Genomic DNA, 72,089 nt, shown 5'->3' on the forward strand with positions numbered 1-72,089 from the left:
AAATCTTCCTATGTGACAAACAGTCATATTAGCAGTGAGACAACCAGTACCAGCACTTTTTTTTTTCTCCTCCCTTTTTCGGCTTCATTTTCACAAGCCATCTGACCTGCGAGGGGAAAGTATATCCAGGGTCCATTGTTGATGATTGAGGACTAAATATATGATCTTCAGGCCCTACGCTTTCCAGAGGGTAGTCCAGCAACTGATGAGAATGTGGGGACTGATAGTAAGGTTGTTGTAAGCCCCGTTTTTGGCTAAACCATGATGTAGTTATCATAAAATTGGCCCCTGGCTGGACTTGGTACTCTGTCAATGCAAATGCTGACTTGGATTGTGGGATCATTTGAAGAGAGATCTATTGTCTGGAAAATTAGATAAGGTTGCCATCTCAGATCCATTTTAGAGCTCTAAGAAGATTGTAACCCATGTGAAAGAGGAATTACTAAATCCCTATCCCTCTTCATGGTTTTATTTTCAGTTGCTAAACTCAGTACAGTCATAGCTTTTTAGAGTCATATTAATAAGCTTGAATGCCCAGAAGCATAACCTTTGGGAGACTGTAGTCTCGGAGGGTTGATAGCGGTCATCTATATTTAAATTTCCAAACACACATCTTTAGTATTGTCGTTCGTTAATATTGTCGATATTAATTTTGCTTTACTTTCTGTTTCACAGGTTATTAAATGTGGCCTGTACACAATGCTGATTTTGACAGGACTGAGTTATGCCGTATTGACAATCCTAAAAACACTATAAATTATTTACATTACTTAATTGAATGTGTTTGTTCCATTTTAGATGTGTCATATTTAGGCAGTAACTATCAGTGTGGGGGCATTTCCTGGGGATTAATGACTGTGTGGGAGGAGTTGGTGACATGTAGAGCAATAACTGTCCCTTCATTAATCCCCAGGAAATGATTGCATATTGAAGTCATGATTGTGATTAGAACTAGAAAACAAAACAATCGTAGGTGAGTGGAGCAAAAGGAGGGTAAGGAGAAGATAGAGAAGCTGATGCTAGTCTGTAGAGAGAGGATAAGGAAGAATCCTCATCTCTCTATCTCTCTGTAGCTGGCTCTGTCAGGGAATTAAGGGGAGCGAGTCTGGTTTTACTGTATTCTTATGGGAATAGGAGTAAATATATCGCCTTCTAGATGTTTCCTACCCTGCAAGTACAGGTGATGTAGGATTGCACCCAGAGTCCTTTATAGCTATACACAGAAGAATATAAAATAGGATAAATCATTAAGGAATGCCAGCTATCATATTTCTTGGTGATAGCACGCACTCATCTGTCACCATACATTTACTCCTGTCTCCTGAGTACAACTTACACCTTACAAAGGGAAGTTACATGACATGCTACTTTTAATATTAGCTACAGTATTGCTGATGTGATGCTACACTTCCTTTTCCAGCCATGGGCAACAATGTGGTATTGTCAGGCATTTCATGTTAATGATGAAGTGATTATGTTTTTTAGGGAGATGATTTTTTGCTTTTAATAAAGCACCTTTATTGAGAAAAGCCTTTGGGTTTCTGTGCAGAAAGGTAGTATTGCCACAGAACACTGATTTCTGGAGGGGGAACCTTCAGATAAATACGGGTTCTAATCTTTGAGGGTGCTGGCCAGCAGTCTTTGCAGAATCTTCTCCTGGTACTGAGTGCAGTCTCAAAAGATGGCCAGCTGAATTGCAGTACTGCTTCTCCTCCTTGCCCAAACTCTCCATTTTTCTTCTTCCCACATTTGGCACTCTCTACATAGGTGATTATTAAATTCAGAGCTTTAATCCTGTGGTGTTTAAGGGATTAGATTAGACACAAAGTTGTGGTAATTCTCCCAACCCTGCTAGTGTAAACACTGCCTTCTCAGCCTGTCCACCTACAGGGATAAGGTTTTGTTTTGCATCTTAGAGTTTGGGATAAATGAGATCTGAAGTTCACTATGCTCTCTGTAACTGATATGTAGGTCAGTTTTAGGAACGATATGTCCGAGTACAAAACTACATGTAGAATTACAGTGCTCTTACAGTGAGCGACTGGTAATAATCTGCCACTTGGATGTCAGGCTAAAAGCAACCAAATAGAATGCATGACAACCTCTTGCTCCTCCGATTGCCTGACCATGGGAATAATACAAACCAGGCCATGTTCTCACGTATGTTGATAAAGCTAGCTGTTCCAGTTGTGGGTTTGCGCATGTGATACATTGATACCAGCTGTCTTTCATCAGAGAGAGCCATAGCTGAAAATTGATGCTTTCTTCCCCTTGTCATTGTTGAGGATAAAAACTGTGTTATTTGTGTAGATGCTGTCTAGAACAACCTATTTTCTGTTTTGTCAACTTGACTTCTGCGTTTTACTTTTGTACCAAAAGAATTTCACAGTGCCGGAAAGGAAAAGGGTCATCTTGGTCATATATATTCACTTTCAAATCTGGTTGCTGCCTTGAACTCTGGAAGCAATCATGGTAAACACATTTCTGTGCTCAGACTACAGGAAATAACTAGAGTTCACAGGCGAAGGAAGTCACACTGGATTTACAGCCACAGTTACTGAACACCTCTGGACTTTTACAGTGACTTTTCCTTGTGATGCAGAATGAACCCATTGTATTGGAGCCACAGCATCTGTCTGTTTATAGAAATACATTGATATTGCAGCTACAACTGTCAAATGCCATACTATGTATATAAAAAGTAAAAACCAGGATATACTCAGGATTGTTTTGGGTCATCTGTTCCTGGGCAGTGAGGGTATGTTGAATTTGAATTATTGACATCCCTTTCTACCCAGCCGCCTCAGAACCATCTCCCCCAAAATTTATTCTTAAACATATCAACGTATACAGCAGCAACAAAAAAGCAAATTAATAAAATCTAAAAAGGCAAAGACAAAACTCTATCCCAAGCAGAGTTTTGATCATGGAGCCATTTCAGGAAGTCCACTAGGGACTTCTCTATTGGAAGGGGCTCCAGCTATGGTGATGGGCTGCAGTATAAAACCTTTAAAAAGGAAGCATTTTAGATAATACAACTGCTTCAGATACAGCTGGAATGGAGTTAAAGCAGTTTTATTTTAGAACTGCTTGTGTTCCATTTTGTACAAGGTTCTATGCAGATCATGGAATAGATGGGAAAACATGAAGTTATCTTACCCTTTGTAAATTGTCATATTTATCTTTTGGAAGGATTAAGATGTTCGACTCCAAAATCATTGCTGGCCGTGTGCCTTTGATAAGCCAGGTTTTTTGGGGGGTGGAGGTATGTGTGGATTAATTTTACGCTAATGGACTGAAGGTCAGATGCTGTATAAGGCAGTAATTAAAATATTATGTTACAATATCAAGAACAGCAATCTGTTTTTCTAATCAATAAGCAGTGTCAGACAGCTGAAGAGCTGCAAGTTACAATTCCCCAGTCACATGTACAGGGCTATTACACTGCAACTGCGTAGTTAATCAATTGACTAACATCTGTGAAATGTTTCCTCTGTTAGATACTGGGAGTTTTTTCTCTTGGATAAATTCCTGTGTAGCATTGACTGCTGTTAAACTTGACTGAGGCTTTGAAAAGAGTTGAAACAGTTCCTGCTCTTATCTGGTGGAAATAAGAGTTCATCAAATGGTTGGTTTTAGAAAGTTTCATCTGGGCCAGCATTGCCTGAGAGGCCTAAGATTTTTCCGTAGAAAAGGAACACACAAGCCTAGGGAAAATGAGAAGAGGAAAGTTATATTGTTTGAATTACCGGTTGGATCTTTTCTGTCGAGGGTGCAATCAAGCAAAACCATCCATTGCATTGGTGGAAATGATCCAGCCAAAAACAAACAAACAAACAAACAAATTAAAGCTGCTCAATCCATATGTTTAAAATATATATCCACAGGTTTTTTCAAATCAGACTAGAGGAAGAATTACTCCTATACCCCCATTTATAACATGTTTACTTCATAGTTGCTGGATGGTTCAGGGAGTGGTTATTTTCTTGAGGTGACCCATTCAAACCCAGCTCAGATCACCTGTGATGGAAAGATGAAAAGTGGCTGATGTGTAATAAGTTGAATGGGGAAAGCCAACGGGTGCTTGACAGATATGTTGGTTACAATGCTGTGTATCCAGTAAAGGATAGGACATTCAATTTACCTAGAGCAGGGATAGGGAAAGACCTCAGAGGAAATTACTGTGAAAACAATAGGATGTCACTTTAAGGAGGTAAATAAAAACAAGCACCTGGTCAAAAATAAAAACAATCTATATACAAATGCGAAAAGCTTGGTGAACTAGGATGCCTTGGAATAGAAGAGGATGTGGAATGTAGAAAATCAATGGGATACTGTAATATAAGGCTATAAACTATATAGGAAAGTCAGAATAGGACAGAGCTGGGGAATGGTGCTATATCTAAAGGGGTCCCTAGAATGTAGCAAGATAAAAATGTTAAGTACCACATGGATGATTCTGTACAGTTAAAAATTCCAAGCTTTAAGAATGTAAATATATTAATGGGGCTACATTACCAGCCTCCAGCTTAAGAAGAGGATATAGAGAGCACTATATTGGGAGAGATCAAAGAGGCAGCAAAATCTAACAAATGGATAATAATGAAGGACTTCAACTACTGATGTATAAGCGGGTTAGAAGAACATAAAAATGGCCATACTAGGTCAGACCAATGGTTCATCTAGCCCAATATCCTGTCTTCCAATTGTGACCAGTGCCAGATGCTTCAGAGGGAATGAAGAGAACAAAGCAATTATTGAGTGATGCATCCTCTGTGATTCAGTCCTTGTTTGCCAGCTGGCAGTCAGAGATTCAGGGACACCCAGAGCATGAGGTTTGTCTCCCTGACCATCTTGGCTAATAGGTCCATCAATGGCTATCTTCCATTAACTTATCTAATTCTTTTTTTAACCCAATTATACTTTTGGCCTTTATAACATCCGCTGGCAATGAGTTCCACTGATTCACTGCGCTTTGTGAAGAAGTATGTCCATATGTTTGTTTTAAGCCTGCTGCCTGTTAATTGTATTTGGGGATTCCAGGTTCTTGTGTTATGTGAAGGATTAATTCACTATTCACTTTCTCTACCCCATGCATGATTTTATAGACCTCTATCATATTTCTCCTTAGTTGTTTCTTTTCTAAACTGAACAGCCCCAGGTTTTTAATCCCTACTCCTATGGAAGCTGTTCCATACTCCAATCATTTTTGTTGCCCTTCTCTGTACCTTTTTCAATTGTAATATATTTTTGCGATGGGGTGACCAGACCTGCATGTTGTATTCCAGGTGTGAGCATACGATGGGTTTTATATATTGGTGTTACAATAACAAGAGAGAGAGAGAACCTCTTCTGGACTTCTCTGTTCTGTAACCTCCATCCCTCCCTTTGCTTGGTAATCAAAATGCTTAATTCTAAGAACTATCAGTAACTGTTTTGTCCAGCCCCCTGTGGTAGTCCATAGATGACCATGTGAAAACCACTGTTCTTTTGAAAATTCTTGTATGAGTTCAATTATTGTTAATTTAACATTTCCCCGACACACAATACGGTGTGTGGGGGTCTTCCAGATAAGACCTTAAAAACTGAGGTATCTGCTCTTGTGGACCTTAGAACTTAGTGGCACTCTTTCTCAGTAGTAGGGATTTATCTTCATGTTCTTGGCCCAGAGTTTCCATTCCCCTCACTGTTAAGTGGTTATGTGACCTGGCAATGTTAGGTCGATGTGGCATTTAAAGCCTTGTTCTGTCAGTTGCTGAGCAATACAGACCCAAGGCCAGGGTACCAGTCTGGATACTCCCTGTGTAGTCTGTTCTGCATCCGAAACCAGTGAGAGCACAGCAGAGAGGAATGTCCTAGGTGCTTTTCATAATTTCCCATTTGGAAAGATGCACTTGGCTTCATCTCCTGGTAGAGGCTGCAAAGCTTCAAAACAGGTGAAGGTGCACAAAAAGTCACCATTTGCTGATGGGACAGCAGGCAGGGAATGGGGAAGGAATAGCATGGAAAGTTATTGGTGGGGGAGAAAACTGGATGGGGACTCATTCAGGAGGAAGAATTAAGGTGCTCACCTGCAACTTAGGAGACCCTAGGTTCAGTTCCCTGCTCTGCCACAAACTTCCTGTCGATCTTGGGCAAATCATTTAGTCTCTCTGGCTCAGTTTCCCATTTGTAAAAAAGAAATAATAGCACTTCCTTACCTCCAGGAGTGTTACAAGGATAAATATATTAGATTGTGAGGCATTCAGATACTATGGTAATGGGGGCCATATAAGCACCTTAGATCACATTTATTTCTCTGAAAGCAAAACTGCCCCTTGACTGCTGACTGTTCTCACTCTCCATTCCATTCATTGTTTCTCTGTGTGTATGTATGTGTGTGTGTGTGTGTGTGTGTGTATATATATATATATATATATATACACACACACATACATACATACGCACAGAGAAACAATGAATATTTATTATCTATACACACACACAATGTGTAGTTTACTGAACTCTTGTGGATTTTCAGGAAGGAATATGCTATATAATATTAAAATTATTATTATAGTAACTATAACTTGATGCCATTGAAGCTGCTTTTTTCCCTCCTCGAGATTTAACAGGCCACTGTTAAAGTTAGCAAAAAAGAAAAGGAGTACTTGTGGCACCTTAGAGACTAACAAATTTATTTGAGCATAAGCTTTCGTGAGCTACAGCTCACTTCATCAGATGCATCCGATGAAGTGAGTTGTAGCTCACGAAAGCTTATGCTCAAATAAATTTGTTAGTCTCTAAAGTGCCACAAGTACTCCTTTTCTTTTTTGCGAATACAGACTAACACGGCTGCTACTCTGAAACCTGTTAAAGTTAGGAAGCATACAATGTAACCTGCTGCTTTTATGTAGAAAGTAATTGGGAAAATACTTTGGCAGTGTCCTTTAGAAATCTAAGCAGAGGTACCACAAAACAAACAATGACATTTGTCCTTCAGAGAGTCTTTCTTTTTTTAAAAAGAAAAGGAGTACTTGTGGCACCTTAGAGACTAACAAATTTATTAGAGCATAAGCTTTCGTGAGCTACAGCTCACTTCATCGGATGCATTTGGTGGAAAAAACAGAGTAGAGATTTATATACACACACACAGAGAACATGAAACAATGGGTTTATCATACACACTGTAAGGAGAGTGATCACTTAAGATAAGCCATCACCAACAGCAGGGGGGGGAAGGAGGAAAACCTTTCATGGTGACAAGCAGGTAGGCTAATTCCAGCAGTTAACAAGAATATCAGAGGAACAGTGGGGGGTGGGGTGGGAGGGAGAAATACCATGGGGAAATAGTTTTACTTTGTGTAATGACCAGTTGGAGAACACTTCAATCTCTCTGGTCACTCGATCACAGACCTAAGAGTGGCTATACTTCAACAAAAAAGCTTCAAAAACAGACTCCAACGAGAGACTGCTGAATTGGAATTAATTTGCAAACTGGATACAATTAACTTAGGCTTGAATAGAGACTGGGAATGGATGAGTCATTACACAAAGTAAAACTATTTCCCCATGGTATTTCTCCCTCCCACCCCACCCCCCACTGTTCCTCTGATATTCTTGTTAACTGCTGGAATTAGCCTACCTGCTTGTCACCATGAAAGGTTTTCCTCCTTCCCCCCCCTGCTGTTGGTGATGGCTTATCTTAAGTGATCACTCTCCTTACAGTGTGTATGATAAACCCATTGTTTCATGTTCTCTGTGTGTGTGTATATAAATCTCTACTCTGTTTTTTCCACCAAATGCATCCGATGAAGTGAGCTGTAGCTCACGAAAGCTTATGCTCTAATAAATTTGTTAGTCTCTAAGGTGCCACAAGTACTCCTTTTCTTTTTGAGAATACAGACTAACACGGCTGCTACTCTGAAACCTTTCTTTTTTTAAGAAGTGCATATGCACAAGGATGTTGGGGAGATTACGTTGCTTGGAGTAAATGGCTTTAACATAATGCAAACTTATTTGGAGCCTCTCTGCCTCAGCATTTTAAAAAAAAACATAAACTTCTCATCCCCCAGGCCCACCACACTTTGAATGAAAGCATGGTTGCCAAATCTTAATCCTTTTCTTTCTGAATAGTGCGTCTGTGGTGGTTACTCAAGGTCAGCTTGAAGAAGCAGAAGTGAAGCCTGTCGAAGGCAATATTTATGAATGGGCTTTCATCCCGCTGTAACTGAAATTAATGTTGAGTCGTCTCTTCCAGTAACTTCCCAAGCAGACAAATTTGAGTTGACGGAGGGATAAAAGGTCTGAACTTAGGCTCTGCAAAAGATAGCTCAAACTGTGGCCAAGGTTATAAATCACTTCCTGAAATGATAATGCCAATGCTAATTGATCTGGAGTCACATTCCTAGCAGTTCCTGAAGCAAATGTGCATCTTCACTTTTGTCAGGCACTGTTATCTGCAGATAATAGGACAGGGAGACCAAGTGGCAAAGTTATAGAAAGAAAACTTTTTTTTAATTTTCCATTAAAGAAGTCACTTTAAAACATACAGTAGCTCTGCTTTTTATATATATATATATATATATATATATATACACACACACACACACACACACACACACAGTATGGAAACTAATCTACAATCAACTAACTGACTACAGTGAATTTAGTGATGTACTATCCTTGCTTTTTCACTGTGTTCTCTTACTGAGTCAAAAAATTTAGTGATTCACAATAGGTCTCACCCAAACAGCTGTGCTCCTCTGGGACAATGCAGCTTATATTGTCTGGGTTAAAACATGTGAGAGCTGAACATAAACCCTTCTCAGTCAAAGGAGTTTGGCTGTGGAATAAACTCTTTGGAGAGGACAGACTCATTTTGAGGCAAACTGAGAGCCATCTCTTCTTTAGGGTCCCCATCCTGCAAACGCTTGTTCACATGCTTAACTTAAACATGTGAGTAGTCCTGTTGACCTCACTGAAACTGCTCACCTGCTTAATGTTAAACTGGAGTGTAAATTTTGCAAGGCTTATGAAAGCTTTCTCACCATAACTGGAGTAAGTTAAAATATATATTTGTACACTATTATAAATAAATAACCAAAGCAAAACCTGCTATAATCAAGGAAAGGAAGAGAAGATGACTCCATGAGATCTACCGGAGACTTTGCTAGGAAGGTCTAATTCACATGGGAGGCACATAGACATTAATGGTGATAGGTGCTACAACTTGGTTGGTTTATATGGTAAATTAGAATTCATTCTGATACTGAAAAAATGATTTTCCATAAGGAATGATAATACTCCAGAACTGCCCCATCTTAATGCTACCGTGCGAGGCACAGCATACAGTCAACATTTTAGCTATTAGGGCAGCTAATAATAGTAACACTTAATTTTTATGTAGCACTTTATATTTGAAAAGGGCCGTACAAACATGAATGAAATAAGTGCTTTCGCTGAGAGCTCTGGATTACAGCAGTGCTACAGGTAAGTAGGGAACTGCAGTCCCTGTTTTATGGATTGGGGAAAAAGAGAGATTGGATCAAGGCTACACAGTTCAGCCTTTTATTTAAAAAGTAATAGCAAAACAAGCTGATCAGCAAAGCGATGATTGCTTCTATGCTGCTGGAGTTAGTTCTCTTGCTGTTGGCATTGGTGCATTTATGGCAATGAAGTATTATAAATTGGCCAATACTTAAAATAGGAAAGAAATAAACAAGCTCGTAAAATCAGGGGCATTCCTATAGTATTCTTTTCAATTAATAACTGTGTTTATGATGAAAGATAAGATTGTACGTGCCGTCAATACCATGTACTATAGAATAGAGACAAAATACTGGCAAAGTGAAATTCTTTATTGTATTTTTTTAAAATATCCCATTGGATATAACTGTGCATGTTCTCATTACCCATACAAATGTCTAGCCCTAGTCACAGTCCTGTTAGCTCTTTCCCTCTGATATTTTGTCAGTGAGTTCTATAGGTTAATTCTGAGTTTCATAAAAAACGATGTGCTTTTATCAATACCTTTTGCCCTCTGTTTCATTGAATGTCCCCTTGTTCTTGTACTATGGGAGAGGCCCTTGTTTATCTTCTCTCTCCCATTCATTATTTTACATTCCCCACCCCCCCATGTTTCCTCTTGTTTGTCTCCTCTGTACTGTAAACACTCTCAACCTCTCTTCACAGACAGGGCAATCCCATTTTTGTTGCTCATCTTTGCACATCTTTTTGTGGTTTGTTTTTTTTTACTTTTTTTGAGGTTGAGTGACGTGGAGACCTGATGAGGGAGTATTGTTGATTTATATAATAACATTATAATTTGTTTAGTATCTTTCCCTTTTCCCCTTAATATAAGTATTTATTAGACTGTAAATATTAGTCTAGACACTTCAAACATTTCCTCCACATCCTGGATTTGCTTAGGCCTGGATTAGAAATTGACTAAGAGAACAGAGAGTAGGAAATGGTTAATTTTGAACATGATTCAAGATTGGTCTGCACTGGGAACTTAAATCAGCATAGCTACATCTCGGACGGGTGTGAAAAATCCACACCCATGAGAGACGTAAATATGCCAACCTAACCCCTGGTGCAGACAATGCTATGTCGATGGATGAATTCTTCCATCAACCTAGTTACTGCCTCTTGGAGATGTGGGTTACCTGTGCCAACAGAAGAACTCCTCCTGTTGGTGTAGATAGTATTTACACTGAGGTGCCACAGTGGCGCAGGGCAGTGCGGCAGCTGTAGCATTTTAAGTGTAGACATACCGTCAGCCGAGGCATGGATTCACTCAGCAGATGTTTGTGACCCGGAACAAATGTCATGTTGCAATCAAGTTGGCTAATTTGAGTTAATTAGCCATCTGTTAATTTGAGTTACAACGCAACTAAAAACTCAAGCTCTGTGAAACCATATACAACTGAAGAAGAATTTTCCACTCTGTTGACTCTTGATATTTCAGTATCATTTTCTATACCATTCCTTATTCAACCTAACATTTTGTTTGCTTTTTAATCATTGTTACACATTGACCAGAACTTTGAATTGAGTTGACCATGATGATTACTTATTTTTCCTGAGTAGCTAGTGAGTTTAGAAACCAGTAAGGTGTATTACTAATTCAAATTATTCTTTCAATTCCTTCAACATTGTGATCGTCAGCAATCAGTTTCATTTGTCATTGTGCTGCCATCCACCTGACAGCAACTTGTTAGTCCCTCTCAACTTCTTCAGTCTTCTATTATTTTATTTTAATGACCTCGGCAAATTTGGCCACTTTGCCATTCACACTCATTTCCAGACAATTAATAAACACTCTAAACATCACCAGTCTTAGTACAGAGCATTGGGCAATCCACTGTTAATCTTTTGCCACGTTGAAAATTACTAATTTATTTCTTACTCTGTTTTCTATCTCTTAATCAGCTTTTAGTCCGCTTTTACTTATCATCCCATGATTACTTAGTTTCCTTTAGTCCCTTGTGGAAAATTTTGTCAAAGCTTTTTGAAAGTGCAAATAAATTATATTAATCAGTTTGTCTTCATTTGTTGTTTTGTTGACATGCTCAGTGCATTCTAATACATTAGAGAGAGGCACAATTTCCTTTATGAACGCTGTTGTGCTTTGTGCCTATCGCTCATTTTCGCCTAGGTGTTATTAATTACAGTATACTGTAATTATTATTTTAACCTTCTGCTGAAGTAAGGCTTATTGGTCTGTAAATTCCAGGATCAATCTTACTATAGAATTGATCCTTAATTTTTAAGGCTGCATATGCCCCCACTTCTCCTATTTTTAACCTATCCTAAATTTGGGTCTTTGACATAGTGGCTAGAGCACTGGACTGGGATTCAGGAGACGTGGATTCAATTCCTGACTCTGCCACTGGGGCTGGCTGGGTGACATTGCACAAGACACTGGACCTCTGTGTCTGTTTCCCCATCTGTAAAATGGGGATATGATGCTTACCTACTTTATAAAACACTTAGTGCTTTTCACTGGTACATCTCCATATCTAAAAGCTATGTATTATTATTACTTTACTGATTCCTACTCTTTAGAATTAAGGAGTCCAAGTTTGTCCTAACTTAGAAACTTTAAATGTCTTTCTCAAATATTCTAATGAATCCCAGCCTGTCTTCCAGGAGATGGACTGTTTGAGACAAAGACATGCTGTTGATTCATTTGGGAGGACGCTGACTCAGTGCTGTGGAGTAGAGGACATTTAGAGAGGCCTGTTCTACTAAAACCCCCATTTTATTTATCTTTGGTTCCAAGACAGTATTTTACTTTGGTATAGCCCTTTTGGACCTTATGATCTCTGACAAACTATATTATAGAATGACTAGTGCCAGAGGAACATAACTCTCTCTTTTTATGATGATAAATGGTTCAGTTAAGTTGTTCCACAGGATCTTTCGCATCTGTGCTATGAATCTGTAAAATGGGACTTTGTTGATGGGGCGAATCAGCAATCTCTGTGGCTGAGGATCAGCTGGGATGCTCCCATCTTGCGAAAAGAATAGGGTCCTGATTCTCCATTGCTCTGTCTCTTGAATTTAGTCATTTACAGCAGCACAGTATGGGTGCAAAATGCTACTATTATAATTTTCACTCATTTCGCACTAGTGTAAATGGCTACACTAAGTGCAGGGCAATGGAAAGTCAGGCCCTAACATCCAGATCAGTATATTTTAATATATATTTTATTTTAACAGAACCCTAGAAGGGGTCTGAAATTGGACCAAAAGGGGATAGAATCAACAAAATATGGCATGAGTAGAGAGAAGTAACCCTGAAGGGGAATTTTTTGACTGAAGACCAACTTTAGTTGAAAAAGGAAAAAAAAACCACATGTTCCTTTAAGCCTCTAAACCTGTGTAGTCACTGGGGAATGTTCAGACTACATGTGTAGTTGTTTCTCATCTGTAAGCAAAATTGGATACAAATGCCTAATTTAACACACAGGAATGTTTTGTAGGTTTATGTCACTCCCTAGAGGACTTTGGGTCCATAAACCAATAAATGGAAAACAACGAGACAGAAATATAGTATTGTCAGCTGTGATATAATTTTGCCTTAATATTATTTGAGTTTTAAAGAAAAAACATGCAATTCCTGCCGACCATCCCTCCCAGAATGAGGCATTGGGGGAGAACAACTAAACAAGACTGTTTGTTATATATGTAACAGTTAATTTGGTATTAGTTTTTGAATCGTCATACTTCTAAGGTAAATGAAACAGTAGTTTTCTTTTGTTTTACTCTCTTCTATTTCATCAGGCAAACTGGCAATGAGATTGCCTAACTGAAATATGAGAATGGGGTTTGTAACATTTAGTGGCATGTGTGTCATTGAGTGGGGCATACCATCACTCCTGCTGTTTGGTAGTGCAATGGACACAAAGCCTAATTTTTAAACAAGTTAAGCACTTAAATTGCATGTGCAATTATGATTGCCTATGAAGTACATTGGGTAATTGTCCATGGAAATTACCGTAGTAATTTATTATTGCATAATTTTAGTTAGCCCATAGGTATCTACTGTAGAAACTTCAACAGATTGTGTCCACATAGCAGCCTAGTGATCGGAAAATCAAGATGTTGCTGTACATTAAATTACATGCAGCCCATCAGTACAATTCACCTGGTCATAATGCAGTAAGGACTTTGTCTTGCACGTTCTATGGCATGAGTTGGGCATGTCCGTGAATAATATGCTTTTTATCTATAGTAAACCACCTAAACTGTGCCATCACACTGCTAGTGTATGAAATTGCCCAGCTAACTGACCTAATTTTAAACCAATTTAGGTGTGCAAATCAACAAAGCACATACCTAATTTATACACATGCTTATTGCAAAAGTATATTCACAGTGAGTAACTGCATGCAAATTGTTAGCAATAACAACCGGGTGCATTGTACTGATGAACTACATGTAAATTAGTGTTTGAAGCTCTAGACTGCTGTGCGGGCAAAATTTCTACAAGCGTTGTCAATGCATAACAGTATACTGACTCTCAAATAGTGCTGTCACAACAGAATATGTATTTCTGATGTGACATGTTTAATAAGTATCACAAAGGCTAATCCATTGTTGAATAATCTCCTGGATTTCTCTGCTGGAGCCCTGGGCTTTTAGCCCAAATAAAAAAGCACTTCAGATAATGCTCTTCTTCAGGAGAATAATGGGTACACTTTCAGTTAAGAGAATTATTAAGAGCCGTGTCCTATCTTTTGCTGCCAGGACAAAACACCTTGAATTAAGAAACAAGAAACGTTTTAAATCTAATCCTGGTTATGAAGTTAGATGTTGATTTAAATGTTTTCCGAATTGCTAAATGCAAACCCCTCCCACACACAGAATTTCTTGGAAAGATCTACATTTTCAAATAAAAATATTCTGGATAAAGTTCTGCTGTCCTTAGGTGGTGTCACCCTGGGATGAGCTGAGTGCTCATTCACCTCAGTAAAGCATGGGTTGGTGCTAGACCCCAAGCACATATAGCTGCTGAAATGTTCTACTTCAAGCCCTTCTTTCTTCACAAGAGCAGCATCCAGCGCTCACTCCATACAGAAATACTTCTTCACAATGGTTTTGTCTTGCATTTATAAAATAATTAATGCAAGGAAAGCATAGTCCTCTGTTAGGTCAGGTCAGATAGAAGGGAGGGTGAAGGTGTGAGTACTGCAAACCCAAAACAATCAAAACTCATGAGTCAGGCCACAAAAAAATCAAGCTTAAAAATCATGAATTGTAAATACAGAACATGTTATATTCTTTTTCTTTGCCTTCTGGTCGCATATTTTCAAGGTTTGCAAGTACAAGGGCTAAAAACTTACCTTTTTCTTTTTAAAATTGTTTTATTAATGAAAACTAAGATTCTCATGCAATACCATGACTCTTGGAATTATGGACTTTAAGAAATAAACTAATTGTCACAAGACACATGTAAGAGCTGGAAACTGAGGTGTGCAGTGTTGCATTCTAATGTGTGATTTTCCTCTCAGTCCACTTTTGCACTGATGTAACTCCACTGACTTCACTGTTACTCCTGTTTACACCAATGCAAGTGAAAGGAGAATGTCATGTACTACAGTAATTGTCTGTATTTCTGACCATACCTTTGGCATTACTCTTGTTATATTTTAAGGCCTGGTTCACCTTACTTCACTTTCATTTGGGTCTAATTCCATTCAATGGGTTTATACCATCCATATAACACTGAAGTAACATAGTGGTGAATCAGGATCCAAGTGGGTTAGGCATAAAGCCATCTAAGGCTCTGGCAGTCTATGCGTGCTGTGAGGCAGGTGCTTGGTATCCTTCCTATAGCTATAGCAATGCTTGCCCACTTGCACTGCATGAAGAAGCTATGTCTGTACACACTGGTGCTCCTAGTCACACTGAGTTTTTTGCATTGATGCTGCTACATATACACCACACCCAATGATGATGCGCTGCACCTGGGTGACTTTAAGTTGCACTGATGCAACCTGTGTTACCCACCGTGTAAATTTTCATATTCCAACAAGCCCTTTTCTGTGAGTGGAAGTGCTTCTACAACTTTGTTGCATGATTGTGGAATGCAGCTGAGGTCTGGGAACTGTATCAGGATCTCTGACACTTACTGTTGCACATCAAGACACGGATTTCTGCCCATCTGAGATGAGCTAGGCAGCATAAGTGACTTGAGAACTACATTACTGTCTGTCTAGATGGTCATGATTAACCATATTGGCTAACCATAAATTCTCACATCTCCTGCATAGCATGACTGAATTGGAATTACAGCCTTTCAAAGAGTTGCTGGCAACTGTTCTTAAGAGGTGAAGAATAGCTAGTTTAATAAAACTCGCCCTATTATTAATCAGAACACCCAGTAGAAAATAACTAGCTGTGTTTAGTTAAATCATGAGGTGTGATTATCTTACTCTTCATTAGCCCATCTTTTTATATACTTTGCTTTAGAAATTCCCTTGTGCTGCTACCAAGCAAATGAGAGAATCTGCTAATAAGTGAGGTCATGAATTTCAACTGGGCTAACATAAACCTCAAAAGCTTCTGAAGAAGTGAGTTGTAGCTCACGAAAGCTTATGCTCAAATAAATTTGTTAGTCTCTAAGGTGCCACGAGTACTCCTTTTCTTTTTTCAAATACAGACTAACACGGCTGCTACTCTGAAAGCTTCATGGTTTGGGTTCATTTTAGATGCTTTATCTGGATGAGCTGGGTCTACACAATCAGGTTGGGAATTTCAGAACAGATTTTCTGTGGGATTTTTGGCACTTCCAGAGCCAGAACTAGGGAGCAAAAAGGCATGTGGAAATTGATGATAGCCCTAATGGAGCTTTTTCAAACCTTAATAGATATTTTGTTCAGCTATGGGTTTGATTTTGGGTTAAGGTTTATGGTGGGGTGGATTCCTATTCTACCCCTGCGTCTCTTTCCCCCCCCCCCAGCTCTGAAATGAATAAATGGAAGATAGTGGTCAGATGCAAAGTCACAAATGACAGAATGACATGTAGCCATGACTGACCTGTTGCATCTATACGACAGGGGAATGGCCTGGAACATTTCATAGAATGATAGAACTGGAAGGGATCTCAAGAGGTCATCTAATCCAGTCCCCTCCACTCGTGGCAGGACTAAGTTTTATCTAGACCATCCCTGACAGGTGTTTATCCAACCTACTCTAAAATACCCAATGATGGAGATACCACAACCTCCCTAGGCAATTTATTCCAGTGCTTAACCACTCTGACAGTTAGGAAGATTTTCCTAATGTCCAATCTAAACTGCCCTTGCTGCAATTTAAGCACATTGCTTCTTGTCCTATCCTCAGAGGTTAAGGAGAACAATTTTTCTCCCTCCTCCTTGTAACAACCTTTTATGTACTTGAAAACTGTTATGTCCCATCTCAGTCATATCTTCTCCAGACTGAAAAAATTGTGTTTGTTTAATCTTCCCTCATAGGTCATGTTTTCTAGACCTTGAATCATTTTTGTTGCTCTTCTCTGGACTTTCTCCAATTTGTCCACATCTTTCCTGAAATGTGGTGCCCAGAACTGGACACACTACTCCAGCTGAGGACTAATCAATGCGGAGTAGAGCGGAAGAATTAGTTCTCGTGTCTTGCTTACAATATTCCTGCTAATATATCCAGTGTTTGCTTTTTTAGCAACAGTGTTACACTGTTGACTCATATTTAGCTTGCGATCCATTATGACCCCCAGATCTCTTTCTGCAGTACTCCTTCCTAGGCAGCCATTTCCCATTTTTTTATGTGTGCAACTGCTTGTTCCTTTCTAAGTGGAGTACTTTGCATTTGTCCGTATTGAATTTCATCCTATTTACTTCAGACCATTTCTCTAGTTTCTCCAGATCATTTTGAATTTTAATCCTATCCTCGAAAGCACTTGCAACCCCTCCCAGCTTGGTTTTGTCTGCAAACTTTATAAGTGTAGTCTCTATGCTATTATCTAAATCATTGATGAAGATATTGAGCAGAACTGGACCCAGAACCAATCCTTGAGGAACCCCATGCATTATGCCCTTCCAGCATGACTGTGAACCACTGATTACTACTCTCTGGGAATGGTTTTCCAACCAGTTATGCACCCACTTCATAGTAGCACCATCCAGGTTGTATTTCCCTAGTTTGTTTATTGACAGGACTAAGTTGTGGACTTAGACCTTTTTTCCTTCCCTACTTTCCTAATCTAAAGTTTTCTATTTTTTGCCTTGAAAAAGGTGGTTCAGTGGTTTAAGGCATTTGTGTGGGATGCAAGAGACCCAGGTTCAGTTCTGTTCTGCTGTGGAATTCCTGTGTGACCTTGGGCAAGTCACGTTATCCTTCAGTGCCTTAGTTTCCCATCTGCAGAAAAGGGATAATAGTGCTTCCCTTCCGCAGGGGTATTGTGAGAAGTACATTAAAGACTGAGAGAGACTCTGGTACAATGGGGATGTAAATCAAAAGAATTGGAAGAGAGGAATAAATGTGCTGCTCTGCCTCTCAATTCATTGTTTCTTTTCAACTCCCCTTCTTTCAAAGAAGCAACCTCTAAGTTTGGAAGGAAGCTTCCTCTGTTTCACTATTTGCTCGTCTCTAGCTGATGCTCTGTCAGGGTCTGGGAAATGGCAGTCCAGAACGGAGGTTTCCAATAGATCAATCCCTTGTCAGACAAAGGCTTATGCTAATTATGGGGTGGATTTATAGACTATACATGTGTAGAATATACAATACAAATAAAATTATATCCCCAGTAGCAGGTGTTCTAGGTTAGAAGGAGACATTCCACCCCCACCCCGTTCTTTGTAGTTCTCTTTTCTAACTCTTGGGCTTTTTTTGTTTTTGTTTTTTGTAGATTTCACCGTCTTTGTTTATTTAGCTCACCCATTTGCATTTCTCCATTGCCTTAGGCCTTGTGTATTAATTTACATACGTGCCAACTGTGATAAATAAAGCGGGGGATAGCTCCCTTTGATGGACACCTAGCCAGCCAGTTAGCTGTAAAATCCCTCTTGGTAGCTGTTCTTTACTTGCTTTACCTGTAAAGTGTTAAAAAGTCCCCCAGGGAAAGGAAAAAAAGTGGGCACCTGACCAAAAGAGCCAATGGGAAGGTAGAACTTTTTAAAATTGGGAAAGAAACTTTCCCTTTGTCTGCTGTTCTCTGGGCTGGAGGGAGAGCAGCCATGCTATAAGCATCTTAAACCAGGTATGATCATAAATTATCTGATCATACCTAGAACTACTTATCTGAACTTCAAATGTGTAAGCAGATCAGAATGTTTAGCTAGACACGATTAGGGTTATTTCTTTTACTACTTATTGGCTTGTGTACTCCTCTGTGCTAACCACAGATGCTTTTGTTTGCATGTAACCTTTAAACTAAACCTTTAAACTAAACTGCCAAGAAAGCTATTTTGGGTGTTTGATTTTTGGAATTGCTCTTTTAAAATCTAACAAAAGCCTAAGTTCCAGATGTATTTTCTTTTAAATAAAATTTACCTTTTTTAAGAACAGGATTGGATTTTTGGTGTCCTAAGAGGTTTGTGCATATGTTGTTTGATTAGCTGGTAGCCACACATAATTTCCTTTGTTTCCTTTTTCAGCTCTTGCCCCCGGGGGTGAAGGGAAGGGCGAGTTGTGTGTGAAAGGGCTTGAGGGTACCCCACAGGGAGATGTTCCAAAGTGCTCCTTCCTGGGTTCACAGGGGGTTTTGTTGCATTTCGGTAGTGGCAGCATTTACCAAGCCAAGGTCAGAAGCTGTAACCTTGGGAGTTTAATACAAACCTGAAGTGGCAAGTATTAATTTTTAAAATCCTTGTGGGCCCCACTTCTGCACTCGGAGTGACAGAATTGTGATTCAGCCTTGACACCAACTGAGTGTAAAACACTATTATTCTGATTTGGCATCATTTTATGCTCACTTTGCACTGAAGGGAAGGACTACCCACAGTGCAAGATCTTAGTGAGCCGCCAAGCCATTGTTTAGGTGTTGATGATAATAGCCAACCTCACTGTGTGTTGCAACTTCAAAGGTATGTCCACACCTCTTCTGGAAGGTGCAGGTCCCAGCTCGGGTGGATGTACTTTTGCTACCTCTCCTCGAACTAGCAGACTATAATAGCGGTGTGGCTGGGTGGTGGTTTCAGCTAGCTACCCAGGATGTGGGATGGGGTTGTACCTGGGCAGCAATCCCAAACCACTCCCTAGGCCACCATTGCCATGCGCTATTTCTGCTCAAGTGGGGAGCTACATCTCCTAGCTGCTGTGTAGATATAGCTTGTAAAACTTAGGCTGAAAGGATTTGACTGAGTTCCTCCCTCGCTCACCAATCAGTTTGCATCAGATGGACAGTTTATAATAAATAAATTGATAATATATTGTTACATTGCCTGCCACTATGTTCTATATACACTTTGCCAGAAGGGATTTGTGTACCTTGCATTCCTGATTACATTGTAAAGCTTTTTGGGTGGATACTCATCTGCAGAGTCACAGTTTATACACTCATAATTGTTTCTTTATTATGTGAATAGTTTGGATGTTTTTAGAGGAACCAGTTTGATATCTAAAGCACTCATCCATAACGTATTACACTCTTCTTATAATATACAGCTTATGAGAGGATTTATTTAACTAACTATATATTGACATTGGAAATTAGATCCACTTGGCCCCTGAAGTTGCAAATGTGTGACACTTGGTGTTGCAAACTTTGAATGTACTAGATATGTCAAATATACCAGCAGGTATCATTGTAAATAAATTGTGGGCTCAGATTTTTTAGTTTTCAGTATACCGGCTAGCAAGGCGTGCATGCAAATTATTAGCTTAGCTGAAAGTTGTTCAGTGACACATTTGTTTGTACTGTTATCTTCAGTGCTGTTGATGAACAGATATTGCTTGTTGGCTGAGCTCAACAGTAATAAAATTCTGCAGTTGATCAGCTTTGTCCTCAGTCTACGGTTACAGAAAATAGTTACATATGGCTTATGGAAAAAGAGGAAAATGAGTCCTTCCAGTTATACGTGAATGAAATCCAAAGTATCCACAGAGTCAATAGAAAGGAATAGCAGAGCTGGACTCAGGTCAAAAAATAAATTAGATGATCATTTCTTTGGAGCATGGAGGCTGTTTTGTGTTTGTACAATGCCTAGCACAATGGGGCCCTGCTGTTGGGAATTTCATGTACCACAAAGCAAATTAATAATAATGGTCCAGAAGGTGGTTGTGGACCCCATGTATAGTGTGTTTGTTGTTGGAGAATTTATTATTTGTGTAATTTGAGGCTGTGAGTTAGATCCTCACCTGATGTAAATTGTTATAGATCAATGGAAATAAATGGAGCTCCAACAATTTATACTAGCTGAGGATCTGGCCTAGTGTTTTAAATCATGCACAAAGGGGCAGAGTTAAGTCTGCATTTGTAACTTTGGCATTTTCTCACTTTTCAGGGCTTTACCATGCAACTTTACCATGAGAGAGGTGGGTTGGTTGGTCTGGAATTATGTATTACTTTGTTCAACAGGTACACTGATCGATCCATCCATTTCTGAGTTTTTCTTGTCTTCAGAAGTATGCGGTGGTTTTCTTTTAAGGATTAGTAATTCCTTATCTCTTGCACTTCTCAGGGAACATATTCAAAATGATCGCAACCGGTGCTTTGGACCAAGCATGGTTTCTTTTTCCTATTGAGTGTGAAAGGGTTGGGGGAGGAGTTGTGCAACATCCATATCCACATGGAACTAATATTTGTTTTTGCTTCCAGCTCTGTTGGTTGCTTCTGGTGACTTTGCTGCTGTGATTCTGCTGTATTTCTTCAGAGCCTGAGTCTCCAAGTAAGTCTTTGTTTTGCAGGTCTTATGTCTCTTTGGTATACGTCAATTAGTCCTGTAACCTAGCAAATGTTACCTTGGAATCTTCATGTTTAGAAACAGATTTGCATTGCACATGACAGTGCTTAAAGTACACACCCCCAGTAGAAATGTACATAAGCCACTAACTTTGAACCTGCAAAATTTGTTGGTTTTTGGATATGGGGTTATGGTTAGGGCTCCTCTTGTTTAACATGTAGGCAAATTCCTTGTGCAAGTGCTTCCAGTCTTCGCCATTAGGTATATGCCTTTCCTTTTGCAAATTTAGCTTCCCTAAAGAAGGGTTGGGGTTCTTTTCCCCTTTTTATTTTGTCTGTGTTCAGTCCTAAAAAATCCTCGGATTTGGCCTTCATCCTGTGCTCCCTTATCCTCGCTCCTTCTAAAATCTGTTTTCAAGAGGTGACTATGGATCTAGGCCTTACTACTTCTTACAGCAAATGCTTTCCTTACTTATTAAGTATTATATAATGTTAGAGAAGCAGCAGGTACAGTGCACTGGGGACCTGCGTTCTGTTCCCAGCTCCTAGAACACTGACCTGCTATGTGATCGTGGACAAGTCATTTCATCTTTCTGTCCTTGCCCCTGTTAGTACAATTAATTCATATGATTTCCATATGCATACAAATGTATATGGGCGGCAGGAATACACATGCATAAGGATGACAGGCATATAATATAACAGAGAGGCTTTTTAAAAAAAAAAGCTCAATATTCTGTACAAAAATTGCTTATACCCAAAGTACATTTGCACGTGCATACACACAGAGAGCATTATGGTAGTACTGAGCAAGAATGGTGAGTGTGTCCTTTAAGGTGTAGTTAGGCCTTCATCCAGAGTCTGTTTCTGAATGTACAGGCATACAGGAATTACTTCATACACACTGAAATGCTGCCATCTCTGAGTTGAAATACAGCAGCTGTCAATGTAGCAACCGTTTAGCATAGGAATGGAAGAATACCACATCAAACTGAAGGGCAGGCATGGAATGTATTATGTCAGTAAGAGTTATGTAGCCGAATTCCCACACGCTAATTTGTGGCTCTCGGGAAGCTCAGAAAAGCTTTTGCACAGTTTGTACATCAGCTGGGATTACACAGGGCTAGCTTTTAAGGCAAACACTGGGGTTCTTGGATGAAAATTTAGGCAGTGGAGTGTAGGATTGAAAGGACAAGCAGTGAGAGAGAATAAGTGGCTAAGAGCCAGCACGGCATTCTGAATTGCCCTACAGTAAGCTGGAAGGTTACGGCAGACTTTATCTCCGATATCCACAAGGGAAAGGTTGTTTGGGGGGGTTGCACTGCTTTGCAGCTCTGCTCACAGTAGTGCTTTGTGTGTAATTTCAGGTGCTTTTCTAAAGTTAGGCACCTGAGAGTAGGCTTTTCCAAAGCACCTAAAAGGTTTAAGAGCACAAGCCTGATTGAAAGTCAGCAGGATTTGAGATCTTAAATTCTTTAGAAGCTTTTGAAAATCCCCCATATCCATCCCCCTGTAAATCAGGCCACCTTCGTTTAGGTGCCTAAATATAGATGTAGGTGCATTTTCACACTTGGGCATCCAAGTGTGAAAATGTTGGCAATAGTTAAAACATGCCTGATAGTGAATATTGCCATTTATAACACTGTACTTTTTCCAGGCTATGCTGTACAGAGGAGTGCTGCCATGTGCTTCAATGGAAGGGACTTCCCTCATGTCTTTAATTATGTAAGTACAATAATAATAGTAATCCCCTTTATCATACGTTTCATTTTCATGCACTTTTTAAATAGTGAAATTTAACAGAACTGTATGCCTTGGCCTTATAGCAACTAGAGAAGGGTTTTTCTGCTCACAGATGGAAGGGATCTGACTCATCCTTTGTCAAATATCATGTGAATTGGGTTACCTGATTATCATCCGGCATCTTGGCTGGGTGGGCACCAGAGTGGTCATAACAATGGCCCTCTAACTCACTCAGCCCTCCCCAATGAATAGGATAAAATGATCTTACATCATCAACTTGATGGGTGCACATGAGAGTTGCTGATGTTTTGTTGTGGGAGCTGGAGCCTTGTAAAAGATGTTTCCATTCTGATAACAGAGCACAATCCTGTCCAGTAACTAAACTGCTGTGGGCCTTTTATTTGAGTTCCTGGCTCACTTGATAGTGCTTTTGTCAGGAGAGAGGCAGTTCTTTTACCTGGCAGCTTAATGTTGGTAATGAGACATGGTAGGACAAACCTGAGCCATCAAGGACAGCAGACTATATAAACCCTTTTTTTAATATGTGAAAGTAGCAGAGGATTGCCATGTGGTGTAATTGCTAAAATGAGGCTATCTTGTAATGCATTATTTTGATTAATTAGACTGTGTGTTGATTTTGTCCCTTTTCAGGGTAAATCCTAGCAAATTTCTCACCATATTGAAACCTATGTTGTTCTTAGTTTGTACATGTTTGATTTGGTTAGCACGGTTGATCATCCAGCACTAAAAAAGCACTTGAATTCTGCATATGTAGAAATATAATTATTATAGCTTATTAGGTGGGAGCAAAATCCCAGATGCAGGCTGGTTAACAGCATCCCCCACTTTCCCATCTGCAAGGGTAGGTAGAAATAGGAAAGATACATGGTAGTGGGTATATAAACACGAAAGATTTAATAGCGTGGTGGTGCTGAGAAGTCCTGCCTGGGTTTGGGGTCCTAGTCTGCAAACACACTGTATGAGACAGTCCCCTGCTATGGAAAGCTTACAGTCTAAATAGACCTGGCAGACAAAGGGAGGGGAAAAGAAGATTTATCATTTCCCATTTTACAGACTGCACTTGAAGGCTCAGAGAAACTAAGTGATGGTACCCAAGGTCACATAGAAAGTCGGTGGTAGAGTGAGGAATTAGAACTCAGATCTTTTGATTCTCTCAGTCCTGTGTTTTAACCAACAGACCATATTTACTAAATAACCCAATCATTTTTTGCAACTCATATTTTTATGATTTTTACAGTAAGCTCCATAGATATAATTCTAGAGTTTACATAGTATATTGAGGTGGTTAAGTTAAAAAAAAAAAAAAAAAACTGAAAAAGCATATCTGCTGCTACTGTTTTTACGTGTAGCCCAAAGAATAAGGGTCAAATTTTCTGCTGATCCAAGTGAGCTCAGCTCGATTGACTTCATTGGTTCCTTGTTCATTTACACCAGCTAGAAATTTGGCCCTAAACCTTACAAATTGTTCTGTTCTGAAAATAGCAACTGTAAAAAAGTACCTTGGAATGTAACTAGGGAAGGTGTGCTGTCGCTGAATTCAATTCCAAAGATTTGGCTGTAATGCCTAGTACTTTATAATAGTTTCATAGACATTAAGGCCAGAAGTGACCATTATGATCATCTAGCCAGACTTGTTGCATTACACAAGTCATAGAATTTTACCTGCATCAAGTATATAACTTCCAGTTACATGATGTGCACCTGTTGAAGCCCGTGAGAAACTTCCCTTTAATGGGAACACTATCTGGCTTATGGTTTATAGACCAGGGCCTTATTTTCATTCCCTAAAACAAAGGATATTGAGTGGATTTGGGAGATAGTTTAATGCATCACCTGTCTATTGTGTACAACGTTTACTTTTTAATGGCTCTGGTTAGAGTGATGGATAATACCCCACCATTAACCGTCTTCAGTTCTGCATGTTGTTCTATCTGGGTGTGCTCCTGTCTGTGAGTTGAAAGTTCGGATTGAAAAGCTGGGTGGAGAGGGATACATGCTGTTGATTTGAAGAAGTTTACATTGAAAGCAGGGTTTTCCGACGGTGCGAGGGTCTGCATTGCCTCAGTTCAAGCAACTTTTGGGTTTACAGTGAGGCTTTTTAAAAAGTGAATGTTTGGCAGGGGGTGTGTACGCCATTTCACTGCAGCTATACGAGAAAAACAGGTTAACTAAATTGGTTTTAGACTGATCTAGTTAAACTGGTGCAAATCCTGAATGTAGTAGCACTTAAACCAATTTTCACTCAGTGTTAAATCAATTCAACTTAATATAGTAGTTTACCAGCACAAGATAAACCAACTTAAGCAAGTGTTAAGCTGGTTTAAATGGATCTACACTGGGGGTTTGTACCATTTAAATAAAATTGGTTTAAAATCAATTTAATTAAATTGATACAATATTTGTAATATCAACAGGCCTAAATTTTCCATTGTGGCATAACAGCTGTTATAAGTACATTTATGTGATAGGATGTAGATAGCTGCATAATGAATGACACAATGTTATTTGCTTAGATTAATATAGAATGCTACAATTTAAAGGTGGAGTACAGGGGATGGATCACTTGATGATTACCTGTTCTGTTCATTCCCTCTGAAGCACCTGAAGCTTTCCTCCGAAGCATTGGCCACTGTTGGAAGACAGGATACTGGCTAGATGACCTTTGGTTTGACTCAGCATGGCCGTTCTTATGTTGTTATCTGTTGAGGTATCTAATTCATTTCCTTGTGCCAGAACGGAAGTTCTTCACACCATATATAATACAAATTTAAACAACCCGAGCAATGGAACTTCTGTCGTCTTCTCTTTGGAGACTGTGATCTGCAGGGCAATAGATCCCACCCAGAGGAAACTTTTCATCACATTAAGAACAAAAGAATGGCCATGCTGCATCAGACCAAAGGTACATGTAGCCCAGTATCCTGTCTTCTGATAGTGGCCAATGCCAGATGCCCCAGAGGGAATGAACAGAACAGGTAATCATCAAGTGATCCATCCCTTGTTGCCCATTCCCAGCTTCTGGCAAACAGAGGCTAGGGATACCATCCCTGCTCATCCTGGCTAATAGCCATTGATAGACCCATCCTTCATGAATGTATCTGGTTCTTTTTTGAACCCTGTTATAGTCTTGGCCTTCACAACATCCTCTGGCAAGGAGTTCCACAAGTTGACTGTGCGTTGTTTGAAAAAATAATTCCTTTTGTTTGTTTTAAACTTGCTGCCTATTAATTTTATTGGGTGGCCCCTAGTTCTTGTGTTTTGAAAAGGTGTAAATAACACTTCCTTATTTACTTTCTCCACACCAGTCATGATTTTATAGATCTCTATCATATCCCCCCTTAGTCATCTCTTTTCCAAGCTAAAAAGTCTCAGCCTTATTAATCTCTCCTCGTATGACAGTCGTTCCATACCCCTCATCATTTTCGTTATCCTTTTCTGAACCTTTTCCAAGTCCAGTATATCTTTTTTGAGATGGGGCAACCACATCTGCACACAGTATTCAAGGTGTGGGCATATCATAGATTTATATAGAGGCAAAAGGATATTTTCTGTCTTATTATCTACCCCTTTCTTAATGATTCCTAACATTCTGTTTGCTTTTTTGACTGCCGCTGCACATTGAATGGATGTTTTCAGCGAACTATCCAAAATGACTCCAAGATCTCCTTCTTGAGTGGTAACAATTAATTTAGACCCCATCATTTTATATGTATAGTTGGGATTATGTTTTCCAATGTGCATTACTTTGCATTTATCAACATTGAATTTCATCCGCCATTTTGTTGCCCAGTCACCCAGTTTTGAGAGATTCTTTTGTAGCTTTTTGCAGTCTCCTGGGACTTAACTATCTTGAGTAGTTTTGTATCATCTGCAGATTTTGCCACCTCACTGTTTACCTCTTTTTCCAGATCATTTATGAATATGTTGAATAGGACTGGTCCCAGAACAGGCCCCTGGAGGACACCACTATTTACCTCTCTCCATTGTGAAAACTGACCATTTCTTCCTACCCTTTTCAGAGTAGCAGCCGTGTTAGTCTGTATTAGCAAAAAGAAAAGGAGTACTTGTGGCACCTTAGAGACTAACAAATTTATTAGAGCATAAGCTTTCGTGAGCTACAGCTCACTTCATCGGATGCATTTGGTCCAAATGCATCCGATGAAGTGAGCTGTAGCTCACGAAAGCTTATGCTCTAATAAATTTGTTAGTCTCTAAGGTGCCACAAGTACTCCTTTTCTTCCTACCCTTTGTTTCCTATCTTTAACCAGTTACCAATCCACGAGAGAACCTTTCCTCTTATCCCATGACGGCTTACTTTGCTTAAGAGCTTTTGGTGAGGGACCTTGTCAAAGGCTTTCTGAAAATCTAAATACACTATATCCACTGGATCCCCCTTGTCCACATGCTTGTTGACCCCCTCAAATTCTAGTATATTGGTGAGGCATGATTTTCCTTACATTCAGCCTAAACATTCCTTTGCTTGTAAAACTCTTGATGTCACAACTACAAAATCTGGTGTGCAGATGAGGAAAAAATATTTTAATGAAGCAAAATAAGTTTTTGAACTAACTTCATCCCAACTGCTTTCCCCAATATGAAAACAGCAGTAGATCTAAATATTGGAGAAGACTAAGCATATCTGGAAAAAGCTTTCTTCTAGTTAATCTATTTATGCTGTGCTCATTAACCTAAGTGGCTTTAGTGGTTAACTGGCTATTTGCTGACATATCCAAGGAAGATTTTCCCCACTGAGAGATCTTCAAATATTCTTCAGTCTTTCTGTGTAACAGACTTCTATGTCTGGCTTCAGCTAGCAGAGAGCACTGTCATCTTTCAGCTAATGGGAGAGTTTGTGGAGCTAAATGAATCCCCACCGTTAGCACCCACCATTTCTGTATTGAAGTACTCAGTGGAGTTTTGCCTGGCTATGCCACAGCTGATTTGGCTTGATGTGTCCTAATGAAATCTGAAGCACAGATGGGCAAACCAGTTCAGATAAAATAAGAACAGACTTGAGCCTTTGACCCAAATTAGGACAGAATTGCAATCAAACTTCTATTTGAGCTTTGAAAATGTTTGGTGGTTGGGTTTTAACTTGAATTTTTATGCATCTCTGCACTGCCCGGGTATTGGTAGAAATGTACAGGATGAAATACTTGAGAGGCTGTTTTCATAGTTTGTCTGGAAAACAACATTTCAGTTATGTGGTGCAGATCCAAAAGGCAGGGATAAGCATATAAATTTGAGTATTGTCCCAAACTTAATACTTTAACCTTTTGAGCAACAAAAATGATTAGTCTGAGAGAGATACTGACTTGCAATGAAAAATGAAAAGAACCAAATACATGTAAGCCAAATGACCACTGGAGGAGGTGGGGGGAAAAACAGTCTACAAGGGGAAGTACAGTTAGGAACACCACCACCAGCCAAGGATCCAACCCACCAGTTGCATCATAGACATTACTACGTGAAGTTACTATAGAAGTTTTGTACAAATAAAAGGATCATTACATGAACTCCTGCATACATGCATATTCATTTTTTTCTTGTGGGGCTAACCTGGGTGTAAGATAATACTTGGATAACTGGACACTATTTATGGGGGGGGGGTGAGGGGGAAGCTGTCAGACCATGGAGTAAAATTTAATCTATTGTATGTGAAAGCAAAACAGTATAAACATTTACAAATGGAAGTTTTTTTTTTCAACAAATCAGTCCTAAATGTGAGATTAAAGATCCCGTCTTCTAAGCTTTACTGGAATGATGAGTCTCATATTTTGGATATGCATAGTACCGCTACATGAATTATTCAGTAGTGGTCTGTCTGCCTAGGTAATACAAAACTACATGCTATTGGGAATGAATATTACATTGCACGTTTCAGGTAACTGCATGTACATGAGCAGCTTGTGATAAATCATGTTTCATAAAAATATTGGTCTGAAGGAAGAGGAGAAAGCAGATAATGAGAACAACAGGGACGTGAATGTTTAGGTCATTTTTAAAAAATGTGTTGCAGTTTGTGTTTGGTTCATAATGTACTTCTCACTATTCCACAAGAAAAATGAATCACAATTATGAGTTGGTCTGAAATGGGCCTCAGCTGGCTAGGTGAATATAATGATATAAAACTGAAATAAAGAAGCTGGTGCCATTCATCAAGGGAAGAAGGAATTGAGTTTAGAGGGATGCAATCTGCCCTGTAGCTCAGATGCTTAATCTTGAAGGGCATTTTTTTTAATACGATGTGATTGCCAGTATTAGTTCACAGCAGCAATGGTTGGCTTGAAAACTCTTACAACAAATGCACAAACCATAAACATCAGATTCAGATTCTAATCACCCGAAGTTTCTGGTTGTTTAGAATATCACCTTCAAAACTTAGATCTGAGTTTGGGCTTTCAACAACCGAGAGCTCCAGTGTTTTGGTTCAGACTCATCTCTAACTGTAGCTAAGCAACTTAATATTTTTATGGGGGGGGATTTCCATATTCAAAGCTTTCTTAAAAATGGGGCTATTGCATTGAAAACATGAGCTAGAAACTAAGGCCATGCTTCCACTGGCCCTGTTCAGACCCAACTCCCATTTAAATTGTGATGCTCATGAAAGGATTAATGTATACAGGGCTACTGCTTCCATAGGCAGAAGAATAATACTCCTGTGGGGTTGGGAGAAGTTCAAGAGGAGGGACGAGCTGCCAGTGAGTGTTTGTTTTGAAGTTGCAATGCTTTTAACATAATATCATGTCAGAATTTTGGCAGGAAACGTTTTTGTGGCATTAGACACCACTGGAATTTTCCCTCTTCTCTTGTCACTTGCAGTTTCTTTTAAGCATAGATGAATTAATCTCTCCCTTTTAATATGGTAAGTTGTTTTTCTAATTCACCACCAAACTCTCCAATATCAGTACCTCAAACCCAACAGACAAAAACAGAAGCTGCCCCATGGATTAATGAGAGATCCAAAACTGGGTCAAGGAATCCTAATTTATGGGTAGAAAAGACCTGTTTTGGCCATCTATCCTCCTCGCTTGTACAAATGAGAAGTTGCTTCTTCTAGCATATGGGCTAATGGAGATCATTGTAATTTATTACTTGTTAGTAGAGCTGGTCAGGAATTTTTCGATGAAACTTTTTTTTTGGTCAGAAAATGCCAGTTCATTAAAACCAAAACTTTTTTCCTTGGGAAGCTTTCTCAAGCCCAGGATGCAATTGAGAGAAAGAGGAATTCTCTCCAGAAAAGCCATTCTCTTGGTGGGTAGGGCACTTACCGAGGAAGTGGGAGACTCAGGTTCAAGGCCCTGCTTTGAATCAGATGTAGAACGAAAATAGATTTCAAAAGCTCAGTTTTTCACGAAACCGAATTCTTGTTTTCTGGCTAGTCCTACTTGTTAGCTTGTTCACTGATGCAGTACCATGGCCAGCAGTTTTCACAGGACCACCTTTATTTAAAAAAATTATATTTGTATTCACACAATCTCAAAGCCCCTTGCCAACACTGATGTGCAGACTCATCGAAGCTGAAACACAACTGTTTCACCTTACATTAGGCAAATGTAAGGCAGGCCAGGGCAAATGTACAACAGCTTCCAGTTATTGCTTACAAATACCAAAGCATAGCAGAGGCAGCAATTTACTTGAGGACTCATTTCCATTATCAATGAATCATCTCTTTTTTTATTAGATGAGAAATAGGCAGGCATGCCAAGTCCCAGTGCTCCAGCACATTAGAGAAAACTTCTAATAAAGACGTGTACTTTTCCACTGAAATTCTCAGTGAATCTCTTTCCAAAGCAGGTAACTAAGTTATAGAAAATCTCACAGCCAATGAATTCCCACTCACCCATAATATGTTAACTGATCAAAATGCCACAAATAAGTTTAAATCAGTTCTTGATTTTTTTTTTTAAATTAGAAATTAGAGTTCTGTTTATATTACTATAAAAGGTTTCACTCAATCTTCCTTTGGATACTTTGGAGCAGCAATAATGGAAAATGTGATGAGAAGCAATATTTTGTGCATTTATTCACACACATTTATCTATATCAGGGTGTTTTCCTGGAACCCCTGATGGCAACCCCTCTCGGTTGTTGAAAGCCCAAACTCAGATCTAAGTTTTGAAGGTGATATTCTAAACAACCAGAAACTTTGGGTGATTAGAATCTGAATCTGATGTTTATGGTTTGTGCATTTGTTGTAAGAGTTTTCAAGCCAACCATTGCTGCTGTGAACTAATACTGGCAATATCTGAATACCTCACTGCCATAGAGAGAGAGGTCCCTAGTTATTCTTGCCATGAAATATGGAATCAGTCTTAAACGGAGGAGGCATTTATTAAAGAAAAAAACCTACTAATTACAGCCAAGCAAACAGGCTTCGCCATACAACTTGAGTTCCATATAGGTATCCTTTGTTTACCAGGGATCATACAGTCTGGAACTATCTACAGCAACTAAATAGCTAAATGATGAACTTCATGTAAACATATGAGCTCTTTTATATGTTTCAGTAGCGAATAGAGGTGCCTGCAAAATGAAGAGATACATTTATAGCTGGTTATGTCCGGTGGCAACTAGAGATGAAAGCATCAGATTTAATAGCATAGTTTTGCTCACTTTTCACAATAAAGATATCTATGCCACCTCAGAGTGGGATCTCATCTCACAAGCTATACACAGGATTGAGGAACAATCTCAACAGAAAAATACAGGACTTCTTTATAACACTTTAAATGTTCTGTTGCCAAGGCCTATATTTAAAGTAATTATAAATGTGCTGTATTTGCTATTACTGTTCCTTCTTTTGGAGGCCCTGGGAATCTTTTCCTTTCTTTCAGGCAGTATGATTTCAGTAGGTATGCCAACTAAGAAAATAAAGGTGATCACTATAGTGCTTCATTGTATCAATTGATTATCTGGGCAACTCACAGGGACTCTGAACAACACTCTGCAATTGGCCAGATCTCTTATGGGGGTTGGTGTGTTGAGGTTGCTGCTGCCCTCAGCTTTCCCCTATTTGAGTGGACTGCTAAGTGTTCCCTTGAAAAAAAGTGGCAGCCTTCTGCTATACAAATTGCCCGTCAAAACAAATTTCTAACAATCCACATATAGACACTTCATCTCGTCTAAAGAAGATTCTGCTCTGTTGCTGTAACAATTCTGTAGCCTTACTAAAAGCATTGAAAACTCCTCCTCAACCATTTCTTTTGTACAGAGAAGCAGCTATCATCATTTCTTGAACTCATACTGTTCTTTCTCTCATAAAAAAAATACATAACATACTTTAAAATAAACTTTAGGCCATCTTGTCAACTGTGTAGAACAATTTAGGATTTTAACCCAAGGTGTAGAGTTCAGCTCACCAGTGGCAACTCATGTCTTATGCATTATCTTGACAACTGCAGATCTTATGGCCCTTGACCTTCATGGGGAAGTCTCATTGATCCTGCAATGGTTTCTATTATTGAATATAGGAGATGAAATTAGTGAAGTCACATTTCAGATGAGCTGGACTCACCAGAAATAGAATCTGAATAAATTGACTCACCTAGATCAATTCCTCCAGTTTGCAAAGCTAATATCATTTGAAATGACCAAACAGTTGAGAAAGGTCAGATTTCCATAAATATCTCCAATTGAAACACCCTTCCTCACACTTCACAACCCAAGAAGCTGAGAAATTAACCAATGTCTAAATCTGAAAACAAATTGAAAAGACTTAGACAAGCAGTACTGTTTACCAGAGCACAAGGCCATTCCCCCCGTTGCAGGTCATCTTTCTACTTATGTAAAATGAAGTCATACCAACTTCTGCATTTAGTCTAGTACACTGGTTTGGCTGCTTGCTGTGTGTTAACCAAATGATTAACTGCACCGAACCCAGCTCCTCAAGTGAGTAACTCTGGGCAGTTAAGACGGATTCTGATGTAACTTACTAGTGTAACTCCCCTGGTTTCCACAGAGAAACTCCAGATGCACACTGGTGTGTGAGTTAAGAATAATGTCTTTTCACATTATTTATCTGTATCATTTCATGCATAATCTGTGTTCCTTCCAATATTCAGCCCCTGGAAGCGCAAATAAATAGTTGTAAAATGGAAGTATGTATTTTGAAACTGCATAACAAGTCTATGAAAATGCATCCAGTCTGTGACTGTTCAGGCCCATCCCAGGTGGGACTAACCCAGTCTCCATGGAGTTAACGCATTTCAGCTGAGAACCTCAGCCAGGTGAAAAGTTCCTATGTTGCACTTTGATAACAGCTTTGACAGCAGGTAGGATCAAATCAGTGGCCTTAAAGACAGGATGAGCTCTCATATTTGATTGCCCTTTATTTTTAAAGCAGCCACATGAGTTAATATTAAAATGGTAAGGACTTGGACAAGCATATGGCATAGCAATGGATTTAAATATAATCAATTCCTCCCTTTTTCCACCTTACCTCCTCCCTCCCAGGAATAAAATCCCACCCCAGGTAATAAACTGGAGCACTTACACGCTCCAGTTGTACACTTCTCCCCTCCCTCAGTGATTCCAGGTCATGGTGATTTATTTTAAATCAAAGTAATTTTGAACTCCCCTTATCCCCAGCTGCAGAGTCCTACCCTGATTGCCAGTGAATGATCTGATTGATCTGAAATAAACAAAATGACCTTCCTTCAATAGCTGCAGAGGCTTTCATGCAAAATTCTTTTGTGTGGTCTTGATCTGTGATAGTTTGTTTTTCTGTGAGATTGGCTGAGTAGTTCTTCCTATCTTAGATTTTTATGTAGGCTCTAAGTCATTTTTATGTGTATAACTGTCCCAGGCAGCACACACAGAAATTTACAGAATAATTAAAACTTTGGTAGGATCTAGTAATTGGATTTGCTTTACGTTTTGTTTGGGCTAGTGGTTAAAACATGGAACTCCTAGGTTGTATTCTTGACTCTGGCATTGACTCATTATGTGACCTAGAGCAAGAAGTTTAAGATAGGGCACCAAACAGAGACTCTTCTGCCGCTGGTTTGCTGGGTGAACTTGGGCAAGTCACTTCCCTTTGCTGATCCTTAGGCCATGTCTACACTATGAATTTATAGAATTCGGTTTTATAGAAAGCGTTTTTATATAGTTGATTGTGTATGTCCCCACACAAATGCTGTAAGTGTATTTAGTCGGCGGAGTGCATCCACAGTACCGAGGCAACTGTCGACTTCCGGAGCATTGCATTGGGGGTAGCTATCGCACAGTTCCTGCAGTCTGTGCCGCCTATTTGAATTCTGGGTAGAAATCCTAATGCCTGATGGGGCAAAAACATTGTCACGGGTGGTTCTGGGTACATATCGTCAGGCCCCCCTTCTCTCCCTCCCTCCGTGAAAGGAACGGCAGACAATCGTTTCGCGCCTTTTTTCCTGGGTTACCCATTACCATACCATGGCAAGAATGGAGCCCGCTCAGCTCACTGTCACCGAATGTCTCCAGGGTGCTGGCAGACACGGTACTGCATTGCTACACAGCAGCAGCTCATTGCCTTTTGGCAGTAGACAGTGCAGTATGACTGGTAGACATCGTTACCGTATTCCTGGGTGCTCTTTTAGCTGACCTCGGTGAGGTCGGTCAGGGGCGCCTGAACAAACATGGGAGTGACTCAACCAGGTCATTTCCCTTTTAAGTTTCATCTCATGGTGATTCAGTCCTGCTAGCAGTCCTGCTGCACCGTCTTTTAATGAACAGCCAGGAGATGACGATGGCCAGCAGTCATACTGCACCGTCTGCTGCCAGCAAGATGTATAAAGATAGATGAAGTGGATCAAAACAAGAAATAGACCAGATCTGTTTTGTATTCATTTTCTCCTCCCTCCCTCTGTGAAATCAACGTCCTGCTAAACCCAGGGTTTTGAATTCTATCCTTGAGGGGGCCATCCTGTTTCTCCTTGATGCAAAGCCACCCCCTTTGTTGATTTTAATTCCCTGTAAGCCAACCCTATAAGCCATGTTGTCAGTTGCCCCTCCCTCCATCAGAGCAACGGCAGACAATTGTTTTGTGCCCTTTTCCCTGGATTGGCCAAGCAGACGCCATAGCACAGCAAGCATGGAGCCCATTCAGCTCACCGCAGCAGTTATTATCATTGTAAACACCTCACACATTATTGTACAGTTTATGCAGAACCAGCACCTGAAAAACCAGGTGAGGAGGTGACGGCAGTGCGGTGATGAGGACATGGACACAGATTTCTCTAAAACCGCGGTCCCCAGCAATTTGGAGATCACGGTGTTACTGGGGCAGGCTCATGCCATGGAATGTCGATTTTGGGCCTGGGAAACAAGCACAGAGTGGTGGGACCGCATAGTGTAGCAGGTTTGGGATGATTCCCAGTGGGTCCAAAACTTTCGCATGCGTAAGGGCACGTTTATGGAATTTGTGACTTGCCTTCCCCTGCCCTGAAGGGCAAGAATACCAAGATGAGAGCAGCCCTCACAGTTCACAAGCGAGAGGCAATAGCCCTGTGGAAGCTTGCAACTCCAGACAGCTACCGGTCAGTCAGTAATCAATTTGGAGTGGGCAAATCTACCATGGGGGTGGTTGTGCTTCAAGTAGCCAATGCAATCATTGAGCTCCTGTGATCAAAGGTAGTGACTCTGGGAAATGTGCAGGTCATACTAGATGGCTTTGCTGCAATGGGATTCCCTAACTATGGTGGGCTATAGAAGTAATGCATATCCCTATCTTGGGACCGAACCACCAGGGCGGCCAGTACATAAACTGCAAGGGGTACTTTTCAATGGTTCTGCAAGCACTGGTGGATCACAAGGATTGTTTCACCAACATCAACGTGGGATGGCCGGGAAAGGTTCATGACGCTCGCATCTTCAGGAACTATGGTCTGTTTAAACGACTGCAGGAAGGGATTTACTTCTCAGACCAGAAAATAACTGTTGGGGATGTTGAAATGCCTATAGTTATCCTTGGGGACCCAGCCTACCCCTTAATGCCATAGCTCATGAAGCCGTACACAGGCACCCTGGACAGTAGTAAGGAGCTGTTCAATTATAGGCTGAGCAAGTGCAGAATGGTGGTAGAATGTACATTTGGATGTTTAAAGGGTTACTGGCTCAGTTTACTGACTAGGTCAGACCTCAGTGAAACCAATATTCCCATTGTTATTGCTGCTTGCTGTGTGCTCCACAATCTCTGTGAGAGTAAGGGGAAGACGTTTATGGCAGGATGGGAGGTTGAGGCAAGTCACCTGGCCGCTGAATATGTGCAGCCAGACACCAGGGCAGTTAGAAGAGCACAGCAGGAAGTGCTGCACATCAGAGAAGCTTTGAAAACCAATTTTATGACTGGCCAGGGTACTGTGTGACACTTCTGTTTTGTTTCTCCTTGATGAAAACCCGCCCCTTTGGTTACCTCTAAATTCCCTGCAAGCCATCTGCCCTCCCCCTTTCGATCACAGCTTGCTTGCAAAGGAAATAAAGTCACTATCATTTAAAAACATGTATTCTTTATTAATTGATAATAAAAATAGGGAGATAACTCACAAGGTAGCCCAGGTGAGGTGTGGGAGGAGGGTAGGAGGGAAGGAAAAGGCTACTTTAAAACTTCTTGAAGCCCTTCTGTTGCTTGGGCTGTCTGTCCACTGGGGTGGAGTGGTTGGGTGCCCGGAGCCTCCCCCAGATGTTCTTGGGCTTCTGGGTAAGGAGGCTATGGAACTTGGGGAGGAAGGAGGGCGGTTAAACAGGGGCTACAGTGGCAGTCTGTGATCCTGCTGCCTTTCATGAACCTCCACCAGACGCCAGAGCATGTCCATTTGATTCCGCAGTAGCCCCAGCATTGCCTCATGCCTCCTCTGATCTTCCTGCCGCCATCTCTCCTCATGTTCATCAGCCACTTTCCTGTACTGTGCTATTGGGTCCCTCCACACATTCTGCTGAGCTCTGTCAGTGCCGGACGACTGCATGAGCTCAGAGAACATTTCATCGTGCGTGTGTTTTTTTCGTCGCCTTATCTGTGATAGCCTTTGGGATGGAGGAGGGAGGCTTGAAACATTTGCAGCTGCTGGAGGAAAAAAAGGGAGTGAAGTATTTAAAAAGATATATTTTACAGGACAATGGCTATACTTTTTGACGGTGAACAACACTATTCACTTTACACAGCACTTGTGATTTTGGTACAAGGTCTCATGTTGCATCTTATATTGAGTGCCTGCGGCTTTGGTGTTAGAGATCACACACGCAGTGCCGGGCAACAGAATTCGGCCTGCAGGCGGCCATGGTAAGCCATAGTCTTTCGGCTTCTGCAACCTTCATAACAGCAGCACCCTTCTCTCCCATACCAAGCAAAGCCCGTTGAGTTGGCCATTTAGGCTGCGGTTTTCTTTTTAATGTGCAGCAGCAGAAACCAAACTAACTCCCATTCCCCCATCCAATTCTCTGGGATGATCGCTTTACCTCTCCCTGCACCACATGGCTGGTATCAGGGAAGATCCCTGCTAGCCAAATGTGAACAGCTCAGTGCCAATGCCCCGCCCCCGCACCCCCCCACACGTGGCTAACTGCGGGGAAGATTTCTTTTCAGCCACAGGCAAACAGCCCAGTAGGAACGGCCGCCTCTGAATGTCCCGTTAATTAAATCCCCCTATTTCAACAGGATTACCATGAACACCAGGTGGCTGAACTCTTTGACTTTGTCCTCACCCATAACTATTTCACATTTGGGGACAATGTATACCTTCAAATCAGCGGCACTGCAATGGGTACCCGCATGGCCCCACAGTATGCCAACATTTTTATGGCTGACTTAGAACAACGCTTCCTCAGCTCTCGTCCCCTAATGCCCCTACTCTACTTGCGCTACATTGATGACATCTTCATCATCTGGACCCATGGAAAAGAAGCCCTTGAGGAATTCCACCATGATTTAAACAATTTCCATCCCACCATCAACCTCAGCCTGGACCAGTCCACACAAGAAATCCACTTCCTGGACACTACGGGGCTAATACGTGATGGTCACATAAACAGCCCCCTATATCGGAAACCTACTGACCGCTATTCCTACCTACATGCCTCTAGCTTTCATCCAGATTACACCACACGATCCATTGTCTACAGCCAAGCTCTACGATATAACCGCATTAGCTCCAACCCCTCAGACAGGGACAAACACCTACACGATCTCTATCATGCATTCTTACAACTACAATACCTACCTGCTGAAGTGAAGAAACAGATTGACAGAGCCAGAAGAGTACCCAGAAGTCACCTACTACAGGACAGGCCCAACAAAGAAAATAACAGAACGCCACTAGCCATCACCTTCAGCCCCCAACTAAAACCTCTCCAACACATCATCAAGGATCTACAACCTATCCTGAAGGACGACCCATCACTCTCACAGATCTTGGGAGACAGGCCAGTCCTTGCTTACAGACAGCCCCCCAACCTGAAGCAAATACTCACCAGCAACCACACACCATACAACAGAACCACTAACCCAGGAACCTATCCTTGCAACAAAGCCCGTTGCCAACTCTGTCCACATATCTATTCAGGGGACACCATCATAGGGCCTAATCGCATCAGCCACACTATCAGAGGCTCGTTCACCTGCGCATCTACCAATGAGATATATGCCATCATGTGCCAGCAATGCCCCTCTGCCATGTACATTGGTCAAACTGGACAGTCTCTACGTAAAAGATTAAATGGACACAAATCAGACGTCAAGAATTATAACATTCAAAAACCAGTCGGAGAACACTTCAATCTTTCCGGTCACTCGCTTACAGACCTGAGGGTGGCTATCCTTCAACAAAGAAACTTTAAAAACAGACTCCAACGAGAGACTGCTGAATTGGAATTAATTTGCAAACTGGATACAATTAACTTAGGCTTGAATAGAGTCTGGGAATGGATGAGTCATTACACAAGGTAAAACTTTTTCCCCATGTTATTTCTCCCCCCTACCCCACCCCACCCCCCACTGTTCCTCAGATGTTCTTGTTAACTGCTGGAAATAGCCTACCTTGCTTGTCACGATGAAAGATTTTCCTCCTTCCCCGCCCGCTGCTGGTGATGGCTCATCTTAAGTGATCACTCTCCTTACAGTGTGTATGATAAAACCCATTGTTTCATGTTCTCTGTGTGTGTATATAAATCTCCCCACTGTATTTTCCACCAAATGCATCCGATTAAGTGAGTTGTAGCTCATGAAAACTTATGCTCAAATAAATTTGTTAGTCTCTAAGGTGCCACAAGTACTCCTTTTCTTTTTGTGAATACAGACTAACACGGCTGCTACTCTGAAACCATGAACAATATCACTTTCCTGAGGATAACACAGAGAGATAAAGAACGGATGTTGCTTGAATGCCAGCAAACACCGGGACCATACGCTGCCAGGCTTTGTCATGCAATGATAACAGATTACTTGCTACTAGCATGGTGTGGTAAAATGTCCTACCATGGAGGAAGGAATAAGGCTGCTCTCCCCAGAAACCTTCTGCAAAGGCTTTTAGAGTACCTCCAGGAGAGCGTCATGGAGATGTCCCTGGAGGATTTCCGCTCCATCCCCAGACACGTTAACAGACTTTTCCAGTAGCTGTACTGGCCATGAATGCATCCCAAATCCTCAGGGCTACTTAATCATTAAAAATGCTTGCTTTTATAATATGTATTATATTTAAAAATGTACACTCACCAGAGGTCCCTTCTCTAGCTTGGTTGGGTTGGAGGGGTATTTCAGTCAGGGTGAGAAAAAGATCCTGGCTGTCGGAGAGAACAGTGTGCTGTGTGCTCTCCTCAAGCTTCTCCTCCTCCTCCTCATCTTCCCCATCCGCAAAATCCTCAGCCATGGCAGAGAAAACCCCATCATCTGAGTCCACGGACAGGGATGGGGTAGTGGTGGCGGCCCCCCCTAGAATAGCATGCAGCTCAGCGTAGAAGTGACATGCCTGGGGCTCTGTCCTGGAGCGTCAGTTTGATTCTTTGGTTTTCTGGTATGCTTGTCTGAACTCCTTAAGTTTCACGCGGCACTGTGTTGTGTCCCTGCTGTAGTCTCTGTCCCTCATGACCTCGGAGATTTTTTGAAATGTTTTGGCATTTCGTCTTTTGGAAAGTAGTTCTGATAGCATAGATTCGTCTCCCCATACAGCGATCAGATGCAGTATCTCCCGTTCGGTCCAAGCTGGAGCTCTTTTTCGATTCTGGGACTGCATGGTCACCTGTGCTGATGAGCTTGCCTGGCCAAACAGGAAATGAGACTCAAAAGTTCCCCTGGGTTTTTCCTGTACACCTGGCCAGTGCATCCGACTTCAGAGTGATATCCAGAGCGGTCACAATGGTGCACTGTGGGATAGCTCCTACAGGCCAATACCTTCAAATTGCGTCCACACTAACCCTAATTCGAAACGGCGATGTCGATTTCAGCGCTAATTCCCCTCTTTGGGGAGGAGTATAGAAATTGGTTTTAAGAGCCCTTTATGTCAAAAAAAAAAATGGCTTCATTGTGTGGATGGGTGCAGTGTTAATTCGATGTAACGCTGCTAAATCCGACATAAACTCGTAGTGTAAACCAGGCCCTGTTTGTAAAATAGAGCTAATGATACTGACCTCCTTTGTATAGTGCCTTGAGATCTACAGATGAAAAGTGCTGGATAGTTTTATTATGTGCCTCTGTTTCCCCATTTGTCAAATGGGAATAATACTCAGCTACCTCACAGGGTTGCTAATGAGTTGAATATTTCTCAACATCTTTGAAGCCCTTGAGTGAAAGGTGTTGTAGAAGTGTAAACTATTAGTATTGTCATTATGACATACATCATTCTTTATGGCTGGAATTTGTAAAGGAGCCTAGGCAGGTTAGGCACCCAGTCTCATTAAAATTTAATAGCAATTGGATGCTTAACTCCCATAGGCTCTTTTTGAAGGTCACTGCTGAGGAATTTTCTTATACCAAATTTTATCTAATCCAAGGCATCAAGAGAGGAAGAAATGAGAGAGAGGTCTTTTCTACACAGAGAGGTCTTTTCTATACACACACACACACACACGGTGCATTGGTTTAACTAAAGGTGTAACGCCAAACTGATTTAGTTAAATTGGTGCAGTTTTAGATGTGGGTATTCATACATTGGTTTAAACCTACTTAATATGAGTTTAGCTTGCACCTGCTAAATCACAGAGAGAGAGAGAGAGAGAGAGAGAGAGAGAGCTGGAAACACTAAATAAGGATAAGAGAAAATCAGCCATGAATTTGTTCTCTCAATGGGCTCCAACTGTTCTCAGCTCTGTCTTTGGGGTTTTTGGGTCAGTGGTTTTGTCACCCATCCTACATTTCATTCAGCAATTTGAGAATTCTAAAGCAAATTAGGAGAAGAGCTTACAATAATCATAATTAAACATGAGACAATTTCCAAGATGAGGCACTCCTTAATTCCCTTGGAATTAGAAAAAAAAATGAAGAAAACAGACTAATTTCCTGAAGATTTTTTTTCCATCAATCCACCTAACCTCTGCTAATCTGCCTCCTATTCCCATATGCTATCTTCACACGGCTAGCACATCTGCAGATGCTATTACTGTCAAGTGTTAGAGCTCAGCGCATCTTCAGCTGCTGCTTCTACTCTAGCTTGCCCAATTTAACAAACTCCACTTGCAGAAGGCTAACAATAAGCAGGTTGCCATAACTTTTCAAGGAAACTGCAGCAAATATCAATGCAACTGTCAGTCTACACACGTACTGTAGGCGCGCGCTCACTCCTGCTCTCTCATAGCCCGCAGCTTAAAAGCACTGTTCTTTGCCAAGGAAGAGCAGCTATCTTCAATCTGGCATCTGAAAATGACAAAGAGATCTATCAAACAGAATTAGGAGTACAGATCCTTCCTGTTCTGTTTAGCTTTGTAATTCAATATGAGTCAAACAAGAGGCCTGGCTTGGGGAAAGGCACTTCTTCAAATCTAATGAAGTGCCCCAGCTCCAGTTTACCATCATGCAAACATTAACATATAAACTTCCTATATAGAGAATAAGATATAAAGGCATATTGTACACAAAAGGAGAAATTTATCAACGTATTTTGAACTTTTGAGGGTCTGCTTCTAATAGACTGTACTAACTAGGTATGATGATACAGTTTCATAACCAGCTTTCTATTGTTGTTTTCTATCCACTCCGGAAATCTTAATAGAATTTCTGCCCTACGCTTAGGAATAGTCTTGATTAGGTTTCCGAGAGAGTCTCAGGCTGTTCTGGGATGTCTAAAATAAAAGGAGTTTCAAAAGTGTATTTACAGTTTTATTCATTTTCTTTGGCCTCTCTATATAACTTCACTTATGTCACCACCCAATCCATCCTATAGCAGCTGAACGCAGCATGTGAAAAGACTGCTCTGAGATTCTGCTTCTCTCTCCTTTGATGCATAGCCTGTTTGTGTAAGAACAATGGCAACAGAGGTATGCTGATTTTACATCAGCGGAGGGTCTAACCCAGTGCGTCCTGAGGAAGAATTAAAATCCCCCACCTCACCACAGCACATTTTCCTACCACTTTTTGTTCATCACCTGTCTGGGAACTTTACTGTAACCACTTGTCTTACAGCAGATTTCAATCCTGGCAGAATCAATATGATTCAGAATGAGCTTATTCTAGACATATGAAACAGTTTTACGAGTTTTTTGAGACTGAAGGACATTATTTTACTCGCAATTCTGCTGGCAAAGAGCACCCCAACAGGTGCTGATCAGATGCTTCCTTAACCAGGCCCCTGAGATAATCATGACAAGGACATATTTTCCTTTGACCTAGGTTGTTTCACATCCATGCTTGTTTGTCTGTTGTGTCTTGTCTGACACCTTCCTTGTAAGTTCTCTGGCAGGAACTGTCCTCACTGATCTATATAGCCCTTAGCACAATGGACCCCGACCTTCTATTTGGGTTCCTAGGTGCTGCTAATAGTAGTAGGTAGTAGTAATAATTAATAAATAAATTCTTCCCAAAGATGCTGCTCAGCTTTTGCAAACTCTGGAATGAGATGGAGTTTATTGTCCAGGGAAGTCTTAACGGTTAAAAGAGCAGCCTATGAAAGCAACAACTTTTATTTGTTTACATTTCAGGATCCCAAACCTGCAGAAAGCACAAGGACAGAAATAGAGAGGCCCAAGCATAGACTATTTCTTTCCCTGGACACATGCAGAGGGTAAAACTTTCTACCATGGCACGGGTAGCTTGTCTTTTTGTTTGCTAAGCAGCTGATTTCTATAGTGTGGTAGAAAAAGATGGATGTGTAAACAGCTACTGAAAGAGATGCAGTAATGGATTCCTTGAAAGAAATCCCCTTAAATGTTCTCTCAAACAATTTTGCAAATGATCATATAAACAAGCAATCATTTGGCCTATCGATAGAACAGCTTTTCTATTTGCTGTTGCGCATTCCTCGTATACCCATCATTTTGTTATATGCTTCTTCTCCAGAATCAAATAGAGACTCAAATCCCACAAGTAGATCTGAAAAAACTCAAACTTTGGAAAGGCTCAGATTGATGTCCAAACTCTGCAGTTAAGGCCCATCTCTACCCAAATTAAGCTCAAGATGCATTAAATAGGGCACATGTTCCATTAGTTACTTTAACTTTTGATTGCCGATTTCTAAAATCCCTGGGCAACATTTAAATGGAAATTTCCACTTTGAAAGGAGCCAGACAGTGGACAAAAGCAGAAGTAGTAAATAGCAGCATATTAACACATCCATGCAATGCAGAGCTTTTGAGTTGATATTGCTCACCTGGTGGTTGTCTGCAGTAACTGGATTTTCTCTTGTAACATATGAACTAGTGAAAATTCTTGATGTACAACTAAGGTTGTGAATTACCCAATTTCTTTAACTGCCATTAGAAAGCACAAATAGCAATGAAATATTCTGCACTGTCTGTGTCTGATGTGGGGCAAATTCTGAGACTCTGCATGTGTGCTTATAAGCTTTTTAGCCTAGTAATTTCCCAGTAATTCAAGAGCTGGCAGCAGTGTGGAGCTGCAGCAACATGGTACTCTTATCAGTTGAATGATTCCGGCATAGGCAGCAGGCCAGCGAAGGCCAACTGCATTGCGAAAGTGACCTAATTGCTCTCCTGAATGGGAAACAGCAGCCTGCTTTTCCTATACAGATTATTACCACGTGCTGCTGTGATATACAAAACACTCCACATTCTTTCGTATCACTATCTTACATGCTACATATTCTTCTTCAGACATGTGCCAGGTAGCCACCCAGAAGCTTGGGTGCACTCTGTGATGCACTGAATTTCTGTCCGATTCATTTGCAGTCTTCCTTACTAAGCCAATCTCTTGTATCTGCCACCCTGTTTCCAATTTGCAAACCATAATGGAAAGAGATCTGAACATTATTTAAGCCTCCCCCACCCCACCCCCACCCGGGTAAACCTGTTTTCCTACTGGGAAGGAAATGTTAGTGAAGAAGTCATGTAGTAGAACTTGCTACTAATGGGTCAGAGTTGATTCTTACTGGCTATATAAATCCAGAGTAGATTAAACTGACTAGCACAGAGGCAGTGGGGGCTACCTGTTGTCCTGCAACCTACCTATCAGGATACCTCACTGCACTGAGAGTCAGGAGATGTGGATTCTGTTCCCAGCTCTCTAAGTCCTTGGACAAGTCTTTTCTCTGCGTCTCTGTTTCCCCCTTACGCTTTCTCTTTTCTGTCGATTTCAATATAAAGCTCTTCGGGGCTGGGGCTTTCTGGGCATGTATGTACAGCACTGAACACCCTGAGCCTCAGTCCCAGCCAGGCCTGTTGGAGCTTTGTGATACAAATAATAAATAGTCACTATAATCTGGGTGGTACATGGCAGGCCCATCAGCCTACTACTTGTTTTTGATGTGCATCTGGGCTAGCTGGACAGCCCCACTCTTCTTCTCATTTCCTCTGTGGCATTTTCTGAGGAGTGGGATCAGAATGTTTCTCACCAGATCTTTAGTTACTTTCACTTCAGGTTACAGTGATATTGGGAAGGGAATGGGTGCAAAACTGGAAAAAAATATTTCTAAAAACTCATGGAACTTTTCTGACCTTCAGAAAGGTTCATTTGGATTTGGACAAAGATGTAGGTTAGTTCCTTTTTTATCCAAGCCAACTCGCTTGTACCTTTGAGATATCCAGACCCCACTTTGAAGGAAATAATATGTTGTTACTTCAGCAGATACCAGCGCTGCTGCTCTCTGTCAGCTAACCTAATAAATGCCCTTACTAACGTCATAAGAGAGAATCATCTACTTGCCAGCAGCAGGTGCCTGAAAGCAGGGCGGTACATAGTTGTAATGGAAATTCCAGCTGAAAACAGTCATCTGATTTCTACTGTTTTCACTTGGTAATTAGATTTGGACCCCAATGAAGGAGGTCTATTTGTCAGTTGTTTTCGGGGGCTGCAGATCCTCCATAAAAATCAACAAAACCCAAAAGAAACCAGTAAAGACCATTAGGAGTAGTCTGATAGATTTTCTAGCAGTGAGACACATGCAGACATGGCTGTATAGGTCCCACTCTTCCTGAGTCCTGTATCTCACGCAAATACCCTGATCCTCTAGAGACCTATTCCTGATTTCTCTTTGTGTTTCTGAATAGATAATACATTTCCTCAACTGCCCTCTTGACCTACAAAGTAGCCTGTTGGCTCCATTCCTCGTTTCCAGTGCCATGTTGATGTTCCAGCAGAGGCCTTGGGCCCTCACATCCAGGGGAAAGGTGGGGCTGCCACACACCGAGTGGGAATTGCAATCATGGATACACAGAGAAAGGTATGCAATGGGGACAGAAGGGGTGGATGCAGTTGGTTACAGACTGAGAAGCTGGATGGGTCCCATGTGTGTTACTTTGCACAGAGTCATGCAAAAGCTAGGGCCAGCCTTGGATACAATAAATTGAAAATACTGGTCCATTAAAGAAATTTTAAAACCTGTTTCCTAATTGTAGCTCACTTAGTTGCAGGTATTGTGATTAATGACATACTCTAGACAAGCAGCATGGCCTAGTGGGTAGGGCACAGGAGTGGGTATCGAGATCTGGCTTGTATTTGTGCCTCTGCCAGTGAACTGCTGAGTAACCTGGGGCATGTCACTTCATCGCTCTATGTTCTGTTTCCCCTCCCGTTCTTTGTCTGTCTTGTCTATTTAGACTGTAAACTCTTTGGAACATGGATGGTTTCTTACTAAGTGTTTTTACAGTGTCTAGCACAATGTCTAGCACAACACCTCTAGGTGTTGTAATATAAATGCTAAACGACACAAACAGAAAATCGTTATGTTAAACAAACATTACTAAGTTTGCAAAATCAAGCACTCAAAAGTTAAGAAATACCAGATGTAAAATTGCTTATGCAATCTTAATTTGGCCCCTTTACACATATGCATTGTGATTAGAACTGGGCAAATAGTAACTAATGAATAGTAAATTCACCAAAACCTGCATATTTTCAAGGCACCAAAGCTATTCACGAATTCAGGTCAAATTCAGCAAAAATTTTGGCTGCAAAAACAGGGCAGGTGGGATTTGAAATGTCAAAACATTTTGACATTTTTTTAAATGAAATGTTTCAAAATGGCATTTCATTTCAGAAATATCTATTTCAAAATGTTTTGTCTGACACAAAATTTTTTTTCAGCTTTTCATTGCGATGAGAAAACCAAAAATCAGTTTTGGTTTGAAAAGAACCAGATTTTTTGTTTGACCACTGAATCAAAAACTCAGTATTGGTCAGTTATAATTACGATACAGTCTTTAACTCTATAATCACATAATATTTTTTCCTTAGTACCCTTGCCTCATTCAGTGCGCCGGGGGGGAGGGGGAGACGGCGCTTACTTAATGAGCAGCTATTCAATATTTTGTTTTCTCATCATTGTTCAGAATGTGGCAGCAGGCCTTATTTACTGTGCACTATTCAAACCCTGCTCTGAAGACAGAATTATTAATTTCCTCATCGGTTTTTTTCTATTGTGGTCATCACTATAATGTCTGAATTCTTCACAGATATTAATGCATTAATTTTCACAACACCCCTGTGAGGTCAGGGGTGATGATATCCCCATTGTACAGATGGGGCGCTGAGGTATAGAGATTAAGGTAAGACGTTTCCACTAATTTTGGGTATCCAAACTGAGACAACTAGGACCTGATTTTTCAGGGTATTTAGCATTTTATAGCCCTTTTTTATGTTCAGAGCAAATCTCCCATTAACTTCAGTTGCAGCTGTCTGAGTGCAGGCATTGATAGGACAGGAGTCTTTGAGAGCACAGGAGAGAGAGGCTCCCAGTTCTCTATTCCAGTGCAAGGCCCCATGCTGGCCGGGGGGCAGCCAGGAGAAGGCGTTACAGGGAAAGTCCAGCTTTGTCTGTGTAGTCCTGGGCTGGAGCATGCTCAGTCACACTGCAGGGATGGCATACGTGCAATCTGGTCACATGTAGGAGCTGTAAGGGGATGGAACGTGCTTGGTCACTCTCTGGGGATGGTGTAAGTGCAGTCTTCTTAGCACGAGCAGCTGTGAAAGGCACGAGCATGCTGATGGAGAACAGAATCTTGAAAGGTTTTAGTTGACACAATTGAAGTCTCTACTGAGCATGTGCACATTGTCATTTTTTCAGAGTCTCATGATAGCTTAACCAAATTTGGGTGGATTTTCCTGGGGATAGCAACAGGCACATCACTGACAAATGTCAATCCCTGCTCCAAAGCATGGTTCTCAAAGACAAGGTTGCCAGAATTTTTTTTAACATGGGGGAAAATTATATGTTCTCAGAAACAGCTGAACCATTTGGCTGAAATTTTCCAAAAACATCTGATTGAGGCAGTCAAACAGCATGGAAAATATCAGCCAAATGGTAAAGTTATGGCAAAATTATAAACAACATTGAAAGCAGGGTCTATAGTGGGAAGTGTCAGGCAACCCCAATAATAGGCAGGGCTACCTGCATTCAACATCACCAAACCAATAAAGTTCACCAGATTTTCATTACTGATGTGTCTATAATTTTATTTTAAGACTAGCATTGGGGAAAAGGCTGGTTAGGCTATTGGATTTTTTTTTTTATCAATGGTGCTTTACAAATTGACCATTTTGTGCTGATCAAACAACTGAAAATTTTATATTAATACATTTGAAGTACAGTAATTGAAACAGCTGGAAAAAAGGCCCCAAACAGAATAAAAAAATATTTTAGTGCCTGTTCTTCACCCTTTTTGCAGGTATTGAAAGAGAGAGAAGTAAGATTTGCTTTAAAATCATATGGGCGGGGGGAGCGGAAGGCTTTAGGTTTTGCTTTTGCACATATATAGCCACTGTCACTTCAATTAAGCAGAACAAGCTTCTTTCACTAGCTGGCAGAGAAGGCTGTGTACGTTAAGTAGCCCTACATCCTTCAGACCAGAAACCAAGCTCTGGAGCAAGAGCAGTTCACAGCAGTGAATTGTGTGCACTGGGCAAAGAATGCACAAAACACAAATGTATTAAGAGCTTGATCCAAGGAGGTGCTGAGCTCTGCTATGCTATGTTTGGTAGGAGTAGTGGGTAGCTTTTTCTGGATCAGGCCTTAGAGGCAGACTGCAGCACCCTAAAAGAATAAGAGCAAAAAAACTCAACCACTGAAGACCCTGAAGACATGCAATGTGAATTTATTCCAAGGAAATGTCTCCATTAAAATGCAGCTACATTGGGACATCAGTGTAGAATGGCAAACTAACAGAATGCAACTATGTATAATTTCAGTCATTGCAAGAGAATAAACAGGAAGGTACATGCACATATATCTGCTCTACAATGATAATCAGTGCCTAAAGCAATTAGTTTTGAACTTTATTAGTAGACTGATTTATTTTTTCAGTCCTATTGTTGTAGAAGACTCTTACACAGGAAAGTTGATAAGGGCAATTTGAAAGCAAAAACCAGATTCTTAAGTCACTGATTTAAGATTCCCAGGGAAATAAAAGGAACTGTAAAATTAAAATAGAATTTTAAATGAAAGTCCCTTCACTGAATAATCAGTGTGTCAGAACTTTTATTGCTTAAATGGAGAACATCGTGGAGAGTTAAAATATTTATTTGGAACTTCTAGTGAAATACAGAGAAACAATTAATAGAGATTTAACAAAGGAAGACACAGAAAATAAACGTATATGTATAGTGAAAGAATAGAGAGGAAATTTTCTACATAAGTCTTCGATCCTGCAAACACTAATGCATATGCTTAATTTTAAACACATGAGGAGCCTCACTGGTGTCACTCTGGATAAACCTGGATTCTTTCTCTATATGTCCATACGCTATTTACCTTTTAACTAGATAAATTTGAATTAGTTTATTTAACGTTTTTAAAAAATAAACCAGTACAAATATCTCCCCTCAGAACCCTCTTTAACTTTAGCAGAAAGAGAAATTGAGCAAATAAACAACCAATTCATCGTTATAATCATTAGTGGCAGGTTAAACTTCAACTGCTCTTCTTAAGATATGGGCTGGGATTTCCCCAGTAAAAAGAACCACTAGATGACTCCTGATGTCCTGTCAAGTCTGTTGTTGCATAAAGTGAAATTCAAAAGTAATCACCTTTCAGTTTGTGCAGGGCTCTTATTTTTTTTTTTTTTTTTTTGAAGATACAGGATTTGTACTGTTAAATTTACAGTCTATCATCATTCTTTCCCTTAGGTGGTAGCCCAGACCCCTACCCTCCATGTCTCTGTTAAATAGCAGCTAAAAGGAAACCTACGTAATGAAAAGGCATAGAGGTCATGAGCTGGTTATGAGGCAATTTAGGCCTCTCCTGCAGGCCTGCCGGGTCAATGGAGATATGAGCCTGCTTTGGATAGGAACAATGAGCTTCTATTGTAAAATAGAAAGCAAAAGAAAACTGATTTAGGACTACTGCGTGAGTGAGACTTAATTGGATTTTATGGGCTGTATACTGCATGCTGTTCCAGGACAGGATGTGTAGGGTTGACCCTGTCACGACTGAAGTACTATAATTGAGAGATATAATAGCATCCTATTTGAAAATAATATCTGAATAAACATTTACTCAAGCAGGAAATGAGGCTCTTGGAAATATTTTGTTCTGAGCATAGGAACAACTCACAACTTGATTATATGATCAGAGAAAGACTTAGGAAATTACCTCTTAACCAACAAGTCAGTTCTTACACAGGACAGTACTGGTTACTGCTCTTAAAAATGTATTCTCCTCTTTCTCCCACCCATCCCGCTTTCTCCCTTGCTTTGAGGTTCACTAAGGGTTTCAGGTGTGAACAAACAGGAAAGCACAAAGCAAAGCTCTCTTGAATACTCTGGGGAACTGACTGAAACTCATAGGGCCTGATTTTCATTTACCATTTTACTCTGGCAGTGGAAAGAGGCCTTAAAGAAGGAGTAAGTTTTAATTTCACTCACTTAAAGGGGCCTTTACACTGACAGAGAGGTAGAAACAGGGCTTCGTGTAAGTGAGAATCTGGCACATAGAATGCTTAGTCTTCCATTTCCTAGGGAGAACCAGTATATGTTGTAGGGTAGGCGGAACTTAATGAATTGGGAAACTTCTGGGCAGGAGATCATTCTTTAGCTCTGTGCTAAAGCTTCTGGTTTCTGTATATTCTAGAGCTGGTTGGAACTTTTTATTTTAGCTGAAAAATGCTGATTCATTGGAACTATTTAATCTCACTCTATCTGAAAATTTTTTGGAAACAAAATCGTCAAAATGTGACATTTAACTGTTTTTGAACTAGAATGTTTCAATTTTTTGAGTCAAAATAACTTTTCATTTTGAAATTTTAGTAAATTAAAACTTAAAAAAGTTTAAAAAGGTCGGAATCAAAACAAAACATTTAAAAATTATTGAAATGTTCAAATGACCTAAATTAAGAGGTTTTCTTTGGTTTGTCTGCAAAAATTTTTGAGATTTTGACTTTTCATCCTGATTTGGGATGGGAAATTTTTTTAGAATCTTGGAAATCTCATGACAAGGGAAAACTATTTCCTGTTCAGCCCTAGGGTATTCTTTCTCTTCTCTCAGAACAAACCCCAAGCTTCACTTGATTTCTTTTCTAAACCATAATCTGACCCAGGCTGAGCTCTTAACAGGACCAGGTGGTGTTTTTCCTTGTGCCTTCTGATCTCTGAGTGTGATTAGACCCAGAGCTCATGTGTCTCCATATATAAACTAACTACTACCCAAAGGCACTGTGGTGAGAAAGAACCACACTGACTATTGCAGTTGTATGTCAAATTAATCCTCTGAGGCACATATTTTCAGTACTCCACATGCAAAGAAGGGAAAATGGGAGGCTGCTATTTCTAAGGCAGTGGATGGGGTCCAGAGTTAAGAGTAAATGCTTGGATTTCATTTAAGGTTAACTTTCATTTGCTGTCTTTTCAATGGCTTTTAAAAAAATGATTACAATATTAAGTTTTTGACTCTTAAGTTACAGTTGTTTACCCGTGTTTTGTCAAAGATTTTTGTCGGTTACATGATAAAAACATCCAATATGACGCACCTTGAGTTACTTTTTTAAAACCTAGAGATACTGGTTTAAAACCAAAGGATCAACATATTTGCTTTTTTATTAAAATTATCTTAACACAGTTATCTGGTAATCCAGGGCCATGCTGGAGGCACTTAAATCTATGTGAGTCTTTCCATTGCCTTAAATGTCCATTGGATCAGGCCTGTTTAAAAAAAAAAAAAAAAAAAGGGGTGGGGGGCTTAAAAATGAAGCATGTTAGACTGTGCATATCTATTCTAAATAGAGTGATCAGATGTCCCAATTTTATTGGTATAGTCCTGTTTTTTGGGACTTTTTCTTATATAGGCTCCTATTGCCCCCCATCCCCTGTCCTGATTTTTCACATTTGCTGTCAGGTCACCCCAATTCTGAAGCATGTTATAACAGCACACTTACAGTGCATTCATTGCTAACACTTGTTAGGGGGCTTATTCCTTCACCCACTTACTTCCCTGGTCCTTCTCTCATGAACAGAGAGCAACAATACCCGAAGTCCAAAGGTGCAAACAATTTGATGTTTATTGGGGTGAACTTCCAGCAAGCATGTTTCCAGTTTCCTTCCTTAGTGTCCCCCTTCCCAGCTCTGACACCACAGAGCCTTACACCTGTGTCCCTGTTCCCATTCCTGCCCTTAGCCAAACATGATTCCAATTTCCCCACCCCCATTCCCTGTTCCCATTTCCCCCTTTAGCCAAACATGATTCCAATTTCCCCATCCCCATTCCCTTGGGTAGCAGATAGAATACCCCAGGTCGGGTTTCCAGGGGTGTGTCTATGCGGACTTGTTCTTGTTCTTGTGCTTTTTCAGGGAGTTTCTTGAGCAAATGGTGTAGTTTCTTTTGGTAACCCTCAGTGGGATCAGAGGGTAATGGCTTGTAGAAAGTGGTGTTGGAGAGCTGCAAGAAGATCCAAGATCTATAAACCTAGAAATCCTGGATGCCCCATCATCTCAGGCATTGGCACCCTGACAGCAGGATTGTCTGGCTATGTAGACTCCCTCCTCAGGCTCTGCACTCCCAGCTATCTTCGAGACACCACTGACTTCCTGAGGAAACTACAATCCATCGGTGATCTTCCTAAAAACACCATCCTAGTCACTATCGATGTAGAAGCCCTCTACACCAACATTCCACACAAAGATGGACTACAAGCCGTCAGGAACAGTATCCCCGATAATGTCACGGCTAACCTGGTGGCTGAACTTTGTGACTTTGTCCTCACCCATAACTATTTCACATTTGGGGACAATGTATACCTTCAAATCAGCAGCACTGCGATGGGTACCTGCATGGCCCCACAGTATGCCAACATTTTTATGGCTGACTTAGAACAACGCTTCCTCAGCTCTCGTCCCCTAATGCCCCTACTCTACTTGTGCTACGTTGATGACATCTTCATCATCTGGACCCATGGAAAAGAAGCCCTTGAGGAATTCCACCATGATTTCAACAATTTCCATCCCACCATCAACCTCGGCCTGGACCAGTCCGCACAAGAGATCCACTTCCTGGACACTACGGGGCTAATAAGCGATGGTCACATAAACACCCCCCTATATCGGAAACCTACTGACTGCTATTCTTACCTACATGCCTCTAGCTTTCATCCAGATTACACCACATGATCCATTGTCTACAGCCAAGCTCTACGATATAACTGCATTTGCTCCAACCCCTCAGATGGAGACCCCTCAAACGCCTACAAGATCTCTATCATGCATTCTTACAACTACAATACCCACCTGCTGAAGTGAAGAAACAGATTAACAGAGCCAGAAGAGTACCCAGAAGTCACCTACTACAGGACAGGCCCAACAAAGAAAATAACAGAACGCCACTAGCCATCACCTTCAGTCCCCCAACTAAAACCTCTCCAACGCATCATCAAGGATCTACAACCTATTCTGAAGGACAACCCATCACTCTCACAGATCTTGGGAGACAGGCCAGTCCTTGCTTACAGACAGCCCCCCAACCTAAAGCAAATACTCACCAGCAACCACACACCACACAACAGAACCACTAACCCAGGAACCTATCCTTGCAACAAAGCCTGTTGCCAAATTTATCCACATATCTATTCAGGGGACACCATCATAGGGCCTAATCACATCAGCCACACTATCAGAGGCTCGTTCACCTGCGCATCTACCAATGTGATATATGCCATCATGTGCCAGCAATGCCCCTCTGCCATGTACATTGGTCAAACTGGACAGTCTCTACATAAAAGAATAAATGGACACAAATCAGACGTCAAGAATTATAACAGTCAAAAACCAGTCGGAGAACACTTCAGTCTCTCTGGTCACTCGATTACAGACATGAGAGTGGCTATCCTTTAACAAAAAAACTTCAAAAATAGACTCCAACGAGAGACTACTGAATTGGAATTAATTTGCAAACTGGATACAATTAACTTAGGCTTGAATAGAGACTGGGAGTAGATGGGTCATTACACAAGTAAAACTATTTCCCCATGTTTATTCCCCCCCACTGTTCCTCACACATTCTTGTTAACTGCTGGAAATGGCCCACCTTGATTATCACCACAAAAGGTTTTCCTCCTTCCCACCCCTCCTCCTGCTGGTAATAGTTCATCTTCAGTGATCACTCTCCTTACAGTGTGTATGATAAAACCCATTGTTCTCTGTGTGTGTATATAAATCTCCCCACTGTATTTTCCACTGAATGCATCCGATGAAGTGAGCTGTAGCTCATGAAAGCTTATGCTCAAATGAATTTGTTAGTCTCTAAGGTGCCACAAGTACTCCTTTTCTTTTTGCGAATGCAGACTAACATGGCTGCTACTCTGTTCCCAGCTTATGGCTGCCTTGGCTGCTTAGCCAAATGCATTGGCCTAAGAACAGGGCCTCAGACTGTCACAGTGAGAGAAGGCCCTTACACAGATTCTTTCTTGTATACCTCTATTACTAGCTAAATGATAAACTTATACCTACATTCTTAGAGTATAGGCCTTTACGGACAGGCCTGAATATCTATATCCTAACAACACTTTTGTAAATACATTCCTTTAAAATCTAACTTGTAATGTTCTTCCCAGGGAAGTGGCACGCTTATGCAATACTTGGACACCTTAATTCTTTTCCCCTTTTGAGTTATAGTAATAAGAGAGATCACTAGTTGGCCAGTCAGATATCTTCTCACTTGTGTGATGAAAATCTATTATTCCCTGTGTCATTGTCCAGCACTACATATTTGTGTCATTCAATGCAGCTGTTGCTTTTTATACTAGTACTATATGGAACCCTTATGAATGCAAGTGCTAGGAATGGTATTTTACAGTTGTCTGGTGCCAACATGACTGGTGGTTCCATCTACCCCTCTTGTCCCAGGGTTGAATCCTCTGTTTTTCCTTTTCCCTGTCCTGGCCCCAGTTGCCTTTTCCTTGAATCTGTTTCCATTTCCCCACAAACTGCCCTTTTCTGTCTTTTCTCAGTCATTTTGGTCCAAGGTTTGTGCGACTCCCCAAGTTTCTCTCTTGTACCAATATCTTAAAACCCATGTGTTTTACCCAGCTAAAATAATAGATAGCAGATGCAACAGACAACATGACTTCCTCTTACATATACCAGAACTTTTTAAAGCTTCTCTCTCCTATGTCCAGTGACCTTAAAGATTAATATACTAGTTCTTCCTTGGCACATCCTGGTCTAGATACTTTATATAGTTCAGTGCTCAACATTATTAACATTTCTGAACTAAACTCTAGTAATAAGATTTTACATCAATATCTTGGATATCCAAAACGATATGTTACTTCACTTTAAGCTTGACTTTAAGTGTATTGTAAATTTTTGTTTTACAACAAACACAGGACCTAGTCCTGCTTCCAGTGGAGTTAGTGGCACTTGTGTACGCATGTAAGCAATATGGCCAAAAGATGATTAGTAGTGCAAACCACAATTCAGAATTTTCTTGCAATGGCACATTGACCTGGCTTGTGCCACTGTTAGAATTCTGAGCACCAAAACATCTGAAAACAATCAGTGAAAATACTGTTTTTTCCATTCTCTGACATGAATAGCCAAAACGAATTTTAGCCCATTATTCCCCTGCCAAAAAAAAAAAGGATCTGAGGGCTGACTAGAATTATAATTGTATCGCAAGGATAGTTTTTGAAGTGTTCTAGGGGCCAGATCCAAATCAGTTCTGAGCTTCAGTATTCGGCATCTTCTAATATTGGGCTCTGAGCTTGCAAATAGATGCTTACAATGGAAGTGCTTACTCAACAGCCAACTAACAGCATTGCTGGAATGAGGCACTAATAAAGTGAATCAGCTCTGACTTCCACCTCTCTAACCTGTTGAACCTGAGGACTGGACTGATATTATTTAAGCTTCCTAGTATATGAATCTCAGGCTCTTGACATGTCATGATATGTATGCCATGATTCATTAATGTTTTAACTTTTCTGCATAGGATGTACTTACCAACATATAGTTTAACTACACATATTAATCTTTTCTTGTGGGTCAAATGTCATTGGTCTATGGCAGGTAATGAATCATGAATCATGATTTATTACTTGATTTAACGCAGCTTCATAAAGTAGAAAGTATCTGATATGACTTGGGATAGCATTATCCAGAGTGGTGATGTCCCAACTGTCCTGAATTTGAATATGTTTCTCTTGCATCTTCTGTATGGAGACTCCTTTGATCTGTTTCTCATTTAATTAACATCTAAATTCTCCTACAGTTGCGGGATTTTTTTTTATGTGCTCTCTTGATCTTGACCCATATCAAAATAATTGAGGATTGGGTAGAATGCATTATAAATGAGCTAATCGTACATTCTAACCTTTTAGAATCAATCTGTTTGATTCCCATTGTGGCTGGAAAAACCCTTATCTGTGTCAAAATCATCAAGAAGACAATCATTACTTGTAACTAGAATCTATGCAATCTTTTGCTTCTTTCCTGGAAACCCATTTCAGAAATTATATTGTGAGAAGGAGCAGCATGCAATTAATACTGAGCGCAGCGATCAGAGTTGCCAATGATCAGTCAATTTTTGATGATTCTCTGTGGAAGGACAATAGAAGTCGGTACAAACATATATGGGAAAATAAGAAGAGAATATATTTCCTTCATTTGGTTTAAATTTCCATTTGGTGGGTCTAATTATGCAATTGTTACATACACAGAACTCCCGTTGATTCCAATTGCATTTCTGCATAGGTTGGAGGGAGTTCCTTATGTATGACTGAGGGCAGAATTTGATTTCTGGAGTGGCTACAGAATCAGTTCCTAAATTAATATGTAAATATGAAACCTGGGTTTGTGGCTTATTCATTATTAACATGGATGGTTCTGTATATATATATATATATATATATATATATATATATATATATATTGAAAAATAGCACAAATGATCACAAGCAGAAGTTGTACATATTTTTGCTTTGAAAAAATTATTTTGTTGAAAAGCATGCTTGATCCAGCAGCACCTATATGCACATTACTAATTGACTTAATGGGAACTCGGCATAATACAGAACTTCATATTCCATCCCTTTAGGTCTGATTCCTTGCCAAAGCAGTTAATTGGAATTGGCTTTGATGGAAGTTAGATTGGGCCATATAGTAGTACTATTTAATATAGGAGTTGGAAATGATAAATATTTTGGACTAGCAGGCAAGAGGGCAATTTAATCTTCATCATTTTTGTGTCACTGAAAAATATGTGGAAGTGTTAATAGAGCTATAGTCCTGCCAATAAGGCACTGCCAAACAGGAAATAAAGAGTTAAGGTAAAACAAAAAAATTTTCTGGCTCATCAGCTCGGCTTGAGCCCCATTCACCCAAAGAACTTTTAAAATATTGCTGTCGCAAAAAATTTGATATCACATGATTTTATTTTTCTGGTGTAGGGGATTGTTGTATCTCAGAACCCTCCTGTAACAATGACCTCAAATCTGCAAGACTAACCCCACTCTGAGTCTCCAAGAGGCACAGCAATTGTCAAGACGCTTCAAGTAAAATGTGCTGTTAAACAGTAAGCTTGTCTTAACCTTAACTATAGTTCCCCACAATAGCATTTTGGAGCCCACAGCTAGTACCAGACTTCTTCATGTCACAATGTTCTTTCCGGGTGCAGATCCTGAGATCTAGTTGGAATTCTCCCCCCCTCCCAACCCCCAGCTATTCATCTTATTTCCATTTATGGGTATTTACCTATAATCCCTCTTCTGAATGAGTGAAAAGCTCCCTCTTTTTATGCTTTTTTTTAATAAAAGTACTTTCACACACAAAGTAACCATGTAACTCACCATCTCATTTAAATACACACTTGCTATGTAGTTTATCCATGGAAGCTGGAAAAGCAGAAAACATGATTTCTGACATGTTGTAAAATGGTTCTTTCGCAGCTTGACTCTAAACTGGCAGGGGTGGGGGAGGTTTAGTAAAACAGCATTTGTATAATAGGGTGTTTTGTTTTTTAAATAGTGTGCCTATCATGTATGAGTTAATTAGTTATTCAAATAGTTTGCCATGTGTCTATTGTTGATGCAAATAGAAAGGATTTAAACATTACTATTTGATTGACTTTTTATGGGGGAAGGGTATACAGGTATCTGTGTAATATACACACCAAGCTCTGTGTGAGTATAATATATGTATTTGTGTATGTATTTATATAAAAATAATATACACAGTAGATTGTATGCAGCTTCCACATTCAGACACTGACTTCTGTCAGTAACCTCAAACCACATGTGGAGGGTCCAAATTTATTAACTGAGATTGGGTCATTTAAACCTCCATTCTAATTTATTGCTTGCCCATTGCCATGCAGAGACTGCCAAGTACTGCATGTCAGACTTTGAATGGTGAGAACATGTGTATTACCAGGGACTGCCTGCCAAATCTATTTCATGTAAGGCTTTGGGTTGAATTCAAACTCATGATCTAAAAATGGGGTAAAGTCCATTATCCTCATCCTTCCCATTATCCTCATCCTTCCCATTGTTGGTCTTCACCTTTGTATTTTGTTTCCCTAATTTACTGAATAAAATCTGAGGTTCCCAATAATATCACGAGGACAACATTCTTCATATTGTAACCATTGATAAGGCATCACCAAAAGTAAAATGGGCCTTTTACAACCTCATACTTCTGGAGGGAAATGAATGAATCTCACTGCAACTATATAAAACAGACTGTCATCCTTACTGCATGGCTTATAAATGTGTGGAATTATTTATTTTGCATTAACTGCTTCTGGTTATTAATGTTCTTCTCAGTGATCTTTGGTTTGTGCAGCAAAAAGCAAATAGAAAAATCTGAAATCTAAATGCTGACAACCAAAACACTGAAAAAGAACAAATAAAAGAGGTGTCACTTATATTTGTATTAACTTTAAAAGCATATACAAGTTGTGGCAGTGAAAATCCCTCCAGCAAATTATATTTATCATCTTTGGAGGAATAAAATTACAGAATTCTCCCACTTCCTACTCCCACCCTGGTCTTTCTCTCTCCCCACCCTCCCCTATATTATAAAGCTAAACTTTCAACAATGCTGCAACTACATGGCATTGGACTGGGCCACTAGAGAATCTGGCCCCAATTCTCCTCCCAGTTATAGCCCCTTTGTACCCCCAGTTCACTAAAAATCCTCTAGGAAGATTGATGATCTTTGTTATTTCCAGAAGGCCTGAACAGGCAGGCTGGCTTGTATAATTTGGTGAGAATTAAAGTCCCTTTATTTATTTTGCCCTCCCCAATTCAGGGGAAAAGGAATAGAACAACAATAACCAACCAAGCAAAACACACAACATTAACACCCTGAATAGCCAGCACTTACTAACTAGCTCCCTTGCTCCTCACTGACTTCTCTTTTCCTCTTTACCTGAAGTATACAATTTCCCCTTACCTTGAGACGCTTGTTAATGGTTCTTAGCAGCAGCATCTGTGTCTCTGGTTCATGTCTTTTGGCCCAGACCTGTAAACCCTGAAGGGAAGATGGGAAAGGAAGTAACCCATGCAGCCTTCCAAGGTACTTGACTGTCTGCCACAATTACATTACTGATTTTAAACTTAAACAAAAATACCAGTTAAGGGTACCTTGCAGAGTCATCTTTATTCTGTGAAGATAGTGGCTAAGGAGGTAGCTAATTATATGTAGCAGAGACCAGAGAAAATAGTGAAGAAATGAGTTTCCCTGCTTTGAAGTGGTGACCTTTCTTAAATCAGTGTTTGCCACATACCGTGAGATTTCTCAAAGGAGCTGGCCTAGGGAAGGAGCACTGAGAAGTTGATCCTGTCCATTCAGATGTTCTTGCTACTCTCATTCTAACAGAGCAGTGGTGCTGCGTTCAGCACATCAGGCTAGTGAGAGAGACAAAACAATGCACTTGGCTTGTGGGAGAGATATTGTCTGATGGTCAAAGGAGTCGGCTACTGGAATTAATTCCTGGCTCTGGTACTGATCTGAATGAGTGACTTTGGGCAAGTCATTTAAGCTCTGATCTCTATGTAGGCTTTGACTTCAGTGGGGCTCCATGTGGGCCGAGAGGTCTGTGCAAGGAAAGCTCTTTGCATTTGCAGGATCAGGGCCTTAAGCTCTCTGTGTGTCTGTTTACACATCAGTCTAATTGGAATAATGAATAACTTATCTGATAGGTGTGATATTGCATTAATTAATTAAGGTAAAGCGCTTCAAGATCTTTTGAAGATAGGCAAGATGATGCAAAATGTTTTTTTTTTAATGATGTTTATATGTCTTTAGTTGGTCCCCTTAACCTACAGGGCTGCTCTGTGCTGCATAGTAAGTACATGATGGTAAGTGGAAAGTATATCGATATAAACAAACAAAGGCTTCAAATAACCTTAATGTTAAAATGAAATCTAAACCTCTGAAGAATAATAAATCATTTTGTTTTCTGATGTAATGAATGCTTTTCGGGGATCCACTGTATGAATTGGATCACTGATTCTGATATCTTGATTAGAATTCCCATCAAGAACCAATTTTATGTGGACAAAGAATCTGCAAGAGTTGTGACTGCCATGGTCTATGTTACATCGTATATCGAGATTGAAATGCTGACGTACTTGGAAATGTCTCCCAGCCACCTGTGGCATTTCAGTCATCTGTGAGCTTATTACTGTTTCCCTCTTACTGAAAGCTGGTGATGAAAGTGTACTCAATAGATCTCTTACCAATAGCCAGCCTGGTTCCTGTGATCTTCTTGAAAGAGTAGAGGAGAATTTCTGACTGGGAAATAGAAAAGGAGTACTTGTGGCACCTTAGAGACTAACAAATTTATTAGAGCATAAGCTTTTGTGAGCTACAGCTCACTTCATCGGATGCATTTGGTGGAAAAAAGTTTTTTCCACCAAATGCATCTGACGAAGTGAGCTGTAGCTCACGAAAGCTTATGCTCTAATAAATTTGTTAGTCTCTAAGGTGCCACAAGTACTCCTTTTCTTTTTGCGAATACAGACTAACACGGCTGCTACTCTGAAACCTGACTGGGAAATGAATCTTAGGGTTAATGCAGTCTATCTTATCTCAGATCCCACTGGGAGAATAAGCTTTCTGTAATTCAACTGCAGGTTATCCCTGCTACATGCAGACAAGATGGATGGGGAGGTGGAACTACTCATTTAAAAGAAATGACTGGGGTGGGATGTCTGAAGACAGGAAAGAAATTGATTTCTGTTGGGTACATAAGAACCAAAAGCTACAATGCAATAAATGGGACATTTTCAGAAATGATTGCTTTTTATTTAAAGTAATAGATGCAGGGAAATATGGAATCCACATTAATGAAAGTGATATAACCACATTGTCAGGGAGTGAATGTAAAACAAGGTTCCGCCTCATCCTCCAGTTATTACATCTGTTAGCTATCTCCTGATTAAATAAAAGCTCTTTTAGATTTAGTAACTTTGCTCTGGATATTGTGGCATCACTGTGCACATAATGGTTTTAATAAATTTCATTTATAGAAACTAAACAGAAAAGCAATCACTGTTGGAGCAGGCTATGGCTGCAGTACGTTAATTCTTTGGAAATGCATCTGCAGAAAGGCATAAATGTTGAGCCTCAGCAAATAGCCTGAAATGATCCAGGGATCTGGAAATGGTTCATATGATTTTTAATGCGAGTGTTTAGAGCAATCACACAGTATCACACCTGTTCGTGAACAATTCTGCTTATGTTTCCCTTGCGGCATGGTGGGGAGAGGTGATCATTTTTAATTAAGGTAGATGGAGGAAAGTTTTTATAGGAAACTTTTAATCCAAATGCAAGATAGATCTGATTTTCCGGCAACATTCTTAGGAAAAGAAGTTTTTGCATAAAAAGTTTGGAAAGGCTTGCTACCATGTTTTGATTTAACTCTTAATGAGATGGGGCACCTGCAAACTTGGGGTCCAAATCTAAGCTTCTTTGAAATGTAGGGGTATTTGTCTCGGGGTTCTGGTTTGGGATCTATAATTCTTTTATGCAATATTTGCTATAAATACATATGTATAGATGGAGTGCTGTATGTGAGCACGTGGAACAAATACATATATGTAGAGAACACATGGGGCCAAATTCTCTGTTGCTGTGAATGGCTGCGGGTCCATCGACTTCAGGGGAGCTGCACCAGTCTACACAAATAGAGAATGCCAAAATCTAACTTTAAGACCTAAGAAACAAATATTCATAGGCCCCCATTCCATAGGCAATCCCTGTATTCAGCAACAGAATCAGGAACAGAACTGGGCCTATATTGTGCATGTCTGTAAAGCAACTGTAGCATGCACACATCTCGTTATTTCTTTTGGAGGCTTTGAGACACGCTAAATGATTTATAGAGAGGATTGGAAGAGAAGCGGAGTTAAATTATAGTGAGATTTTTTTTTTTTAAAAAAAGGGTGCCAAAATCTCCTCTCAGAACTGCTCAGCAGATCTTGACTCTCATATTCCCCTCTCTCAACATGAACAAAGCTCCCTTTTCCTATGTCAGTGTGAGTGCTGTGTGTGCACAGAGAACAGAATACTTAAATTGTGATATACTTGGTGAATCTGAAAGGAGAACTTTTCCCTAAAATTGTGTATGCCTGTACAAAGACAACGTTAATTGCTTTGGAGCCAGTCCTGAAGTCCTTACTCAGTCAAAACTGTATGTTGGGTTAGCGTGGAATCATGATGCAGTAATAAAGTGATAAATAATGCATAGTAATGCCATTGGCAATGATGGTAATGACATAGTAACTTTCATTAACTACTGTATTGTGGCCTCATTACAGTCATGGCAACAGATAATTGCACTGTTTATAACCAATATGTTACCAGTATGTTCTGGAGAGTTGATAGGATCACAATGACAGGACTGTACTGTATGCAGTGTTGTTGTAGCCATGTCCATGTCAGGCTATTAGATAGACAAGGTAGATGAGGTAATATCGTTTATTGGACCAACTTCTGTTGATGAGAGAGACAAGCTTTTGAGCTTACACCGAGTTCTTCTTCAGGTCTGGGAAACTTACTCTGTCACAGCTAAATACAAGGTGAAAGAGATTGTTTAGCAAAAATAGCTAACACACATTTTAAGGGACCATTCAAGATGTACTGTCACAGTTTCAGGGTAACTGCATCTGTATTCCCTCTGAATGGTCCCTCAAAGGGATCCTCTTAAGGTATTTGGCTCCCTGTCATTACTTCTCTTGTGAGAAAACCTGTATCTCACTCCCTCTTGACCGGTGATTTAAGACTGCACAGGTTTCTCCCTTACACTGTGATATCACCAGCAAGCCAGAGTGCCTTAACAGGCCAGTACCTGTGCTTTGCCTTCTTTTCAGGGGCTATGAACAGCATATTGCCAGCAGTTACAAGTTACCATGCAGCACTTTCTAAGCAAGCACATTTAATTCTTAAGGTAAATGCATTTAAGAGGAAACACAATAAAAACAATAGACAGATTTAAACGTACACTAAACATAATAATCCAGTAATAATCCATCAGTCTTATGGAGCCCCGGTCAGCCAAAGTCTTTCCCACCCTTCTTAAAGGTATGGCTTACCCTTGGACAGGAGGTCCCTGAATGTTTGCTGGATCAGAGAGAAGGCCCTGAGTCAGTTCAAGCTCATCCTTTTATACCAAAAGCCCTTTCTTTGTCTCCTTGTCTCTGGAAAACCCATCTTGAACCACTCTATGCAGATCATTCCAGGATGTAGTACCTCTCTACAGTTGTTTAGATTCAGTGACTTGCCTTTTTGGTTTTTAGTTCCTGAAAGAGCAGTGGTAACCCTCCCCCATGGAGTAGAACACAGTCATACATAAACCATTCAAAAATTGGATACAAGACCCCCAAATATGCTGCATGGGGTTCCAATATTGGTCACATCTACCATGAGTGACTATTTCTTGTTGAATTTTTCAGTGGGAAATGTATTCCTTAAATGGGTTCTATTCCTCAGGAATTGTGTTTAATGAGTAATTGCCTACAATTTAGCTTATTTATGCATCATGGTTGCTGAAGGAAAGGCAATAGGACCGATACAAAGCCCGTTGAAATGAATGGGAGTCTTTCTGTTGACTTCTATGAGCTCTGGATCAGCCTGTACATTTGATCGTGTCTGAATAAGTTACTACAAGACAGAGACATTTTCATGTTGATCTATGTATCAAGAGAAGTAGGACAATGGATTCTTTCTCTGGGAGGAGATAGAAGAAAACAATAATAATAGTGGTCTAGATGATCCTCTGTTGTGATATTATTCAACATAGGGGAATGGACACTACAAAAGATTCCCTTTGTGAGTTACCATGGCATTATTCTGGCATTATTCCCTGGAGGACACCATGATTCCTCCTCCTACCACCATGCAGAATGGGATTGGTCTTCCCAAACTGTCAGGCCTCTGACTGTACATTAGGCTATCTGCCTCCTTTGGCCTCGTGACAGAATGGTTACAATGGCAGGAACTCAGCCTGACAGCTGATGCCTTTGTAATCACTCCCTGACCCATTGAATGGGGAGTTGGATTTATGAAACATGGAGGGGAAAGGCCAACTTTAATGCTGCTTCAAAGGCTATTCTTGTCCCTTGTGTTATTCCCATCAAATGGGGTCCACTCCGAGTCCTCTCCCTCCGAAGTGCTCTGATCAATACCATATCCTCTATAACATCACATACTAACATTTCTTCCTTTATGACATCCCACCATCACTATTCAGGTCGACTTCTCTGTCTTTTGCCTTCAGTCTTGATCTGTTGGACTGTTCTATCCACATAGTTGTCAGATTTGCATCTGAGAATGCACTCCCTCCTTTTTTCATTTATGGGTTTTATTTTGACCATGTCACTAACATACACATTCTTCATGTGGTCATTCCTGCTTATACCACACATCCATCTATTCTTTTGCATTTTAGTGGAACAGATCATTTTTTCATGTTTCTTCTTTCTTGCCCAGCACTCAGCACCACACAATAATACTGGATGAACCACCATTTTGTAGACTTTCCCTTTTAATCTTAGTGGTATCTTCCTGCCACATACTACCCCATTTAGTTCTCTCCATTTGAGCCAGTCATTTATTATCCTAGCTCTTTTTGTGACCTCCATTTTCCTGTATTCTGAAATCCAGATACTTGAAATATTTTGTTTCAAGGATAATTCTTCAGTGGTCACACTGAAATTACTTACCATATACTCTGTTTTTCCTTTGCTTCTTTTGAGCCCATGTCTGTCCAATACATCTCTCCATTTATCAAGATCTTCTTCTAGACTGTTTTTCTCCTTACTGAATAGAATATCAAAGACTGCCTCAAATGCTCCTATAGGACGTAACTAACTCAGGTCTGTAAATCTCCTTGAGGTCCCTGAATGAAAGGAGATTTGGAAAGTTCCCTTGGATATGTTCCAGTTTCAGAATGTGGAGCAAGGTGTGAACAAATACTGAAGTTGAGAAAGTGCCCAAGGACAACTACTTTATGAAATCACCTCTGTTATATAAGATCATAAGAATGGCCTTGCTTGGTTGGACCAAAGGTCCTTTCAGCCCAGTATCCTGTCTTCTGACAGTGGCCAGTGCCAGGTGCTTTAGAGGGAATGAACAGAACAGGGTAATTATTGAGTGAGCCACCCCATGTCGTCCTGACCCAGCATCTGGCAGTCAGAGGTTTAGAGGAATCCAGATCATGGAACTGCATCCTTGACCATCTTGGATAATAGCCATCGATGAATCTATAAACATATCTAATTCTTTTTGGGGTTCCAATATTGGTCACATCTACCATGAGAGACTATTTCTTGTTGAAGTGCTCTGGGAGTTTTCTTTATCCTTTTGGCCTTCATAATGTCATAGAATCACAGAATATCAGGGTTGGAAGGGACCTGAGGAGGTTGTCTAGTCCAACCCCCTAACACAGCAGGACCAATCCCTAATTTCTTCCCCAGATTCCTAAATGGCCCCCTCAAGGATTGAATTCACAACTCTGGGTTCAGCAGACCAATGCTCAAACCACTGAAATATCCCTCCCCCCATCCCTTGGCAATGAGTTCCCACAGGATGACTGCGTGTTGTGTGAAGAAGTACTTCCTTATGTTTGTTTTAAACCTGCTGCCTATTAATTTCATTGGGCGACCACTGGTTCTTGTGTTATGTGAAGGGAGTAAATAACACTTCCTTATTCACTTTCTCTACACCATTCATGATTTTATATGCTCTATTATATTCCCCCCCACCCCCCGGTCATTTCTTTTCAAACATAAACAGCCGCACTCTTTTTAATGCCTCCTTATATAGAAGCTGTTCCATATTGCTAATAATTTTTGTTGCCGTCTCTGTACCTTTTTCAATTCTAATGTCTCTCTTTTGGGATGACCAGAACTGTACACAGCAATCAATATGTGGGTGTACCAGGGATTTATATTATGGCATAATGATATTTACTGTCGTATTATCTATCCCTTTCCTAATGGTTCCTAACATTTTGTTAGCTTTTTTGACTGATCCTGCACATCTGGCGGATGTTTTCAGGGAACTAGCCACAATGACTCCAAGATCTCTTTCTTGAGTGGTAACAGCTAATTTAGATCCTATTATTTTGTATATATAGTTGGGATTATGTTTTCCACTGTGCATGACTTTGCACTTATCAACGTTGTATTTCATCTGCCATTTTGTTGCCCAGTCACCCAGTTTGGTGAGATCCCTTTGTAACTCTCTGCCGTCAGCTTTTGGACTTGAATAATCATCTGCAAATTTTGCCACCTCAGTGTATCTCTTTTTCTAGATCATTTATGAATATGTTAAACAATACTGCTCCGAGTATAGATCCTTGGGGGACCCTGATTTTTTGCCTCTTTCCATTCTGAAGACTGACTATTCCTTATCTTTGTTCCCTATCTTTTAACCAGTTACCAATTCATGAGAGTGGACGTTCCCTCTTATGCCATGATTGCTTACTTTGCTTAAGAGCCTTTGGTATGGGACCTTGCAAAGGTCTTCTGAAAGTCCCAGAACAATATATCAACTGGCTCACCATTGTCCACTTGCTTGTTGACACCCTCAAATAATTGTAATAGATTGGTGAGGCATGATTTTCCTATACAAAAGCCATGTGGACTCTTCCCCAACATATCGTGTTTATGTATATGTCTGATAATTCTGTTCTTTACTATAGTTTCAACCAGTTTGCCTGGGATTGAAGTTAGGTTTACCAGCCTGTAATTGCCAGGATTACCTCTGGAGCCTTTTAAAAAAGGCTGGTGTTACATTAGCTATCCTGCAGTCATGGTACAGAAGCTGATTTAAGCCATAGGTTGCATACCACAATTGGTAATCCACAATTTCATATTTGAGTTCCTTCAGAACTCTTGGGTGAATACCATCAAGTTCTGTTGAATTATTACTGTTTAATTTATCAGTTTGTTCCAAAACCTCATGTGTCGACACCTCCATCTGGTACAGTTTCTCAGATTTGTCACCGGAAAAGAATGGCTTCGGTGTGGGAATCTCTTTCCCATCCCCTTCAGTGAAGACTGATGCAAAGAATTAATTTAGCTTCTGAGCAATAGCCTTGTCTTCCTTGAGTGCTCCGTTAGCACCTCAATTGTCCAGTGGCCCCACTGATTGTTTGGCAGGTTTCCTGCTTCTGATATACTTAAACAGTGTTTGCTGTTAGTTTTTGTATATTTTGCTAGTTGCTCTTCAATTTTTTGTTTGGCCTGCCTAATTATACTTTTACATTTGACTTGCCAGAGTTTATGCTCCTTTCTGTTTTCCTAATTAAGATTTGTTTTCCAATTATTAAAGGATGTCTTTTTGCCTCTAACTTGTCCATAGCACAGGGCCACATAAACTGTTTTGCGACCAGATGGTCAGTTGCCAATATGGTGTTGCAGGGAACAGATGAGAGGCTTTATAAGTAGGGTTGTCAGGTGTCTGGTTTTCGACTGGAACACCCGGTCGAAAAGGGACCCTGGCAGCTTTGGTCAGCACTGCTGACCAGGCTGTTAAAAGTCTGGTTGTGGCTCAGCGGGGCTGTCAGGATCCCCTGCCTGGCTCTGCACGGCTCCTGGAAGTGGTAACACGTCTGGCTTCTAGGCGGGGGGCAGCCATGGGGGCTCCACATGCTGCCTCTGAGTGGCCAATGGGAGTGGTGGGGGTGGGGCTGGTGGGTGGGGGCAGTAATGTGGTGCCTCCCTGGCCATGTCTCTGCTTAGGAGAAAGACATGTTTCCACTTCTGGGAGCTGCCTGAGGTAAGCGCTGTCTGGAGCCTGTACCCTTCACTCTTTCCTGCACCCAAACTCCCTCCTGGAGCCCACACCCCTTGCTCCCTCCTGCACCCAAGCCCAGAGCCCCCTCCCACACCCTGAACCCCTCATTTCTGGCCCCACCCCAGAGCCCACACCCCCCGCCGAGAGACCATACCGCCCTCCTTCACCCCAACCCCCTACTCCAACCTGGAGTCTCTTCCCCCAGTCAGAACCCCTTTGCCCCAGCCCAGAGCCCCCTCCTGCACCCCAAATCCCTCATTTCCGGTCCCACCCTAGAGCCCTCACCCCCTGCCCCAGCCTGGTGAAAGTGAGCAAGGATGGGGGAGAGCGAGTGACTGAGGGAGGGAGAATGGAGTGAGCAGGGGGCAGGGCCTTGGAGAAGGGATGGGGTAGGGGTGGGGCAAAGGTGTTCGGTTTTCTGCAATTAGAAAATTCGCAACCCTATTCATAAGCCTTGCTAGGAAGATATGATGAGCTGGAAAGCAGCAATGCAAATCGAGGAGGAGATCAGGTGATAGCAAAAGCCATAGCAGCTAGAAAATAGTGATCTAAAGTTTCTCAGATCTGCTTATCTTTGGGGTGGGGGTTGGGGGTAGGCTGATGGGATGGATTGTTTGACCAGCTCTAGTAAGAATAAATGGCCTAGTGAACTTTTTAAGAGGTAGGAAGTCTTTCTGTTGACTCCAACCTGAATTTTACTGATTTACCTACAAAAAGCTAAGTGAATTATGGATTTGTTGGTTCACTGCCAATTTAAAAAAAATGTTTTGGGTCAAACCCAAACAAATTGTTCAAAATTCGGCAAATGGAAAAGCTGAGGCAGGGTGGGAGTAGGGGGTGGTTTCCCACCCAGCTCTTGTGGGAAACAGCTATTTATCAGGTTAGTTCTTCACTAAAATGGTGCTGTTTGAACTAAGCATTTGGAAATGGCAGAAAGTTTACTGGAGTGGGTAATTCACTTTCACAATCACTCTTTACTTCACCCAACTGCTTCATGAAGATTTAATGTGAAAATTAAAGTAAATTTAGTTTGCAATATTTTATCACTAGAAAACACCCCATTTGTAATAAAAATACTAACTTATGGATGGTCCTTATTTAATTGTCCACCCGAAATGTGATTTCTCCCCAGCTTACCTATCTGCAAGAGGTCATAAAGTCCTTCTCCCTTCAATCCAGTCCTTAAACAGTTGCTGGACATTCTGCCTTTGTCTGGAGTCCATGGAGAAGTACCAGAGAGCTGATATCAGCCATGGACGACAATCAGTAGAGTTTATCCTACTGTAGTCCACTACATAATATGCCCACCCTGCCACCTAAGTGGGCCTGAATCTGCTGTCTTTACTTTCCTGTCTGTCTGTACTTCAGTAAAACTACTCTCATGTGTAACGGCTGCAGAAGTATATTCTGAGGGCCCTATTCTCTGTTGTTCTTATCTTGCTTAGCCATTTGTATCAGTACAAAGTGGATGTAAAAGTGCTGTTCTCATTTGGTAGCATTCACAAGTACTTGACATTTGCACAGGTGTAAGTTTCTACACAAAGTGCAGGGCAACGCTGTATGAAGCCTTGCAATGGCAATTTCATACACGTCTGTAGAAAAAGGTAATTAAAAATCACCAGAGGGGAAAGCCTGCAAGATTTCTACAGCGAATTGCAGTGCTTTTCATGCCCAGATGTGAACTGACTTGAATTCAATGTGAAAGTGGAGGGGGATAGTCTCTGACCTTTTCAGCTGTTTGAAATGGAGTTCCACTGTGACAGGGAAGTGCTGCAAAGATTAGCTGTGGCAAAGAGACGTGCTTTGCCCATGGGCTGGGTTAATAGGCCAGCAAAGTGGGCCCGCTGCTTGTCAAGACAGATCCATGTCAAACATGGCTCTTGGGTGCTATTTATTGCACCTTTTAAACGGCATTTTAGGATGTGTTTTCCCTATGTTAATAATACAAAGAGTGACAATGCTGACCATGAAGTATTTTGTCACTTGATATCTTTCACTGACAAAGCTAGTAAAAGCTTTGGCTCAAGGATGTTAATTATTTGGGGGTAGGAGCGGGAAATCTACTAGCAAAGCAAAATATCCCATGTTTCTTGGTGTCTTGCTGGATCAGCGCTTAGGAAAATGGTCAGTAGCACTTAGCTTTTTTTCTCCTATGATTATCTCTCTTCCCTGTTTTCTCATCTTCTCCTTGTCAGTGTTGTGCAGACATCCTAGCATCATTTCAGTGTACTCAGGAGAACTGATAATTGTTCAATCACTCTCAGGAACGGATGGACATCCGTGGCTCGGTGCAATGCCAGTTCAGTTCAACACAATAAATTTTTTTGCCTAGATTCTGATCTGCACTAGAGTAAGTATACCATAGTTTCAGCAAAGTCAATATATAGCACAGCATAATCATCAAGCCAAATTGAGATTAAAATTTGGTCCATTGTATCTGAACTCCAGGATACAACCTCTCTGTTAAATTGAGTTTCACATGATGAAAAAGTACAATACAGTAGATACTTGTTTGCAGCAACACCTTGTAAGACAAACCATTGCTTACAAGCAATATTTCCCCAGGAACACTTTACCCACTGTGAATTGTTGTCTCTCCCCAGAACAGTAATAGCCGTGTAGTAGCATGATACCAAAAGGCACTGATATATTGCTACTCATGAGCATCTACTGTATAAGCTTCCCCCTCCCCTTATTAGGGGGCTCTTTGATGGGGTGTTCATTTTGTATGAAGGGACTTTAATAACACCAGAATGGAGGACTATGGGGACCTGTCTGGAGCACTGAGTCATGAAGGAACACCCCGAGTACCAGAGAAAGAGAGACACCACTAGGAGAGGAACTGATAAAAGGGAGCGGTAAACCTGCAGAGAGTTAATCCCTAGAGCAACCAGGAGGAGACTCCCTAGTGGTGAGTGGACCCCATGACAGGCTCAGCGAATCATTAGTGAACATGTCCCGATAAACAATTATTGAAACAAATAATTTAAAAATGAGCTGCTTTAAAACTGAGAATTAAAAATGCATTTTAGTCAGAATAATCGGTTTCCTTCATAAAGTGTATCTACACGTCAATTTTATATATTCTTTGGCTTTGCTTTAATATGGTCAGGACTGCTCCAATCTGTGCTACCATAACTTCTAAACCCCATTGCAATGAGATTATTCTCACTTTTAAAGCAAATTATAAAACCACCTGCTACTCTGTTTAGTGGGGTTTATTACCCTTCCAATTCTAACAGGATTTTTCCCTAGCTACAGTTCTTTCTGATGTTATTTGTGTTACACTAGCATCTAGAGACTGAAACCAAAGTCTCCTGCAGGATAGACTAAAATCTACTTTTAATATTTTGTTTCTTTACAATGCACATCAGCTTTTCCTGATGTTAATTGTGGCCTGGCATCATTTATATATTTAAAATAAATATAGTTTTAATTTGAGCATGTATTTGCACAATCCTTAGAAAGCTGGCACTTTCCTGGTCATCACGCAAATGCTTAGGTGGATGTACCCTTTGTTGATGTGTGTTTTGTATGTAGTGATGGATGAACCTCAAAAGGTACAGAAGTTAACAAGCTTTCCCAGAAGATTTCTGGTGCTTCCAAATAGGCCAGAGAGCTAATGAGAGAAGCTTTTTACTTGTTACTTCAGTGCACAATCAACAAAAGAGCAGAGGAGCA

At 40.5% G+C, this 72,089-nt stretch overlaps 1 long non-coding RNA gene across 1 annotated transcript; it reads left to right on the forward strand.

Annotated features, from left to right (window-relative positions):
• The first annotated feature begins 21,263 nt into the window (after nucleotides 1-21,263).
• LOC122461090 lies at nucleotides 21,264-45,889 on the forward strand. Its single transcript, XR_006282816.1, has 3 exons — nucleotides 21,264-21,338; nucleotides 23,010-23,077; nucleotides 45,734-45,889. It is a non-coding gene; the product is annotated as an uncharacterized LOC122461090 (long non-coding RNA).
• Nucleotides 45,890-72,089: the final 26,200 nt, after the last annotated feature.

The sequence above is a fragment of the Dermochelys coriacea genome, chromosome 7 (assembly GCF_009764565.3).
Source record: "Dermochelys coriacea isolate rDerCor1 chromosome 7, rDerCor1.pri.v4, whole genome shotgun sequence".
Classification (NCBI taxonomy): domain Eukaryota; kingdom Metazoa; phylum Chordata; order Testudines; family Dermochelyidae; genus Dermochelys; species Dermochelys coriacea.